Source organism: Phoca vitulina, unplaced genomic scaffold, assembly GCF_004348235.1.
Source record: "Phoca vitulina isolate PV1807 unplaced genomic scaffold, GSC_HSeal_1.0 scaffold11, whole genome shotgun sequence".
NCBI classification, from domain to species: domain Eukaryota; kingdom Metazoa; phylum Chordata; class Mammalia; order Carnivora; family Phocidae; genus Phoca; species Phoca vitulina.
The window spans coordinates 48,021,611-48,083,761 of NW_022589714.1; the positions used below are offsets into that span (position 1 = coordinate 48,021,611).

The 62,151-nt window shown below is 50.4% G+C and overlaps 3 protein-coding genes and 1 non-coding gene across 7 annotated transcripts in view; 3 read left to right on the forward strand and 1 right to left on the reverse strand.

Annotated features, from left to right (window-relative positions):
• NUDT3 (nudix hydrolase 3) overlaps positions 1 to 14,876 on the forward strand; it is a 119,349-nt gene extending 104,473 nt beyond the window's left edge. For both annotated transcript variants that reach the window (XM_032409991.1, XM_032409992.1), the window contains exons 4-5: positions 3,275 to 3,359; positions 6,553 to 14,876. In XM_032409991.1, the coding sequence (XP_032265882.1) occupies positions 3,275 to 3,359; positions 6,553 to 6,731 (264 nt within the window). In that variant the 3' untranslated portion in view covers positions 6,732 to 14,876. The remainder of the gene's footprint in view (positions 1 to 3,274; positions 3,360 to 6,552) is intronic.
• A 10,452-nt stretch (positions 14,877 to 25,328) lies between these two features.
• On the forward strand, positions 25,329 to 25,435 carry LOC116635948. The gene has a single exon (XR_004300245.1). It is a non-coding gene; the product is annotated as a U6 spliceosomal RNA (small nuclear RNA).
• Positions 25,436 to 31,375: 5,940 nt separating this feature from the next.
• SMIM29 (small integral membrane protein 29) lies at positions 31,376 to 34,018 on the forward strand. Of its 2 annotated transcripts, none has more exons than XM_032409999.1 (5): positions 31,376 to 31,482; positions 32,563 to 32,746; positions 32,930 to 32,955; positions 33,288 to 33,393; positions 33,587 to 34,018. In XM_032409999.1, the coding sequence occupies exons 2-5, from the start codon at positions 32,636 to 32,638 to the stop codon at positions 33,650 to 33,652; spliced, it is 309 nt and encodes a 102-aa protein (XP_032265890.1). In that variant the 5' UTR covers positions 31,376 to 31,482; positions 32,563 to 32,635; the 3' UTR covers positions 33,653 to 34,018. The 2 variants fall into 2 exon arrangements, with proteins under 2 accessions (XP_032265890.1, XP_032265891.1); XM_032410000.1 differs by having other exon boundaries at positions 31,470 to 31,760.
• A 70-nt stretch (positions 34,019 to 34,088) lies between these two features.
• Positions 34,089 to 43,460, reverse strand: HMGA1 (high mobility group AT-hook 1). Of its 2 annotated transcripts, none has more exons than XM_032409998.1 (6): positions 43,333 to 43,460; positions 42,982 to 43,089; positions 39,474 to 39,619; positions 37,593 to 37,676; positions 36,902 to 36,952; positions 34,089 to 35,579 (listed from the first exon to the last, which is right to left on the reverse strand). In XM_032409998.1, exons 3-6 carry the CDS (start codon positions 39,573 to 39,575, stop codon positions 35,526 to 35,528), a joined length of 291 nt encoding a protein of 96 aa, XP_032265889.1. In that variant the 5' UTR covers positions 39,576 to 39,619; positions 42,982 to 43,089; positions 43,333 to 43,460; the 3' UTR covers positions 34,089 to 35,525. The 2 variants fall into 2 exon arrangements, with proteins under 2 accessions (XP_032265889.1, XP_032265888.1); XM_032409997.1 differs by having other exon boundaries at positions 39,441 to 39,619.
• Positions 43,461 to 62,151: the final 18,691 nt, after the last annotated feature.

A 62,151-nucleotide genomic window follows, 5' to 3' on the forward strand; every position in this document is an offset into this window, starting at 1 on the left:
TAAAGCTAGTCAAATGTTTCTTTGATTTTTGTCAGTGCATATGAAAGTTATATTTATACTGTATTGTAGTCTCTGAATATACACTTACAATGTCTGTATTAATGTCTATGCCTTAATTTAAAAATACTTTATTACTAAAAAACGCTAACCATCATGAGCTTTTTGCTGGTGGAGGGTATTGCCTCCATGTTGATGGCTGCTGACTGATCAGGGTCATGGTTGCTGAGAATTGGGGTGGCTGTGGCAATTTCTTAAAATAAGAAGGTTTGCTGCACCGATTGACTCTCCCTTTCATGAACAGTTTTTCTGTAGCAAACGATGTTGTTTGATAGCATTTTACCCACAGTACAACTTCTTTCAAAATTGGGAGTCCATCCTCTCAAACCCTACCGCTGCTTTATCAACTACAATTATGGAATATTCTAAATCTTCTATTGTCACTTCAACAGTCTTCACAGAATCTTCACCAGGGGTAGACTCCATCTCAAGAAACCACTTTCTGTCCTCATCTGTAAGAAGCAGCTCCTCATTTCTTCAGGTTTTATCATGAGATTGCAGCAATTCAGTCACATCTTCAGGCTCCACTTCTTTTTCTTTTTCTTTTTCTTTTTCTCTCTTTCTTTCTTTCTTTCTTTCTTTCTTTCTTTCTTTCTTTCTTTCTTTTTCTTTTCATTTCTTCTCTTCTCTTCTCTTCTCTTCTCTTTTCTTCTCTTTTCTTTCATAGCACAAGCATAGGGCGGGTGGAGGGAGAGACAGAGAAGGAGAGAATTTTAAGCAGACTCCGGGCTGAGCATGGAGCCCGGTGCAGGGCTCAATCTCACGACCCTGAGATCATGACCCGAGCCGAAACCAAGAGTTGGGTGCTTAACTGACTGCAGGCTCCACTGATTCTAGTTCTCTTGCTATTTCTACCACATCTGCAGTTTCTTCCTCCACTCAAGTCTTGAATCCCTCAAAGTCCTTCACGAGGGTTGGAGTCAACTTCTTCCAAACTCCTGTTCATGTTGATATTCTTTACCTTTTTCCATGAATCACCACTGTTCTTAATGGCATCTAGAATGGCGAATCCTTTCCAGAAGGTTTTCAATGGACTTTGCCCAGATCCGTCAGAGGAATTGCTATCTATGGCAGCTGTAGCCTTATGAAGTGCATTTCTTAAATAGTAAGACTTGCAAGTTGGAATGACTCCTTGATCCATGGTCTGTGGAATGGGTGTTGTGTTAGCAGCATAAAAACATTCACCTCGTTGTCCATCTCCATCAGAGCTCTTGGGTGACAAGGGACACTGTCAATGCACAGTCATATTTTGAAAGGAATCTTTTCTTCTGAGCAGTAGATCTCAACGGTGGGCTTAAAATATTCAGTAAACCGTGTTGGAAACAGATGTGCTGTCATCCCCATTTATAAGAGCACAGGCAGAGTCAATTTAGCTTTATTCTTGAGGACCCTAGGATTTTTGGAATGGTCATTGAGCACTGGCTTCAACTTCTAAGTCACCAGCTGCCTCTAACCAGAGAGTCACTCTGTCCTTTGAAGCTTGGAAGCCAGGCACTGACCTCTCTAACTATGAAAGTCCTAGATGGCATCTTCTTCCGATAGAAGGCTGTTTCATCTCACACTGAAAATCTGTTGTTTCATGTAGCCCCCGCCACGGATGATCTGAGCTAGATCTCCTGGAGAACTCGCTGCAGCTTCTCCACCAACACCTGCTGCTCCCTCTTGCACTTTTGTGTTATGGAGACGGCTTCTTTCCTTAACCCTCATGAACCCACCTCTGCTCGCTTCACACTTTTCTCCTGTGACTTCCGCACCTCTCTCAGCCTTCATAGAATTGAAGAGAGCAAGGGCCTTGCTCTGGGACAGGCTTTGGCTTAAGGGAAGGTTGTGACTGGCTTGATCTTCTATCCAGACCACTCAAACGTTCTCCATATCAGCAGTAAGGCTGTTTCGCTTTCTTGTCATGCATGTGTTCACTGGAGTAGAACTTTCAATTGCCTTCAAGAATTTTTCCTTTGCATTCACAAATTGGCTAACTGGCACAAGCAGCCTAGCTTTCAACCTGTCTTGGCTTTCAGCATGCCTCCCTCACTAAGCTTAATTATTGCTAGCTTTTGATTTAAAGGGAGAGTAGGAGATGTGCAACTCTTTCCCTCACTTGAACATTTAGAGGCCACTGTAGGATTATTAATTGGCCTAATCTTTTTTTATAAGTTTTTTTTTAAGATTTCATTTATTTATTTGAGAGAGAGATAGAGGAGCACGAGCAGGAGGAGCAGCAGAGGGAGAGGGAGAAGCAGACTCCCTGCCAAGCAGGGAGCCCAAAGCGGGACTTGATCCTAGGACCCTGAGACTACAACCTAGCCGAAGGCAGACGCATAACCAACTGAGCTACACAGGCGCCCTGCGTTGGCCTAATCTTTTTTTTTTTTAAGATTTTATTTATTTATTCATGAGAGACAGAGAGAGAGAGAAGCAGAGGGAGAAGCAGGCTCTCAAGGAGCAGGGAGCCCGATGCAGGACTCGTTCCCAGGACCCTGGGATCATGACCTGAGCTGAAGGCAGACGCTTAACCATCTGAGCCACCCAGGCGCCCTGCGTTGGCCTAATCTTAATTTTGTTGTGTCTCAGGGAATAGGGAGAATGACAGGGAGAGACGGGAATGGCTGGTCAGTGGAATTTATTGATTGTTTGCTGTCTTATATGGGCGTCCTTTGTGGCACCCTAAAACAATTACAATAGTAACATCAACAGGGGCGCCTGGGTGGCTCAGTCATTAAGCGTAGAGGCTGGGTAGAGGTTTGGAGGAAGGTGGAAGGAAGTGAGAAATGGGGAAATAAAGATGAGCAAAGTTAGTAGAAGGGGAGATGCACCCGATAATCAGCTTGCTTGCATTGATGGAACCTCCACCCACCCACAGCCTCTTCTCTTTCTTGTGTTCTAGTGAGTTACATTTACTTGGTGCCTTTTTCTTGAGAGGTCACAAACTTCCTTCTCACAGCCTTCCTGTGAAGTTGTATTTAGGGAAAGGGGAACGAAAAAAGAGATTAAAGTTTGGGCTTTAGAAGGCCAGCCAAAGAGCACAACCTTAAATGCAAATGCGGCATGTTTTAAATAGGTCATCTGGCGCTATTCCATGTATGATTGTAGGATGATTAAAAGTAAAAGGAATGCTTGTGTCTGAGCTCTCTGGACATATGGCTAAGAGTGTGTTTCACTCAAGTAATCTCAGCTCTTTAAGGGAAAGCTCTTCCTCTGTCCTCTCTTTGCCCTTCAGAACCAGGAGAGGAAGCACAGAACGTATGTCTATGTGCTCATTGTCACAGAAGTGCTGGAAGACTGGGAAGATTCAGTTAACATTGGTAAGTTGTCCCCAGATAGCCTCCAAAATGCTCCCCACCACGGGCCCTTGCCACGCCACAGGTCATGACCCAGACCCAGAAACGAGCCTGATGAAAGAAACCATAGAAGGGTATGTTTAATGAAACAAGCATGTCCATTTTGAACTTCTGAAAGTAGTGTTTTGAAATGTTCAAAAGGAAGCTGAAGGTGGATACCTGGTCAACAAATAGAAACATGCAGATAAAAATAAGAAAAATGGTTTCTGAAGCTGAATTGGACCATCCACAACAGATACTGACCCTCCTCCACAATGGCCACGAAACCCCAGCTGGGAGCAGGACCTTGGCTGTTCCTTGTGATGCTTATTCATATTGTTGGAGAAAGCTGCTGGTTTGGTGGGGTGAGCTGCTCCCTCCAGAGTAGTGGGAGCAGTTTCCAGTTACATCCATACTCCCCTTCGGGTGCCCCTCCCTTTCTCCTGAGGAGCCATTCTCTTTGATCTCTCAGATCACTGTTGGGTGTGTGTCTTTGGAACTAACTTAGGTGATTTAATGGTCAGTTCCTGGTTTAATCTTTTGCCTCTGAAGGAAAGTATATTCTAGAAAAGTGTAATATTTAAAAACCAGTTATAAATCGGCAAACAGATAAAATCCAATTGCTGAAATGTCTCCCTTTATTATGCGTATGTGCTTTGTCATCATGCCCCTCACACTGCTGGTCTGAGCATTTCATGGCCCTTCGGCTTTTAACGGCCTTGTATGTGGTAAGAATGCAATATGCTTAAGTAAATAAATTCAGTAGGGGTTTATTAAAAATAGCCTCCTTGACAGCCAGTGCTAGGGCTTAAAAAGGAGACAGAGATGAGTGTGGCATGGCCCTGTCCTCAGAGCACTCTGTCAGGCGGGAGTCACACACTTGTGATACGAATTTTCAAGGTACCATTGCTCTATTAATATCCAACAAGCCTTTCACCTTCTACTACTTCCAAGAATTGAAATATTGAAATAATCTAAAATACGGAGAATAAACCTATGAGCCTTCCTCCAGATGAGCCTTTTTCAGGTGGAAATTGGCTTTTAAACGTATGCCTCAGTGAAGGATAAGTGATCTGAGGTACATTCATCTGACAGAATGTTGCACAGCTGTTAAACACGGACTCCTGAAAGCTAATAGAGCATGGCAAAGGGCTTGTGAATCGGTGTTAGTGAATGAAAAAAGCAGGGTACAGACTTACAGGTACAGGTAGAGCGACATTAAAATAGGAATTTGAAATGAAAACAAAAATGAGGTACTCGTTTTCACCTAAAGAATTGGCAATGACAGAGGAAAAGGTAGCAGTGCTGACGGGGAGGGTAGTGAGAACGACATTCCAGCACACACAAGCAGGACTGGGATTGGGATGGCCCTTCTGAAAAGCAGTTGGGCATTATATAACACGAGGCCTTTAGAGTTCAAATGTTTTATTCCTATAATCTCAGTTCTAGGCCTCTTCTGGGAGGTTAAAAGAAAGAATAAAACAGATAAAGGTTTTTGGTTGTTTTTTGTTTTTTTGTGTTTTTTTGAAGAGCAAAAGTGCTGGGGGTGTGGGGGAGAAGGGAGGAAAGAAAATCCTAAGCAGGCTCCATGCCCAGCACAGAGCCCAGACGCAGGGCGCGATCTCACAACCCTGAGATCGTGACCTGAGCTAAAATCAAGATTCAGATGCTCTACCGCCTGAGCCATCCAAGCACCCTGCATATTTTTTTATAACACAGACAAGCGCTTAAGAAACAATGTGAAGTAAAAAAAGAAGCAATGATAATAATACTAATAAGCAAAGTCTTACAGCATATACTATGTGCCAGGTATCATTCAAATATCTTACATATTAATCCTCACAGCAGACTTGTGAGATAGGTACTATTTATTATCTCCACAGATGAGGAAGGTGGGGCACAGCTCAGTACCTAGTTAGTAACCTGCCCCAAACTGACCGTTCATTAGAGCCAGTGATGAGATTGGAGCCTAGCATGTTAGCTCCAGCATCCGAAAGCATGATCCCAGTGATAGTTGTTCAGTGCAGTGTCTTTTTCAGATATGATGAAAGAAAAGCAAAGACATGAAGGTATTGAGAGTAGTCAGTGGTTTCTTATGTTGTGGGTAATTATATCCTTTATACTTTCTTCCATTTTCCTAATGTTAAGCAATGATCTTTTATTATAAGAGAAAAAATAAAGGATTTTAAAAAAATTGAAAAAAAAAGTAAGAAAACAGACTGAGAAGTTAATAGGGATGGTGTTATTTTTATTTATTTATTTATTTATTTATTTTTAAGATTTTATTTATTTATTTGACAGAGAGAGACACAGCGAGAGAGGGAACACAAGCAGGGGGAGTGGGAGAGGGAGAAGCAGGCTTCCCGCCGAGCAGGGAGCCCGATGTGGGGCTCGATCCCAGGACCCTGAGATCATGACCTGAGCCAAAGGCAGACACTTAACGACTGAGCCACCCAGGCGCCCCAGGATGGTGTTATTTTTAAAAATATTTTGTATCTGTGGGGCACCTGGGTGGCTCAGTTGGTTGGGCGGCTGCCTTCGGCTCAGGTCATGATCCTGGAGTCCCTGGATCGAGTCCCGCATCGGGCTCCCTGCTCGGCAGGGAGTCTGCTTCTCCCTCTGACCCTCCCCCCCTCATGTGCTCTCTCTCTCTCTCTCTCTCTCTCTCGCTCTCTCTCTCGCTCTCTCTCAAATAAATAAATAAATAAATCTTTAAAAAAAAATTTTGTATCTGTGGATATATAACTCTTAAAATTCTGAAATAAATGATTATAAGGCAGCCATCCTCGTAATTCTGGAAGCCGACGCTCGTGTTGATTTGTGCAGAAGAGTGGGTGCTGGCTGGGCTTCAGGTGTATACATGCAAGCCGGGCAAGGCCCAGAGGCCCAGGAACGCAAGAGGAGACCAGGAGCACTGGTTCTCTCTGGAGGGTGGGTTTCACACGATTCACTTCTCAGATGTCTTCCCTATCTTCTGCATCGGACATCTGTATGGCATTTGAAGCATATACTCTTGTAAGGAAAGAAAGTGAGGAAAAATACCTTTATGATGCACGGTTTTAAAGTCTTGATAACGGTTGCTTTTCTGTTTTCATCAACCCTTTCTTCCAAGTTGAAGATCAGAAACCTGTGGCTGCTTCCCTTTTGTCCTCATTTCTTCTTCTCTCTGCCCCCACAGGAAGGAAGAGGGAATGGTTTAAAATAGAAGATGCCATAAAAGTGCTGCAGTATCACAAACCGGTGCAGGCGTCGTATTTTGAAACGTTGAGGCAAGGCTACTCGGCCAACAATGGCACCCCAGTCGTGGCCACCACGTACTCGGTTTCTTCCCAGGGCTCGATGCCAGGCATCAGATGACTGAAGACTTCGCGTAAGAGGAATGGAAATTGGAAACTAGACTGGAGTGCAGATCTTCCCTCCCTTGCTCTTTTCACCTCTCCTCACAGGCCTCCTCTCCAAATAAGGCATGATGGGCAGCAGAGAAAGGGGTTCTTGATGGTGTTGCTGTTTGGTGTTAAGTGATGGGCTTTTTCTTCTCTTTTTATGGAGGGGGTGGGGGGTGGGTATGTAATTTGTAAGTACTTTTGTGCATGATCGGTCCCTCCCTTTTCACACCCCTACAATTGTCTAGAGAGACAGACAGCCTTCCCTCTGCCTTGGATTCTGAAGTGTTCCTGTTTGTCTCACCCCAGCCCTGGCCAGACGTTTTTTCTTTGATTTTTAATTTTTTTTTTTTATTAAAAGATACCAATATGAGATGAAACCTTTCAAGAATTTGTCCTATAATGCGCTATTCAGTCCAGGAGGTTGGTCACTTCCACTGCAGGATACATTTATCTACACATTATATACTGGGCATATAATATGTAAATAAATGACTTTTAGAAGAGGAATTTAACTATTTAATTTTTCAAGGTTTTGTTTTGTTCTTTAAATTCGGGGTGTTTCTGAAATGGAGAGCCTCACAGTTAATTTCCCTTTTTGTTTTTTGATGCTAGTGGCTAGGTAAGTTTCCCTGTCTTCTCCCTTTCCCCAGTCACTGACTGTAGTTATGTAGGGTACGGAAAGAGTTTAGCTGCCTTCATAGCGCTCCCAGGACTCATGTCCTTCTCGAAGCTGTGTTTCCATGCCAAGAAAGACACAGGAAGAAACCTATTTTCTTTTTATTACCGAGCCAGGAGCAAATGGCCTCAGCTCAGACCTGGAGAAACAATGATAGAAATTGAATTCCTCCCTACGTGTTGACAGTAGGGATTTGAACTGGATTCTTGGGATTGCTGTCTAAAAAACTGGAGCATCAAGCACTGTTTCTGTCCTGCAGGTTGGAATTTTTTTCCATAATGCTACTTACCGCCAACAGTGGCCTCTCTCCTTGTGCATCCATGCCTTACACTGCGCTGCACTGGACATTGTCCTTGTGCGGAAGCATCTGGCTGGCCTGGGCCAGTGCAGGTGTATGGTCCCATCCCCATCCTGGGTGACCATGTTAAGTTCCCAAAAAGTACACAGGAGGAAAATTCAGGTGTCTGCTTATCTTTGCAATGTGACAGCATTTGGAATTGCACCATGGAGCATGCTCAGAAATAGTAAATTTGTCTCCTGCTGAGACGCAAAAGGTCCATCTTCTGCTGAGAAGCGGTATGAGAGAATGCTCGGCCCTTGACTAGAACAGTGCATCATGCAGTGGCTCCCTGCAAACTGTCGCGTTGGTTTTTGATACGGGCTTCTTGCGGGCTTCATTTGCCAGTGGTGGTGTTTAGTTGGGAAGTAAGCAGAAAAGGGTCTTGAGATCGAGGGGTGGGTCTAGGAGGGGGACACTGGTCAATCCCTGGCTTAGGACAGTGCTCTTGGTGGCATCTCCTTTGTCAAAACATAGCCAAGATGTGAAATTAAAATCGTAGTTCTCTTTATTTAAAAATTCTAATAAATACTCAAACTTTGAAAAGCTTTCGCTCTTCCCTCCCACTAAAAGTGATGTATATATACGTATATATAAGAGATGCAGGCCTGTGTCAGTGTTCAACATTTTGGGGGGACATCTTTTGGTGAACTTAAAATTTTGCTGTCTGCTCTCAGTTTGTATCTTCTCTCCCAGTCTTGAGACACAGAATCAACAAGGAGTGCTCACAGTTTGCCTAGGATACTGTCCTACCTCTGGGAAAGGAATTCTGTCCCTAAGTAAGGGTCCCAGTGGACAGAAACAGCATCATGGGATTTGCTTCTAAATACCAACTCACTGTTCACATGGCCTACTCAGAAATGAACATACTGCTGCTTGTTGCCTGATTGAGAGCAGTCTGAGTTTCTGTCCATATAAGTAAAGGAGAAAAGGTAATAAATTCAACCAAGCACTAAGTGGAATCCAAAAAACACATTCTTCCACCTAAATTCTACCTTTATGATATGGATTGAAAGTACTTTGCAGGAAAACAGACAGGACTCCTGAAAAGAGAAATGCAGTGTTAATAGTAATTTGTGCATTTTTTCATGATCTAAAGATGTTTTTACTGGGCTGGTGTCACAACACATTACCCTACTGAGTCCAGTTTGGATTGATGTTGGCGTCTTTGGGTCAGGAAAGTGAACTGTGCCAAGAAGTATTTTTCAGTGACATGAATGGATCCTATTAATGCAGTTAACTGGGGAGATTGTGCTGATGCTTTCTTAACTAACAAAAAGAGGCTTTGTCCAACACCAGAATTGCTGAAACTGGTGCTATTTTCTGTTGCAGTGGGATCCTGATGAGCAGGGATTGGTGTTTCTCCCTCCCTGGCACCATTAACACCATGGCTGTCTTCACTGGTGTGTAGTCATAGCCCTTCTGTGATAGATTACTCAGAGCCCTGGTTGCAGTGGCCGTTACCCCTCTCCACAGAAAGCAAGGAGAAAACAGAAGAAAGCACAAAAATGATCCCACTCACAGAGTCTTTCTTGGACACTGCTTTGCCATGTATTCTGCAAGTACTCACCTTATTTGGGCTTGACACAAACAGGTTTTTGTGTACAGCGCAGATATAAAGTCTCACAGTGAATTTGCCCATCCTAGACTCTGGTTTATTACTAGGGCGTCCATCACAGTCCACCCTGCTCAGGATAGAGAAAGACAGTATTGGCTATTTTAAAATTAACTTTGTTTTTAGTTTATCAATTTGCAGCCACTGGGGAAGCATCAGTGAGGTCATGCCATATCTTTTTGGACCAGGACTGTGTGTGTGTGTGTGTGTGTGTGTGTGTGTGTGTGTGTGTGTGAGAGAGAGAGAGAGAGAGAGAGAGAGAGAGAGAAGGGCTACCAGGGGTCAGCTGTATTCGATTTTTTTTGTAGCCTTCCAGAACGATGCAGCCCATGAAACAGGAGTTTTGATTTTTCTTGTAGCAAACCTGGCAGGATGGAAAAGTTAATAAATTGACGGTTTTGTTTTTACAAGTGTCTGCTGCCCCATCTGCCCTGCGGGAAGAGGGCTCCCGCACTGCTGAGTCTGAGCTGAGGCCATCTGGAGGGATCAAAGAGTGTGGGAGGAACACACCCCTTGTGAGGCCGTGGAAGCCCCTCGAAAGTGGCTGCACTGCAGGATTTCCGCCCTCAGCATGGTGCGGCGCAGCAGGCCTTGCCTCTCGCAGCCTCTAGGGAGCAGAGCGGGTCACTGCCCTCTGGGAGGCGTTTGCAGCAGTTTTGTAAATGCGTTGCTACACAGTCAAGTTCCTTCGTGACACATAATTTCTGTTTTGACGTTAGGAGTCAGTCCACGTAAGCTTAGACTTGTTTAGAAGAAAAAAAAATCACCTTTTGTTTTGAAGAAAAAAAACGTCCACGCAGAACCGTTCTTCCTCCTCCTCCTCCTTTCTCTTGCCCACGTACAGTGCTCCTTGGAGGCCCCCCTCCCCTCCAGGACCTGTGTAACCAGAGGAGTAATCCATCTCCCGCCGGACCCGGGTGTGCATCTCACGTTGTACTGTACGTGCTCGTCATTTCCACCCCATGCTGCAGGAGTGCCTCTGTTGGTCTCCCCACCTGATCTTTTTTTAGAACAGCTTAGCCTGAGCCGCATTTCTTTTGATTCACAAAAAGGATTTAATAACCACAGCGCGATCTTTGCCGCAACTGTGTGATTTTCAGTACTTCTGAAGTGTTCTCAAAGTCCAGCCTAGTTGAGAGAAAATTTAGAATTAGAAGAAATACCTGGAGAAGTTGTCACAGGGGGCTGAATTTTTGCTTTCAGGGAAATGAGGATTAGCTATAATTGATCATCAAGCCTCGTCCTGGTCCCTTCTGCATTTCAGAAAATAACGCACATGTTTATAACAAATAGGAGACAAGTTAGCGCAAGAGGCTCTGGGGCGAGGAGATTATCTAATGGTGATTATATAATGCAGCGGCTCTTGTGGTTCTTATTCTTAAAACTCTAAAAGAGGTCAGACCTGAAGCGACACAGGTCATGCTGCCCAGCTGAGGTGACAGCCATTCCTTCTGAGCCCTGCTGGGATGGAACCCATTTCCCCAAGGCTTCCGGGCTGTGCAGCCGATGTTGGTGACCTCAGTCTTGCTCCATCCGGGCAGCCATCTCACTTGGAGCAGGTGGGAAAGCAGCCCAGGGTCAGCCTCTGTTCTCTGGGGTGAGCCTTGCAACAGACGTCACTGTCCCAGAAGAGCTGTTTTCCACGTCACTTTAGATGTCACCCAAAGCAGACATTTGAGATGTTCAGGTAGTAAATTGGGAAGCATTGGCTGCAATCCGTAAAAGCTACTATTGTCTGTTGATTAGGTGACTGGAGATGACCCCAGGCCCTGGGAACCTGGAGATTTTAGGCAGACTCTCATTTGGAGGCCAGCAGCCCTTCTACTTCCACCCCTACAAAGGCAGCTTCACATTTTGACCACATTTTCGCCGTAGCTGATGACCTTTCAGGGATGTGAGAAGCCTAATCAGAACATCCGAGAAAATGATACCCCTCGCCCTCAGTTTCATCCAATAGTTCATCCTCCTAGTCCCCTTAGAAATTAATAAATAAAAAGAGAAAGAAAGAATGCCATTTGGTGAGGATTTGGACACACTGCTAGAGCTGAGGCTAGCAGTCGCATGATTTTGTGAGTCTGCAATATGAAGCTTTCTAAGTCCCTGGAAGCTTTATTTATAGTGAAGATTTGGTGAGCTTTCGTTGTCTGAGAAAATGAGATGGTCCCCTTGAAGGGGAGCTCACAGGCAAGCCACATTAACTCACAATTCACACCAGGGGGATTCTGCTGGAGAAGAAAGCGCCTTTGGCCAAAAAAGCAAGATTAATATCTAAAAGGTAGACATGCATTGCTTCTGTTCCTCCAGCAACCAGTTGTTTAATCATTAGCTCTAGGTTTCCTTCGGTTTACATTCTCAGTTCTTAACCCCGCACAGAGGTCCCTAGACCACCAAAAAAGGCATTTAAAACCCTAGGGATTGGCTTTAAAAGATCCAAAAGCAGCAGCGTTGTCATTTTCCAGGTTTCTCGCCATTTTGATGTGCTGCCCACCCTTCCACACACTCTGCAGCCAGGCCAGATGTGAAGACTGTATTCACTGACTTGTGGAACCTAAATTCTAGTTCTGGAACAGTTACCTGCTAAATTGCTTACTGCCTGTGGAAGTTATCTGTGGGGTGTACCTTTCAGAGAACATTTCAACAGTATAGTAAAATTGCTCTGGGCTTGAGGGCCCAGTCAGCGTTTTAGATCAAAACTGTAAGTCTTTGGGCCTCCTTAGGGAAAAAGCAAGATGCCTAAATCCCAGTGCTGGGCCTTGAGACCGTACTCCCCTCTCCCTAGTATGGGGTGAAGTGGCACCCTCAGGAAATCATTTTTCCAGTGAGATTACCTATAAGTCCCTAGGGGAAGTAATACCCATATGAACCTGTCTTTCTGAGCACTTTTATGCCAACTTCAAAATGGTAAGCTAAAGCAGCAATGACTCCACGTAGCCTCTGTCACCCTCTTTACTATCCCGTTGGCGGGCGGGGTGGGGGGGGGCTTTTCAGGGTTAAACCTTGGTCTTTAACCTCTGTTGTGGAGAAGATGTGTCACTAACAAATGATCTAAAGAAGACCTCTAGTTTTTGTTTCCCGAGTCCAGTGGCATAACAGATATGACTTACTCCTGGGAAGGTAGAGGCTGATGATGATCAAGACACCCACGAACCAGAAAGATCTGTCCCACATAGAGCCTCCACAGGGAACAGATCTGAAGTTAGGTTCTGGAGAACTTCCAAAGCGCTGAAATGCAGGGAGGACTTGGAGGACCTTTGCTCAGCAAGCCGGCGGCTTGTGTTCCTCCCAAGAACACGAAGGAGCTCCGAAGGGAATGGCAGGCATTGAAGCCACAGCGCGCAGACTCAGACCTTCCCTCTGCCACTTCTCACATGGCTCGTGCACTCTTTGCTCAGAATCCAAGGGGACCCTCCTCTCCAAAATCTCATTGGCTTCAGGTGTTTTGTTTAGCCTCTGAGAACCTCCCCCTTTCACTCCCACCTCCGGATGGACAGAGATGTGTTGCTCGGGGCACAGATGCGTGAGTCCAGGGCCCAGCAGCACAGTGTTGTATTTAGTGGTTGGAAAAACAGTCGGTCCACTCTGTTAACAGTATGTGGTGCAGTTTTGTACACATCAGGTCTGTTTTTATTGTTTCATGGTCTGAAAACCTTCAAGCTGGTTTATCATCCAAGAAAAGGCAGATGGTTAGACTAAGTAACATTTAGTTCGTACCTCTATCTTAGGAAAGGTAGCCGTCCGTTTGCTGTGTGCTTAAGGAAGTCGGGAGTATTTGAGGATGTTGGGAGCTGTTGTAAAAATAAAGCAAGTGGCTCTGGCCTACCCAAGTGTATCAGAGAGGGAGCGTGGAAGCCGGTTAGTAGCATCTTTAAATCTGCCCGGCCAGCCCCTCCTTCATCTCAAGGACCTTGTCTCTCCCCCTCTCCAATGACGTTGGTAAGGGACGAGCTCTGAGGAGGCAGCGAGGCCCCAGCTCCTCTTTGCTCGGCTGCAGGATGTAGCCTCCAAACAGTCTGAGGTTTTTTTAAGGGGTTTCCTCACCATGATTCCCTCCACGTCACTCACCTGCCGTCAGCATCCGAAAAGGTTAAAATCCCCGGGACCATTCCAGTTCTAAAACAGATGAACCAGATGTGCTTCCTCCCCTTTTGCAAGTGTATTGTCCCGATGCAGTCTCCCTTTGGCCAAGTTTGACAGGTACTTCCAGGGAACCCCTTAAATTGAGGCAAGGAGTCAAGATGTTTTGAGTTTTTCCCCCAGAAGGCAGAGTCTTTGTCCCTTCCCCCTCATGCTCATATATTTTAGCCAGGTCTCAAAAGGTCAAGTCTGGTAATGTCTCCAGAACTGAGGCGAGAGCTGGGGGCCCATACCCCCAGGGACCAGTCCCCTGGGGGATCCCACATGCTCAAACTAGATTGTTCTGATCCCACTGGAAGTTTGCTGCTGTCCCCGTCCGCTAGGGCCCCTCAGAAAGGAAACAACCTAGGCTTCCAGTCATTAGGTCACCAAGTCCTTCGGTGACCAGTCTACAGAGTGTGTATCACCTGCGTGGGTGGTGTGTCTCCCACTTGTAGAAAGGGTAGAAAGTGGAACATTCAGTGGGCTGAGTACTCACATCCTTGGAGAGGTTGGCAGAAATAACCCCAGTGAGCGCAAAACAAAACCGAGGAAACCAAGGAACCACACTTGTATGGGAGGAGTTGGTTATGGTCCTTTTACCTCTTGGGACCTGATGCTGCAGTATGAAAGTGGGGTTTGGAAAATCACCCTTAGTCCAACCCAAATGCATTCCAGGACTTGGGAGCTTCCAGCCCATGGGTGCATGGTCTTTTCCCATTTTTTGTTTGTTTCCAAAACAGCCTTGCTTAGTATTGCATGGAAAGTGCCGGTTTTCCTTCCTGCCCACTTGGGGCCACCCACCCAGGCCTGGTCCCTTGCCCAGTATCTTCACAGTACTCCTAGGAAGACGTGCGCAGTGCCCTTAGGAGCCGAGGGGAGTGGAATTTGGTCCGGAGAAGGCAGCAGAAACTGAATTTTCCTGTTTCCTCTTCTCAAGGAGGGTGTTTTTAGGCTTCCTTCAAGCCTCTCTTTCCTGCGGGTATAGTCGGGTTGGGAGGAAGGGCTGAAAAGAAAAGGAAACGGGGTCCAGCCAGCCCAGGTTTGGGTCCGGGACAGGTGCACAGCTGATGCTCTTCCACCCCCTTCAATAGCAGGCCAGTCATATGTAACGATTCTCCTTTACTAAAGCGTCTGCTTCTGTGGTGCTAGCAACAGAGGACAGACAGACCCCCTCCCCTGTGCTTTCCCTAAAGTTCCTCCATCCCCGTAGCCCACTCCTTGTTGTAAAAACAAGTGCTTAATCCTGTGAGCGTGCTATTCCTTTCTATGTGTTAATCAGTTTCCTTCCATTGGAGCTGTGTGGGAGGGAAGGGCATTGGAATTGTAGGTTGTAATCTTGTGCCAACCAATAAAAACCAGTATTTCACACACATCCCTGCTTAGTGTCTGGTCTCTTCTTTCTCGAGGTTTTCCTTGAGTCCTTCACATCAGTCTTATTTTGATTTTACCCCCACTCTCTGCTGAGGTCTTGAGAGTTGCCCTAAAGGTAGGTCAGAGGTGGCCCTGTGGACGATCTGCTGTTCGGGGAGTTCAAGTGAGAAGTGAATGGGAGAAGCCCACGGCAGGGAGTGAGACTCAGTGTTTGTTGCCGCTGGCTGGCCCTGCTGCCGGGTGCCCAGGGAGACTCGGGTAGCGCTGAGAGGGCTTGCCCCCCCTAAGCTAGCCAGGCTTTCCTCGGAGCCCACAGGGACACGAAAGGGACAGAGTTGAGCCACATCCAAGATGATACAAGAGTACAGCCAGACGTTGCTTTCCCGCATGGGAGCAGGAGGTGGGCATGGTAAGATCAGGAAGCCTTGTGTCCCATCCTTTCCAGTGACTTTGGTCGGGAGCCGTGTTTTGAAGAAGTGTAGTGGTAGGACTCGCAGCCAGAGAAGACCAGGCAGATCGCCATCGGTGGGAGGGCAGCACTGAGTGACCTGGGAGACAACATGTTGAGCTCTCGTGAAAAATAAAGCATGATGAGGCTAAATTTTGGAAGACTACGAAAGCCAGGCCAGGGAGCTGGGCTTCATACATGTGAAGCATTCTTGAACAAGATAAAGATAGTCCTGTAATATCAACCATGTTTGAGGAGGAGGCAGCGGGAAAGGTTGGGAGAGAAGTGGTTTGGAAGCTCATGATACCCCGTGCATGAGATGATCCGGACTCAGGGTGAATGAACCTGGGGATAAAGAAAGGGATATAGAAGCAGGAATAAACAGTGTATCACAATCAGATAAACATGTCCATCCACTAAGGGAGACTGGCCTTCCTGGGATTCTGGTGGCATCACCAGTGGCCAAGTTTTGGTAAGCCAACAAACCTGATATACAGTGTACCCAGAGGGTCACTACCAGGATGAGACTCACACGAACCTAACTCATAAGAGACTGAGATGGACGTGCCTGGATGACAGTTGGCTCTTTTGTATGATGACAAATGTCAGACCAAGTTAACCTGGCTAGTGCACTGGCTATCGGTGTGAGTAGCCAAAAATAGGCAGGAAGTTGGCTGCTAACCAATAGTAACCTGATGACTTCATTCCACCACAGGACAGATGCCCTACCAGCTGGTCAGGGCGCCCTTTCCCCCTGAACTCTGATTCTGCAGGCCTCCTTTGTCCATCCGACGATGATCCCCCCTCCTTTATCAAAGGATTCTTTCTTTTGCCAGATTTAGTGTGCATAATGAGGCCATGAGCTTATAAATGCTGACACAAGTGATGTGCTATACTTAGGAAACTACCAGATGGCAATCTCTAATTGGGATCTGGGGTTCCCAGAACTCTCCACTCGCCCGTGTCCGATGATGATAGGCCATTGTGCAGGTGTCCCATCCCCATCACATTTACTACATATCAATTGCTCCCCCATCCAACTCAGAGGGTAAATGCAGGCTTTAGGATTGTCTTGCTGCAGCCCAGGCTTCCAATAGCCTGTAGGACTTGTGGCTACAGAGAGAGAGGTCTAAAGAGTCCCCAAAACTTGGAGTATGGGTGAGGAGAGGAAATCAGCTCAGAGGCCACCAGCGCAGCTGTGACGCTGCTGGAACCAGCACCAGGGACAGTTGGCCACAGCGCACATTGCGATGCCCGCACCCTTTGTTAGGCTGAATGGCAGCTCTGAGCATCCAAGCCAGACGAAGTTGGCACAATTCTTGCTCATCCTCCAGTCAGGCTGGCTCCCATCCCCTCTAGAGACCTGATCATTGTGCCCAAGACAGCCTGGCCTTGTAAGCCATGGCCTTGTTTGCTTTCTGGTTTCAGACACATTTGGGGTGTGAAAGGTCTATTTTCTCTCCTAGGTCTTGTGACAGCCAGCTAGCATCTCAGCATCTGAGGATGCAGCCATGTGGCTCCATGTTCTATGTCCTGAATACCAGCAACGTGCTAAACCCAGGACACACAGTCCTCACAGAAGCACCTGCTTGGGTGACAGATGGCGCAAAAGAGGAGAGATTACAGCCTGGGGAGGTAAGCCACTAGAGGTCAGGTGAAAGGGGACAAGGGGGAGAGCTCAAGCAGGAGGACCATAGGAGCGTGGGAGAGTAAGGGAGCTGGAAGAGGGAGGAAGGACCGTCCTACGTCGAAAGGCTGCCTGCTAGAATAGAAGGTGTGAGCATCGCAGTTAGACCCCGGTTTGGGTCTCAGCTCAGCTGTTTGCCAGGCTCTGTGATCTTGGACAGGGTACTGTCCCCGTTCCCTCCTGTTCAGTGGGGCAGAAGTCCACTTGTGCTTGCTGTGAGCATTAAATGAGCGGAGGAATGTGTGTGACATCAAAATTGCTGTGTGATCATTCAGTGGTAGCTATGAGCAGACACCTGCTCGGGGATGGCCAGGGGCAGTGCTGAGTTCACTAAGTGACAACAGAGACAGATAATCACAGTGCAGAGTGACAAGTGCGATCAAAAGAAGGCTGACGGAGGGACTGCCTCCTTCCCAGAGGAGCCATCCTCATAAAGGATGCAGAGGAATGCAGGAGTTCTCAGCAAAGGGAACAGCATTGCCAGGCTAGGGCACAGCACTGTGCTCGTGTAACAGCAAGTGTGCTGGGGCTGGAACATGATACCGAGAGTGGGCAGGGAGGGGAGAGGGGCAGGAGGGGCCACAGAAGGTCAGCCGGGGTCAGGTGGCTTGGCAGGCTGTTTGAACTCTACTCCGGATGACTGGGAAGCCAACAGAGGTTTAAAACAGAGCAGTGACTGCCTCAGGTTGGACATTTGAGGAAGATGATACTACTAAGCGTGGTCCTTGTGTTCCAGGCCTTAGCACCAGGCAGTGTGTTGACGGCTTTACATTTAGTCTCTGCATCCCTGTTGCATAGGACCTGTGATCATTACCTTGTCTGGTAACGGGAATGGAGGCTTAGGGAAGCAGACTACTTTTGAAGGGAATTGGACAGACTAATTCGAAAAAATCATAGGGTCAAGTGCCAAGGATATCTAAAGATAATTTTGAAAAACTCCAAGGGAAAATACAGGACTACAAGGGAAGCCCTGTGTTCTATCAGCATCAAGTCTTAATACTGGGGGTGCCCGGCTGGCTCAGTCTGAAGAATGTGCAACACTTGACCTCGGAGTCATGAGTTCGAGCCCCACGTTGGGTGTAGAGATGACTTAAATAAATAAACAAACCTGAAAGAAAAAGAAATCAGGTGCCATAAAATAAAAGACTTCATAGAAAGATAGAGTCACTAAAACAATGTGATAGAGAAATAAAAGAGAAAATAGAATGGGGGACCAAGGAACAGACCCATGCACATGTGGGAAGATGTTAAAAGCCAGAGGAAATGTGCACCGGGGTGGGGAGAGGCTGGGTTCCTCAGTAAATGGTGTTGGAACAACCGACTAGTCAAATGGAAAAAAAATAAAATTAGCTCCTTACCTCACAACATACTTGAAAATAAGTTCACCAAAGTAAAATGAGTCCTAAAACTTTTAGAATAAAATACAGAAGTTAAGTAATGTATCTGAGGTCACACGGGTAATAAATGGAGAAACTGTATGTGGTTGAACCTGAGAGGTCTGGTGCCAGAACCTTGCCCTCTAACCCACTCAGTAGGACTCTGTCCTGGTCACTTTGGAGCCCCGCCCACATTGGGTATGGAGATGACTTCCAAAATAAAATCTTGGGGCGCCTGGGTGGCACGGTCAGTTAAGAGGCCGACTCTTGGTTTCGACTCGAGTCTTGATCTCAGGGTCACACACTCACAACCCCGAGATCAAGAGTCTCATGCTTTACTGACTGAGCCAGCCAGGCTCCCCTGAAGATATCTTTTTTAAAAAATAGTTATCCTGCTCTGGCCACCAAACACTATCCCCTTTTCATCACTGCATTACTCATTCATGCACCATTATTTACGCCCATCTTTCTGGTCCCCGTGTTCTTCCCCTGCAGCGTCCCTGTAGAATTCCATCCCTGACTTAATCTATTTATTCCTGTACCGCACTTTGCAAGAGCTGCGCCTGCCCAGAGAATACCAGATACCATGGGCTCATGCCTCCCCTCCACTGAGCCTCCAGTGCCACCCATCCTTGCCCAACGACTGCCACAGGCCACTTTTCTTGACGTCTCATCCGACCCCTCCCTTCTCCCATTGATGTCCCCAGCGATACTTCTGATTCTCCTCCCACCCAGAGCTTTCAGAGTAGAGTTCCAACTCCTTAGATTAGCACCCAATATCTTTTGTGATTTGGCCCCTGCCCATCTCTGCAGACTCTTTTCCTGCCACCGACCTTGCCCTTCTTTTCCCCTGATCTCGTCGAGCTTCTTACAGTTCTCCAAATGCATCACACACCATTGTACAACTCCACAGCTCACATGTGCTCTGCCCTCCTTTGGGAAAGATCTGGGAGATTCTCTCTCCTCGGCAGGGTTGTGGAACTCCTGTACGTGCCGTCATTCCAAAGGCACCCTCTAAGGTGGGGAGACTATCTCTCTGTTCTTGGGGTCCAGCTGAGTGGCTCAGAGCAGGTACCTAGGAAATGTGGGTTGGAGGAAGCAAAGGGCCCAATGATGTTTTGGGAATGTACCCAACACAAGGAAATGTATCCCTAATGTCACCCTGTACTCTGGACAGCTTTACCAGCCACACACACGCCCCTTCAACTTTCCCCCAAACTGGGAAGGAAGCCAGTGCAGGCCTGCCCTCAGGGATCTGGGGAGAAGTTCGGAGCAGGGGGAGGAAGAGCACTATAGTAGTCTCTTCCCTTTGGGATAAGGGTGGTGTTCAACCAGCATAGCCCTTTCCCCACCTTTCTCTTCCAGTCTTGAGTTTGTGGGTTGGGGGGGGAAAGGGGAAGGTGGTTCTTCAGGGGGAGGAAACCCCCCATTCCTGCTATTCTCCTTCTCCCTCAGCCCAGGATCCTGTGAACTTTCCCGGACCTAGGGCAGGACCTAATGGAAGGCTAGTGCCTTCTGTGGGACCTGTGTCTGAGACCAGCAAGGGAAGCCAAGCTGGGATTGAGACCCGAGAAGGGCAGGGCAGTGACCGGGATTTGCAGATTGAAGGGTGGAGTCAAGGGTAATTTGTTTGACTTGTGGGGAACTTGATCTGAGAAAGCTGAGTGGACCGATTAGAGCAGCTGATATTATTTGAGCAGCTTACAACATACTCTTCCATCAGTTCAAACAATTCCTTGAACGCCTTACTGCCTCTACAGGGCCCTCACCTTCACATAGACCTTGAGATGCAGTACTTTGGTCCCCACCTAGTTGTTGAGGGAGCTGAAGCCTGGAGGAGACAGAGGACAAGGGAAAAATAGGTTGGGTGGGGGGGTCAGGTTCAGAAGGTGAAGGAAAGCTGGAGGGAAGCAAATACCTTGCAAGTCAGGCATCTGGTGCTGTCAGGAGCTGGCCAGTAAAAAGTTCCCTCCAGCCACCCCTTCCTTCTGATGCATTTTAGGACCCACTTAGTCCCTCCTCCCTTATTCCTTCAGGATATGCAGCTCCAGCAGGGGCCACCCAATGGGCTTCCACCTGCTGGCCTTGGCCCCGCTGGGCTTTGGAAGGAGGGTGAGCCTCCTGTTCGTTACAGAGAAATTACGCATGTGAAGGGGACCTCTGCAGTTTGGGGGCGTGGGGTAGGAACCACCATGGAGGAACCTGGGCAGTCAAGGCAAGCTCAGGGCTGGACGGAGGCAGGGGGCCAGGTTGGGATGGGCCTTGCTCCGAGGCCCCATGCCTCAGCTCCTCAGACCGCCAGGGACAGGACAGTGGCAGGAGCAGGGACTATGGGGACCCGCTCTGCCTCAATCCCTCTGGCCTTTATCCCAGAATGGGGTGGGGGCTGAGGCTGACCCCGCTCTACTGGCCAAGGTCTTCTCCAAAGCTCTTCCTCCACTCCTCCCTCCTTCTGGAGCTGGCCCCCTGCTGCACTGCCGCCGAGAGGGAGCCTTGGGCTTCGGGAAGAGGTGGAAGACCAGCTGGAGTAAGGCTCGGAGGTGGGGAAGCACAGGGGCTGCCGGCAGGACACCAAGTAACTGAACAAAAGGAAGTGAGCCAGTGTGAGCAAAAGCCTGGAAGGAAGCACCCTCTGAAGTTGAGATTATGAGTAATTTTATTTCCTTCTTTGTTACATCCTATATCCTCCAACTCTTGAGAGTAATTTTTTTTTTTCCAATCAGAAAGGAAATAGGGGCGCCTGGGTGGCTCAGTTGGTTGAGGGTCAGACTCTAGGTTTCAGCTCAGGTCACGATCTTGGACCTGCATTGGGCTCTGCACTCAGCAGGGAGTCTGCTGGGGATTCTCTCTCTTCCTCTCTCTCTGTCCCTCCCCACGCTCACACGCTTGCTCTTTCTCTAAAATAAATAAATAGGGGCGCCTGGGTGGCTCAGTCGTTAAGTGTCTGCCTTCAGCTCAGGTCATGATCCCAGGGTCCTGGGATCGAGCCCCGCATCGGGCTCCCTGCTCAGCGGGAAGCGGGCTTCTCCCTCTCCCACTCCCCCTGCTTGTGTTCCCTCTCTCGCTGTGTCTCTGTCAAATAAATAAATAAAATCTTAAAATAAAAATAAAAATAAAATAAAATAATAACTAAATCTTAAAAAAAACACACAAAAGAAATCCACTGTCATTATTAAAAAAAAGAAAGAAGAAAGGAAATAGTCCCTTACACTTACAGAGCATTTTATTATTTACCTAATATCTAGTCCTTTTATGTTCTTTCTTTCAAGCAACAATAATCTTATTTGTGAGGCGGATATTATTAGTTAATTTTGGAGTTAGGGACTCTGAGATTCCATGGTGGTGAATGACTGTCTGGAAGGCACAAAATGAGCAGTGGGATCGGGGAACTTTGAGCCAGCCTGGTGAGGCTGAGCGTGAGCAACATGATGGTGACCAATAAGATTCTGGGGCGCCTGGGTGGCTCAGTTGTTAAGCGTCTGCCTTGGGCTCAGGTCATGATCCTGGGGTCCTGGGATCGAGCCCCGCATCGGGCTCCCTGCTCCGCGGGAAGCCTGCTTCTCCTTCTCACACTCCCCCTGCTTGTGTTCCCTCTGTCGCTGTGTCTCTCTCTGTCAAATAAAAAAATAAAATCTTAAAAAAAAAAAAAGATTCTGCTAGTCTTGGTTCCTCTTTCTTTCTGTGTCTCCCCCTTCCCAATCCCTGGGCGTCAGTCCATTGAGTCACATCATTAACTCCATTAACTCATTTATAAAATAAATATGCACTGATAACCCACAGGGCGTTCCATTATTTTTAAGGCATTCTTTATTCTTATTCATATATTTTTTAAAAAGTTTTGTAATTAACATACAATGAATTACATATATACAAGGTGTACACTTGGATAAGTCTTGACATACATGCTCATATGAAACAATCACAACCAAATCAAATCAATGGACCGATCTATCACCCCCAAAAGTTTCTTTGTGCCTCCTTATGATCCCTCTCTCCTGACGATCATGCCTCTATCCCCAAGCAAACACGGATCTGCTTTCTGTCATTACAGATTAGTCTGCATTTTCTAGTTTTATAGAAATATAATCACACATCATAAATTTTGTATGTGTTGCAAAGTATAGATTCAAGTTGATAATTTTTGCATACAGATATCCAATTGTTCCAGCACCATTTGCTGAAAAGGCTGTCCTATTCTTAGTTTGCTTAGTATTTTTATCATGAAAGGATGTTGAGTTTTTGTCAGATGCTTTTCTGCATCTATTGAGATGATCATGTGGTTTTCCTTTGCCCTATAAATGTGCTGACATTGATTTTCCTAGGAATTCACCCTTGCATTCCCAAGATAAATCCCACTTGGTTACAGTGTATAATCATTTTTAATGGGCCATTGGATGTGATTTACTGGTATTTTGTTGAGATTTGTATCTATATTCATAAGGAATATTGGTCTAGAGTTTTCTTATGGAACTTTCTTTGGCTTTGGTATCAAGATAATGCTGGCCTCATAGAATGTGTTAGAAAGGGTTCCCCTCCTCTTCTGTTTTTTGGAAAAGTCTGAGAAATATTGCTGTTAATTCTACCTTCGATATTTGGTAGACATTTACCAGTAAAGCCATCTGATCCTGGACTTTTCTTTGTTAGGAGGTGTTTTAATTTATTAAGATTTGTTTTGTGGCCTAACACATGGTCTGTCCTGGAGAATGTTTGGTGTATACTTGAGAACAGTGTATATTGTTTCATTGGGAGGAGTGTTCTGTATGTCTTTTAGGGCTAGTTGGTTTCTAGTGTTTTTTAAGTACTCTATTTCTGTATTGATCTTCTGTATAGGATATTCTGTCCATTATTGAAGATAGGGTACTAATGTCTCCAGCTCTTCTCGTAGATGTGTCTATTTCTCCCTTCATTTCTGTCATTGCGTCACACAGCTGCTTCATGAACTGACCCTTTTATCCATATATAATGTCCTCCCCTTTGTCTCTTGTAACAGTTTTTGATTCAACATCTGTTTTGTCTAGGAGCACCCGGCTGGCTCAGTCAGTAGAGCATGTGACTCTTGATCTCAGGGTCATGAGTTCAAGCCCCATGTTGGGTGTAGAGATTACTTAAATGAATCCTTAAAAATAAATAAATAAAATAAAATAGAATAAAATAACATCTATTTTGTCTAGTATTAGCAGAGCCACCCTGGCTGTCTTTTGGTTACTCTTCTCAGAGAATACATTTTTCCATCCTTTCACTTTCAGCTTGTGTCTTTGGGTCTAAACTGAGTCTCTTGGGATGCCTGGGTGGCTCAGTCGGTTGGGCGTCTGCCTTTAGCTCAGGTCATGATCCCGGGGTCCTGTGATCCAGTCCCACATTGGGGTCCCTGCTCAGCGGGGAACCTGCTTCTCCCTCTGCCTGCCACTCCCCCTGCTTGTGCGCTCCCTCTCTCTCTCTGTTTCTCTGACAAATAAATAAAATCTTAAATTAAATAAATAAAGTGAGTCTCATAAGCAATAGATACTTAGATTTTTTAAAAATATTTTTGACCATTTTAAAGTGTACAGTTCAGTGGCAATAAGTACATTATTGTGCAACCGTCACCACCATCCATCTCCAGAACTTTTTCGTCTCCCCAAACTGAAACTCCATACCCATTAAATAATAATTCTCCATTTCCCCTTACCCCACCAGCGCCCGGCAACCACCATTCTACTTTCTGTCTCTATGAATTTATTACAAGGATATGTAAAGTACTAGGTGCCTCATATAAGTGAAATCATAAGCATCTATCTGTCCTTTTTTTTCACATAGCATAATGTCCTCAAGGTTCAGGCATGTTGTAGATATGTCAAAGTTTCACTCTTTTTTAAGGACAAGTAATATTCCATTGTATTGTATGTACCATATTTTGTTTTTCCATTTATCTGTCAGTGAGTGCTTGGGTGCTTCCATCTTTTGCCTAATGTGAATAATGTTGCTATGAACACATATGTACAAATATCTGGCCGAATCCTTGCTTTCAATTCCTTTGCATATATACTTGCGTAGAATTGCTGGATCATATGGTAATTCTATTTTTAATTTTTTGAGGAACCGCCATACTGTTTTCTATAGTGACTATACCTTTTATATTCTCACCAACAGTACACAAGAGTTCCAATTTTTTCTACCTCCTCACCAACATTTGCTTATTTTATGTTTTGTTGTGTTCTAAGTAACAGCCATCCTAATGTGTGGGAAGTGGTATCTTGTGGTTTGATTTGCATCTCCCCAATTAGTGATGTTGAGCACCTTTTCATGTATATACTGGCCATTTGTTATGTTCTTTGGAGAAATGTCTATTCAATTCCAGTTAGATCATTTGTATTTATTTATTTTCAGTTAGATCATTTTTAAATCCATTCTGCCAATCTGTCTTTTGTGTGTAGTAAAATATAGATGAAATTTACCATTAAGTATACAATTCAGTGGTATTAAGTACATTCATAATATTGTACAATCATCACCAAGCTGTTTTTTTTGTTGGTGAGCTTAATCCATTTACATTTAAAGTCATTACTGGGGCACCTGGCTGGCTCAGTCGGTAGAGTATGTGACTCTTGATCTCCAGGTCTTGAGTTCAAGCCCCATGTTGGGCATAGAGATTACTTTAAAAAATAATAATAATAAAAAATAAAGTGATTACTGATTTAAAGGATTTACTTTTGCAAGTGTTCTTTTCTAGATGTCATATTTTTTGTTCCTCAATCCTTCCAATACTGCCTTTCATGTTTGATTTTTTTTTCTAGTGTACCATTTTGATTTCCTCTTCATTTCGTTTTCTGTATATTTTCTACTTGTTTTCTTAATGGTTACCATAAGGATTACAATTAACATCCTAAGATTAATAGCTAATTTTTCATGAGACCCCATGAAGGCCAGAAACAAATAGGATGATATGTTTAAAGTACAGCTAGGGTGCTCACTTCAGCAGCACATATATGAAAATTGGAACAATACAGAGAAGATTAGCCTGGCCCCTGCATGAGGATGACATGCAAATTCATGAAGCATTCCATATTTTTCAAGCTACGCTTACAAAAAAATCAACTAAAATGGGGGCACCTGGGTGGCACAGTCGTTAAACATCTGCCTTTGGCTCAGGTCATGATCCTGGGGTCCTGGGATCAAGCCCTGTGTCAGGTCCCCGCTCTGCAGGAAGCCTGCTTCTCCCTCTCCCACTCCCCCTGCTTGTGTTCCCTTTCTCGCTGTCTCTCTCTCTGTCAAATAAATAAATAAAATCTTTTTAAAAAAAATTAAAATAAAGTACTGACAGAAAAGGGGGGGGAAAAAAAACTGTCAACCAAGAATTCTATATCCAGAAAAACTATCCTTCAAAATTAAAAAGTTCCTAGATATACAAAAACTAATGGGATTTGTTGCTAGTAGACCTGCCCTACAAGAAATGTTAGAGGGAGTCCATCAGAGTGAAACAAAAGGGCACTAGATGATAACTCAAAGCCACATAAAGAAATAAAGATCACTGGTAAAGTAACTACACAGAAAAACATTTAAAAAGTAGTATTATTTTATTTTTGGTATATAACTCCTCTTTTTTGTTTCTTATATGATTTAAAAGATGCATAAAACAATAATCATAAATCTATGTTCACATGTACACAATGTATAAAGATGAATTTGTAACAATAACAACATAAAGGGGGTATGGAATTGGATAGGAGGCATTAATGTATGCTATTAAAACTAACATGGTATCAATTCAACCTAGATTCTTATAAATATAAATATAAAAGTGCACTTAGGTAATTTGTGTTTTTCCATGTGTTCTCCATTTCAACTAAGTTGTTGAATTTATTGGCATAAAGTTGTCTCTAATATCCCCTTATTATAAAAATCTGTTGTGATGTCACCTCTCTCATTCCTGATATTGGTGATTTGTATTTTTTTTTTTCCTGATCATTCAGGTTTATCTCTTTTGTTGATCTTAAGCAGCTTTTGGTTTTGTTGATTTTTCTTTATTTTTCTGTTTTCTATTTCAAAGATTTCTGCATTGATCTTTGTTATTTTCTTCTGCATACTTTGGTTTCAGGTGGAAGCTGAGGTCATTGACATGAACTTTTTTTTTTTTTAAAGGCAGTTAGTGCCATAAATTTCTCTAATAGAGGTGCCCCACAAATTCTATGTTGTGTTTTCATTTTCATCAGTTCAAAATACATCCTAATTATTATTTTTTAAATATTTTTTTTAATTTTATTTTTAAGTAATCTATACAAACAACATGGGGCTCGAACTTACAACCCTGAGATCAAGAGTCACATGCTCTACCTACTGAGCCAGCCAGGCATCCCCCTAATTATTTTTTGATCTAGAGGTGTGTTACTCATTTTCCAAACATTTGAGGATTTTCCAAGGATCTTTCTGTTACTGGTTTCTTTTTTCTTCCTCTTTTTTTGAGAGAGAGAGAGAGAGAGAGAGAGAGACTGATGGTGGGGAGGGGCAGAGGGAGAGAGAGAATCTTAAGCAGACTCCACACTCAGCGCAAGCCCAATGCAGGGTTTGATCTCATGACCTGAGCTGAAATCAAAAGTCGGACGCTTAACCGACTGAGCCACCCAGGCACTCCAGAATCTTACAATAATATATTTCCATTTCTTGTCTAGCCTTTACGCTATTGACATAATACATTTTACTTTTACATATGTTAACTTGAATCCTTTTAAACTTGAGACCTGTTTTATGGCCCAGAATATGGTCTATTTTGGTAAATGTTCTCAGTGCACAAACCCGCAATACATTATCATTTTTTTAACCACAATTATTTTGTTAAAAGATGTAACTAATAAGAAAAAAAAGTATAGACTTAGGTAGTTACCATTGCCAGAGCTCTTCATTCCTTTGGGATTGAAGGATAGGTCCATATTTTTACTTGGTACCATTTTCTTTTTGCCTGAAGAAATTCCTTTAACATTTTTTGTAGTGCAAGTGATGAATTCTTTGTTTTTATATATCTGAAGATGTCTTTATTTCACCTTTGTTTTTGAAAGATATTTTTTATGAAGTTTTCATTTGAATTCCAGTATAGTTAACATACAGTGTTATGTTAGTTTCAGGTGTACAATATAGTGATTCAACACTTCCATACATCACCCAGTGCGCATCATGACAAGTGCACTCCTTAATCCCCAGCACCTGTTTCACCCATCCCCCCCCCTATCTCCCCTCTGGTAACAACCTGTTTGTTCTCTATAGTTAAGAGTCTGTTTCTTGCTTTCTCTCTCTCGCTGAGTCTCTTTTTTCCTTTGCCCATTTTTTTTGTTTGTTTCTCAAATTCCACATGAGTGAACCATTGTATTTGTCTTTCTCTGACTTACTTTGCTTAGCATTATAGTCTCTAGCTCCATCCATGTTGTTGCAAATGGCAAGATTTCATCCTTTTTTATGGCTGAAAAATACTCCATTGTATATTTATACCACATCTTCTTTATCCATTCATCTATCAGTGGACCCTTGGGCTGCTTCCATAATTTGGCTATTGTATGTTTTTGAAAGATATTTTTGCCTAATGTTCTACATTGGGAGGTTTTCTTTCAATACTTTAAAGATATTATTTCACTGTCTTCTTACACGGGTTGTTTGGGGTGAAAATCTGATGTCATTCTTTTTTTTTTTTAAGATTTTATTTATTTATTTGACAGAGAAAGAGAGAGCACAAGTAGGCAGAGTGGCAGGCAGAGGGAGAGGGAGAAGCAGGCTCTCTGCTGAGCAGGGAGCCGAACGTGAGGCTCGATCCCAGGACCCCAGGATCATGACCTGAGCCGAAGGCAGCTGCTTAACCAACTGAGCCACCCAGGCGCCCCAATCTGATGTGATTCTTAACTTTATTCCTCTGTACCTTACATCTTTTAAGATTTCCTCTTTATTACTCATTTTAAGCAATTTGATTATAATGTGCCTTCATATAGTTTTTTTTTCCATGTTTCTTGTGCTTGGGGTTTATTGTGTTTCCTGGATCTGTGGGTTTATAGTCTTCATTACGTTTGGAAAACTTTCAGTCATTATTTCTTCAAATATTTTTGTCCCCTCTTCTTTTTCTTCTGGGTCTCTAATTACCCATATATTAGGCCATTTGAAATTGTCCCACAATTCACTGGTGCTCTTGTAATTTTTTTTTTTTAGATTCTTTTTTGTCTCTTTCATTTTGGATAACTTCTATTCAAATGCCTTCATGTTCACACATCTTTTTTTCTGCAGTATCTAATCTGCCATTAATCTCATCCAATGTATTTTTCATCTTGGACATTGTGGATTTCATGTCAGAAATTCAATTTGAGGCTTTTTTATACCTTCCTTGTCTCTCAACTTTTTGAGCATAAGGAATACAATTATAACTGTTTTAATGTCCTCCTTAGGCCCTACATCTTTCAGTTCTGGGTCAGTTTCAGTTGATTAGAGACTGTGTTTTCCTGCCTCTTTGCATGTCTAAGTATTTATGGATCCATTTTTTTAACGGGTGCCACACATTATGAATGTTATCTTATTGAGGGCTGGATAGCTGCATTCCTATAAATCTTGAGCTTTGTTCTGTAATGAATTTACATTACTTGTCAACAATGTGATCTTCCTCAGTGTTGCTTTTATGATTTGTTAGTTAGGTCCAGAGCAGGGGGACACAAAGATGAGCAAGGCATTAGTGAAAGTGCATACATAAGCCCAGGCACTAACCAAAACCACAGGGCAAGGGGACAGTCAAAACTTGATCAGGGTGGCAGAGTGCAGCCTCAGCTCTGCCCTGTGTCTCCCCTTCCTGAGGTTGCAGCAGCATGAAGAGAGCAGGGAGGGCTGGAGTATTCCCTGGCTAGGCCTGGGGTACCCTCATGGGATCTGAAACCTTATCCCAGGAGCAAACCAGCTTCAAACACAGACATGGGACAGATGCTGGCACAGGGCTGTCCAAGAAGAGGGCCCACCTGTCATTCCCTTCTCCTTCACCCTTGCTGATCACACCAAGGCCCTGGGAAGTCATCACGCTGCTCAGGGCCTCAGCTTACTCATTTGTAAATTGGGGTCACCCCACCTGGCCTGCCTAGCTCAGAATGGTGTTCTGTCCTGGGATTAAGGGAGGTAAAAACATGCTGAGTTTCTGACACTGAGACCCCAGTCCTGTCTACACACTGGCTTAGCCAGTTGACCACTAAGCCCACTCCTACAGGGCCCTCAAGATATGTGATCAGAAGCTGTGAGGATGAGGACAGAGGTTGGATGTGTGGGCAGCCAAGGCGATCTGGATTCTAAAACCTATCATTTGATCCTAACCTGCTTGCAAGGCAGGCTCCACCAGGGAAGGTGGCCTCCTCCCTCTGCCCTCAGCTCTGATAGAAGCCTGGGATGAGGGGTGCCTGGGTGGCTCAGTTGTTGGGCGTCTGCCTTCGGCTTGGGTCATGATCCCGGGGTCCTGGGATCGAGCCCCGCATCGGGCTCCCTGCTGGGCGGGAGGCCTGCTTCTTCCTCTCCCACTCTCCTTGCTTGTGTTCCTGCTCTTGCTGTCAAATGAGTAAAATCTTTTAAAAAAAGAAAAAAGCAGCAGCAGCAGCCTGGGATGAGTGGTCTCCTTACTCTTCAGACTCAAAAAGCCTGAGAATACCAGGAATCCACCCGGAGCCTCCAGACGCGGGCATTTCTGTCATTCCTTTCCCCTTATCTCTGATTTCCTACCAGTCAGGTGATGGTGTCCGAACGCAAGAGGCCAGAGTTCCCAACTGCCCTCTGGTTCTAGGTTGGGTCATCTCTGCATCAGACCTGCCCTAATCCAACCTCTGGAAGGGCCTGAGGAAACCGGCCAGACCAGACCATGTGGCTCAACCGTGTCCGGGCCACTGGCTGTCTTTGGCAAGAATAAGGTGATACAGGTTAGCCCTCTATCTCCAGTAGCACCCAAGGACCCTGGAGAGCCTCAGCCTGGTTCAGCTCCCACAACTTTTATGTTCTTGGGTGGCTTCCATCACTTGCCAGTCTGGAGTTTTCCTAACCGTGTGTGATTTGGAGGGAGAGGTGGCAAGATCTGGGTACAAAGCTACACACACGTATTCGAGGTAACTGTAGATTCACATGCAGTTGTAAGAAATAACAGACATCCCTTGCACGCTTTGCCTAGCTTCTCGCAATGCTAACTTTTGCACAACTATAGCAGAATATCACAACCAGGATGCTGACATTGGTAAAATCCATCTATCCATCCTCAGTGTGTGCCGCTGTAATGACGAGACCACGAAAGCTTTCGAATTTACCTACTTCTCAAGTTGCTTGTGGCCCAGGGGGACTGCACCCCGCCGCACCATCTGTGCCCCTGGGAACCGGACGGAGGTTAGCGGGGGCTTTAACAGGGCGTGGTGTGTGCCAGACTCCTTATCCACGTCATCGCTTAATCCTCACAAGAGCCTGTTTCAGACCGAGGCGCAGAGAAGGGTGGAGGGTAAGTGGGTCCCAGGCCCCATGGCTGAGCAGAGGCGAACCCAGGCCTGCCTACTCTAGCTACCCTCAGAGCATAGCCCAGAGGGCCGCTTGGGCCCTAGGAGGCTTGGAAGGCTCCGCAAACACTAATGAAGTCCTTGGGGGCCCCAGGCAGGGTCCCGGTGGCGGGGAGAGCAGCCAGGGGCCGCACGCCCGGACTAAACTTCGGGGCGTGGCTTGGCCCTACACCTGGGCTCCACCCCGGAGCACGAGGAAGCCCGACGCCCCGCCGCAGCCTGCAACGGGAGCTCCCCGGCGCGAGCCCTCGGCTGGGGTCCGCCCCGGGGGACGCCGGGAAGCCGCCCCGGCCCCGCCCCTCCCCGCGCGCTCTCCTCCCCCCGCTGCGCAGCGCTCGCCTGCCCCCTGCTGCCGCGGGGTGGACCCTGCAACCTGGGCCCTCCCCGCCTCCGCACGGCGCACCCCCCACCTCCGGATTGGCGGCTCCAGAAGTCTCCGGGCCGTCCGCCTTCCGCCACCGGATTGGCTGCGTCCCGGGACTGAGGCCCCGCCCATTTCCCCGGGTCCTTTGATCACGCGCCTGCCGGCGCTTCCGGGGCCTGGGAGCCAAGCGAGGGCGTTCCTGTCCGGGCTGCAGCGGCGGGAGGTAAGGCATGATCGGGTTGGATGGGCTACACAGCGCCGGTACGGGTCCACGTCTTGGGGTGCCGGGATTCCAGGATGCCCGGGCCCTCTGCGCAGCCCCCAGACCTCCCTCCCCCGGCCTGAGCTGCCCAGCGCCGTGGGAACTACCTCCCACTCGCCGATGCTGCTCCGCATCCTAGGAGGGGCCCGACACCCGCCCCACCTCGGCAGGTCCCCTCGACCATGGGACGGTGTGCATGCGACTGGGCAAGCTCGGTGCTTCCGCGGACACCGGGACAGGTAGTTCATACCTTGCCCTCCAGTGGAGACCCAAGCGAAGCGGGGTCGGGGACCTTGGGGTCTGCGTACAGGAGCCCATCGACAATCTTGCATCCGTCGATGGGAGCTGACCCTCTCACCTCCGCCTGTCAGCCCAGGCTAAGAGGGGAGGGACATGGGCGGAGCCCCGGGTGCGGACCAGAGGGAGGTGACATCACCTCGCAGATACAATCCAGCCCTGCCCACTTGTGTCCACCCTGGCACGAGACCAATGTGGGAGAGGCTGTCCCGGCTCTGTCTGCAGTAACACCAGGGACAAGGAGGGCCCAGGGAAGGCCTATAGCCTCAAGTGTGGGGATTGGACCAGGACTGAGGCACGCTCCTTCAGATGCTCCTACATCACCCCTGGGCCCCACAGTGCAGGACCCTCATATTTTTGTCAGATCTCCCCCTTTTGCTCCGCTGGATAGGTGCTGGTGGCCCAGTGTCCTAAGAGGTGGGAATAGGAGCTGGGAACGTGTAGCTAAGCTTTTCCCAGTTGAGATGTGCAAATGTTTGGCCAGCACCTGAGCTGGGCCCCACCCTGATTTGGGGATAGGAGCCGGGCAGGACTCGGGGCCTCCCCTTGGTGCCCTCTACACCCAGATTTCCCTGGAGTCACTGGAGGGTTAAATCTGGCACATTGACCTGGAGGATCCCTCGTCCCAGGGCCTGACCTAAGTTTTGATACACCACCACTTTTTTTATTCAAGCTCTTGGGGAGGGATCCAGAGCTTGGACGTCACCCTGGGTGAAATAGATAACCTCCCTTTCTCCTCCCCAGGGAGCCCAGTGGAGGCGCCCTCCCGAAGCACTACTGCCCATGCTGACCCCCCGGCCCGGCGGCCGCCGATGTCATGAGTAACACCACAGTGCCCAACGCCCCTCAGGCCAACAGCGACTCCATGGTGGGCTATGTGCTCGGGCCTTTCTTCCTCATCACCCTGGTCGGGGTGGTGGTGGCTGTGGTAAGGAGCCCCCACGTACACACATACGCACCCGCACCTCTGCTGGGGCAGGGCGGGGGTGGGGGGGGGTCCAGCCTGCACAGGCTCAGCTGTCCTGCTGTGAGGGGTGAAGGGGGTAGAGGTGGGTCTCCTGTGGGCCATCCTGGGCTCAGCAGCCTCCACAGCGCCGTGTCTCTGTTACAGGTAATGTATGTCCAGAAGAAAAAGCGGTGAGTGTCCCTGTCCCCAGCGTTACCTCCCCTGCATTCGGCTTACCTTTCTTCCCATAGGATCAGGTTCTCCACATCCACGGTTGAGATGCCCCTCGGCTTTCCTTATACAAGCCTGAAATTCTCTACACCCCACTGTTAGGTTTTCCTGCCCAAACTGGGCTTACCCACCAAAGAGGGGCCCCATCTAGAACTGGGCACGGATTCTCAGAATCCTAGTGTGCCCCCAGAGGCGCCTGCTGGAAGTGCCCCTGCCTTGGAGAGTAGAGACAGGGCAGTCAGGTGTTGGGAGTGGGCAGCCCCTGGGCTGAGCGCCCTCCCCTGCTCCCCAGGGCCGACCGGCTTCGTCATCACCTGCTGCCCATGTACAGCTACGACCCCGCTGAGGAGCTGCAGGAGGCTGAGCAGGAGCTGCTCTCTGATGTGGGAGACCCCAAGGTGAGCGCTCTGGGGGCAGGGAGACTCAGAGGGCAGTCTGCTGCTGTCTTCTCATCCGTCCTCCCCCTGAAACCGAGCCCGGTTCTGCCCTCAGCCCTCCCCATTTGGGCCAGGGCTAGTGGGGTGCCCCCCCGGGGGTGCTGCGGCCTCTGCCCTGGACCCCAGCCCTGTGGCACCGTTTCCTCCCCCACAGGTGGTACACGGCTGGCAGAGTGGCTACCAGCACAAGCGGATGCCCCTGCTGGATGTCAAGACCTGACCTGATCCCCTGCCCTGCTCTCCAGAACCATGGGGTCTTGGGAGTGCCCGGGGCCTGCGGCTTCCTTCCCCACTTGCACTCACCCAGCTCCCCCTGCTGGGAACTGGGTCTCCTCTCCTCCCATCCAGCCCCGGCAGCTCGCTCCCCCCGCCAGGCCTTCAGTCTTTGGTGGGCTGAGCCTCCCACCGGCTCCCCCGGGCTAATGAAAAGTTTTTCCTGCCCAGTTGGGTGGTTGGAGACATTTTCCTGGGCACCACCTTTCTCTTGAGCCCTCCCCAACCTGGCTTTGGATTTGTTTCCATGGTGACAGGGCCTAATGTATAGTATTCAGTATATATATTTTGTAAATAAACTGTTTTGTGGCTAGGGTGTGGTTGCTTTTTTCAAGAGAGGCTTAAGTTACCTTCCCTGGAGCTAATGCTTTTCCTCCCCCCTCCCCCAGCCTGAAGAGCTGGACAGAGCCCACAGGAGAGCCACCCCCACCAACTAGGTCCTTGGCTTCCACCCTTACCTACCCCAGGGACCCACCATAGAAGGACTCCGGTCCAGAAAAGGTATTTTTTTTATTCAAGTAACTGCAAATAGGAAACCAGATGGGGGGGGGCCCCAGGCTGGGACAAATAATGGCTCCCTCCTCCCGGCAGAACAGGGGGGAGAAGGTGGCCCTACACCCTCGACGGTCAATACAGGCCCCCCCCCCCACTCTGCTGCAGCATCCTAGGGGCAGGGCCCCACCTTCCCTGGGACTGGGGTGGTCGGTAACCCAGCCTGCTCTGCCCCGGGCCCCTTCCCCGAAGAGCCTCTCGGAGGGGAACGTGGGCAGAACAGGAGGCGGCAATGAGGATGAACATTTGGCGCTGGTCGCAGCAGCAATGACGGATGTCTAAGAATGGAAACATTGAACGAAAACAACGCAACTGTCCAGAGGTAGTTTGTGAACAGAGGAAAAGATGGAACCAGAACCTTGGGGGGTGGGGAGGAGCAGAAGGGTGGGAGTGGGCAAGGCTAGCTCCTTGTTATTAGTGCCCCATGTGAGGAAAGGGGAAACTGAGGCCTAGGGTGGAAGCGGATGGGGTTGGGCAGGGGCTCCAGCCCACCTGAGGAGGCCGCCGCAGGGAACCTGGGCCTCCTGGACCTCACCTGGAGAAAGGGGGACTGCATTTCCCTCACGGCAATAGATTCGGGGGGGGGGGGGGGGGGGGGGGGGGGGGGGGGAGGTGGGCTGGAGCCCATTCAGAGTAGGGGGCTCAGACCCCTCCTGCCTTCCTTCCTGTGCCCAAAGGGGGCTGTCCGACCTAGAGCAAGGACCAGGCAAGGGAGGAGGGAAGGAAAGTGGGTGTGAGCCGCACCTCGTGAGACACAGGCCGCTTGGGGGGCCTCCTGGGGCCGAGCGCCGCCCCCCCGTGGCCATGCCTGCTGTTGCCAGTGCTGTGGAGTGGGGCAGATCAGAATGAGACGGGGCGCGGGCCCCTTTTAAGGCCAGGGGAGCCCTCCCAGGCCCCTTAGTGGGAAGCCAGAGAGAAGAATGGGGAAGCAGAAGGGACCCCCCCAAACCAAGAGCCCAGTCAGCAGCGTCCCCACCACAGAGCATGGGGACGCAGAAGGGGCAGGGTGCGGCGAGGTGGGCAGTCGGCTTTGTCTGGAAGGGCTAGTGTGCGTGTGGGTGAGGGCTCGCTGGAAACCAAGGGAAACTGCTCCCCACTCGGGCCTTGGGGCCCCGCAGCGGCTGGTGTGCTGTGTAGTGTGGTGGTGAGGGCGCAGGTGGGTGGCGGCGGTGCGTGGGCCTGGGGGGGGCGGGGGGAGCGGAGCGGCGCTGTCCAGTCCCAGAGGGAAACTGCTCCTCGGCGGCGAAGGAGCGGGCGGCGCGGCGCGGTCACTGCTCCTCCTCGGAGGACTCCTGCGAGATGCCCTCTTCTTCCTCCTTCTCCTGTGAGGTGGGCAGGCCAGTCAGCACGGGGGGGCGGGGGGGGGCCGGCCAGGATGGCCCCCAGCACTCCCCGGGCTCCCTGGCTCTCCAGAAGGGGGATGAGTCAGGGCTGAGTGTGTGAGTGACTCAGCAACCTCCACGGCCCAGTTTCATTCATAAAAAAGGAAGAATTTAAAGGGAGGGAAAAAAACCCCACACACATGCTGCTCTCGCCCAGAGGCAGGCCCCCTCGGCCCCAGGACCTGTGGGAGGGCGGGGGGGACCCGCAGAGCTCGGAGCCTCACCGGATTGGGGCAAGTGAGGAAGTCACTGGCTTTCTGTAGAGGGGGAAGGGAGAGGTGGCCGGGAAGGGGCAGCTGCAGGGTGCAGTGCAGGGGGACCAGGTGGCCTTGGCCCGCAGGGGCAGCGCAGGCGCTGTGGAACGAGGCCAGGGCGGGGAGGAAGGGGACGTGTGTGCCGCCGGGGCTCACTCACTGGGCGGGAATGTCAGCACACCACACGGGCCTGCGGCCCCCGTGCCAGGCACAAACTCCAAAACAACTCGCTTCCTGTTACTCACTCCTGGGGCCCTGCCAGCATCCCCTAACCCCCCTCCTCACCCTGGTGGTGGCTCAGCTCGAGGAATGAAGGCCTCAGGGAGTTCAGGGAACAGGTTGGGGGATAGAAAAGGGCCAGGAGAAACAAGGCTAGGGTGGCCTTTAACTTCAGCGTAGGCCCTAGAGGCAGCCTCCTGACTCAGCCCACCTTCCTCCGTTACCAGCTATTTGGGGGCTCAGAAACGGATGATGGGTCCCAGGTGAGGACGTGCCTCCGTGTGGGATCACCTCTCAACTCCTACATGGCACTACCCACACTGCTCAGGGCTGAGCTCCTTTGCTGCCTCTTCCTCCCTACCCAAGATCATGGTGAGGACAGACCTCACCCTCTGCTCATGGAGCCTTCTTTCCTCATTTCTATTATGGGGGTGGGGGACAGAGACCAGATGGCCTCCAAGTCCCCCTAGAAGTTGAGTGTTCTAGGAGCAGAGGAAAGAGAAGGAGCCCCACCCTCCGCTAGGGCAGGGCAGGGATCGAGTCTGGTTTGTACCTGGGACCCCTTACTTCTCATGGACACAGCCCTTTAAAAGCCCTGGGCTGGGTGCCAGGACACTGGGCCACACGCAGATCCCTTTCCCTCTCTAGACCTGGGGAGGGTGATGATGTCGCACTATTCCTGGCTCAGGTCAGACAGCCATCCTTCCCCGCTGAGCACACAGGACTCGGCATCACCCATTCTGAAACGCCCTCCCCAGCAAACCACGCCGCCGCCGCCCCTTCACCTACCAGTTTTTTGGGTCTGCCCCTTGGTTTCCTCCCTGGAGTTGTGGTAGTTTTCTAGATGGCCAGAGAAAAGATCCACTAAGTCAAAAATGTCCCTGGGACAGTCTTCACCCAATGACCAGTGCCCCAGTGGGGAGGGGCAGACCTACCTACCTCTGCTCAGGGCAGCCTGGGACTCTCACCCCAGCAGGCCCACCCGACTCCAGCTGGTGATGACTGGCCAGCCACACTGCACCCCCCCCCACATACACACACGCCCCCCACTCCCTCCTCCACCCATGACTCAGAGGATATGAGTCGTGTCTCAGAAAAAAATAAAATAAAAAACAAAACAAGCTCTCTGAGAGGCTGCTGTCACTGGGAATCCGGCCTTCCCTGCTCATCCCCATTCCCTCGGGATCAAGGGGGACCCCGGAATGGAACATTCTCAGCGCAGGGACTGGTGGAACAGCCCCCCTTCCCTCTTCCCGATTCGCCCTTCTCTAGGCAAGGAGAGCCGCAGGACTGCTAACTTGATTTCCCCATAAGTGAGGTTTCAGTCCTCACCCTGCCTTCCCCAATTAGCCAAGACCCACTGCCACCCATGCCAGGGAAGAGGGGGCGGGGGACAGAATCAGGACAGGCCAGTGCCCTCCCAGACGTGCCCCCAGCTGTGGCCATGGGCCGAGGGGCCATCCCCATCCTGTGTCCTCACCCGGGTCTTGGCAGCACCCTTGTTTTTGCTTCCCTTTGGTCGGCCCCGAGGTCTCTTAGGTGTTGGCACTTCGCTGGGTTCCTTCTGCAAAGATAGATGGGGTAATCAGGGACCCACAAATGCCACCTGTCCCACCCCTTTCAAAAGACACAGCTCTCTCCCCGACCCCAGCAAGACTGAGTCAGCAAGCCAGCACTCCGACCCAGAAATCCACAGGAGCCATGGCAGGCAGGCTCTCGTGATTCAAGTTCTCACTCTGACCATCTTTTGCAAAGCCCCTCCCACACTTCCCTGTGACAACAAGAGGACAAGAAACCAGAAAAGGGAAAGGTGGCACGGGGGCAGAAAGACCCTGTTGGGCAGCTCGGCAACCGCTGGGCTCTAAGGTCTTGGATAAGACATGGGATGCTTGGGCCTCGGTTTCCTCAACTGTAAACGGTGACAAGACTTAGCTCACAGGCTATCAGGAGGCTAAATGAAGGGTGTGGAAGTGTCCAGCACTGGGCCAAGACACTTGCCTACTCTCTGTGGGGGATGCCAAAGGGGGGAAAGGATACCCCCCCACACTAGAGGGAGGCCTCCAGCCTCTACCTGCAAAACTAGACTCCCTCCAGGCCACCATGCCTCCCAGAGAAGGAATTACGCCTGGATGTCGGAAACCGAGATCTCTGCCGTGGTTGCCGCTGAAATTTTAATAAGCCTGACAGAATAAAAAGCTGCTGCATAATGAATAGAAGCTGGGCAGTAAAGGCATGTCAGCTACGGTTTCGGGGTGGCTGCCCAAGGGCTGTTTAGAACCATGGTCTGGTAACCCAACACCCCCTTCTCGGACACCCCTCTGTGGACCCCAGCTAACAGGCACGAGGGAGAGGCCGAGGGAACCAGACTAAGAGAATGACTTCCCTCCACACAGTGTGGGCTCTGGAAGAGGCAGCTGAAGCCCACCACTCAGACTCCTCATGGCTCATGTCTCCCCGAAGTCAGTACAGACCACACGCTCCATCCTACAGATGGGGAAGCCCGAGGCCCACCATGCCAAGAGCAAGGACTGACCTCAATTCCTGTCCTCTTCCCCGGGAAAGGGAAGTAAGCTGGGCCTCACCACCCGCCGCCCCTCTGAGAGAATCCAAGATCTCCACCGCATGATAGGTGGCCCCCACAGCCTGACTGGCCATGTTCCCTAGCGTGCCCCATGCCCCAGAGTGCCAGCTAACCTAACCCCATGGGACCACAGCGGGGGATGGCACCAGGGTTCGAGGATCACTCTCTCGCCAACTTCCCCACATTTTTAAGCTCTCGGGCTTCCATTTCCTTTTACAGAGCCGGAGCGGAGCCTGGCCCAGGGCCACACGAAGTGAGGCCCCCGGACAGGTGCTGGCCCAGGAGCTTTCTGTTATGGGCCTGGGATGAGGAAATCCAGAAACTGACAGTTAAGTATTTAGAAATGTTTATGGTTAATGGACAGAGTAGTATGTGCAACGAGTCTAAGGATTAGAAACCGGAACTTATATGTATACGCGACTCATCTTTACCACGTTTTTATAAAGGCACGGGTCCATAACAGCCTAGAAGTAAAGGGTGGGTAGTTACCAGGGTGTGAGCCCCGGCCATGTGACCACGAGGTCACTTCTGGCTTGGATGGTCTGGCATGGGCTCAGGGCTTCCAGCCCCCCGCTTCTCTCCTGGGGTCTCAGGAGCTGACCAGGGTCGGCATGTGCTGCGTGTTTGGGGGACACACACACATACACAGCAACGATTCTGCAGCCCTCTGCTCATTTTCACTTGCTGAGACACCTGGCACCTCCCTAACCCAAAGGGGTAAACCGAGGCAAAGGTTCGGACACCCACCTGACTCCCTACCAGCGCCGTCCCGGGACTCACCGGAGGCTGCTTGCGCGGCCTGCCCCGCCCCCGCTTCTCAGTGCCGTCCTTTTCCTGCTTGGAGGCCAAGGGCTGGCTGGACTTCGAGCTCGACTCGCTCATCTTCCCTTCTCTCTGGAGCAGGTGGAGGAGCGATGGCTGGGATGCTGGGAAGCAGGAGAAGTTGTTTTAAATGCAAGAACTTGCTTCGTCCACCTCCTACCCTCTTCACCATTCCCACCGTCAAGGGGCACTGTGGGACCCTGCCTGCTCCTGGGGATACTTGGGATTCCTGCCCTGCTGAGGATCGGGGGATGGAGCAGGGTCTGCCCAGGCCCAGCATGCTGCTAAAGGGTGGGGCTGGGCCGTTGGCCCTAATCAGCTCCTTATCTCCTGCTCAGAAGGGTGCTTTGTTGTTCTGCAACCCCCACAGGGCCCAGGCCCAAGAGGCAGAGCCAGCTCAGATGTGCTTCTGTGGGTGAGGCCACCTGGACAAAGGTATAGATGGGGGGGCCTCTCACTGCCCCAGGGCCCCTCTCACTGCCTCGGGGTCCCTCTCTCTAGTCAGCTGCCCTTTCCCTTAAGAGAAAACCCAGCCTGAGCAGCTCACAGGCAACAAGGGAGGAAAGGTTAGCAGAGGGAATAAGCCCTGGACATCCGGCCGCCATGGGCACCAGCCCGCGGCCCACCTGGCCAACAGTGATGCCTATCCGCCATGGCCCAAGCCTCATGCCCAAACGCTACAGGGCCAACCTTGACACTCCACACCAATGACCTGGCCCGGGCTGGTGCCCACCCCACCAGTTAGCTCTCCTCTCCGCTCTCTCCCTGGGGTAGAGCTTTGGGGATTCAAGGCTGGGAATAGTTTTGGGAAGGGCGAAGATGGCTGAAATTGTAGTGGAGGGAGGAAAACAAACCCAAAGGTGAAAGGTGGGTCTCCCCTTTCCCCTACCCCACCCACCACCTGGGGTCAAATGAGATCTTCCCCTTTAGTGCCTGCTTTCAGGAGGGACAGAATTTCTCCACTGAAATCCTTCTAACAGATGCTAGCTGCCCTCCCCCACCTGGCAGGGCTGGTCCTCAAAGCTTCTTGGTTCTTTTCTAGCATCTTCCCTCTTCTTAGAGGCTGTTTTGGGTTTATTCAGCCCCGCTAATTTTGAGTTTACCTAAAACCTCCCACTGCAAGGAGCACCTGGCACCTCATATTTGGGAGCCTCTTCCAGAAGCTTAAAAGACAGTGAGAGTCTTCTCCCCACCCAGTCCAATCCCCCTTTGTCTTCCCAGTTGCAGAGCCACAAGACCTGAGAGACCCAGGGCTCCACACCTCCCTGGTAACCAATCCCTGGTTGCTCTTGGGAAAGGCTGGGCCCAAGCGGCTTCACTTCTACAAGACCTTCAATCTGTAAAATGGGGGTAAGGCTAAGACATCTACCTCAACCACCTTTCCACACTGATGCCAAGGATCAAACCAGTTCATAGTGAAAATATGTCCACAACAGGAAGTCCTCACTCCAATCAAAATGAGACCTAGAACGTTCGAAAATGACTTTTCTTTCCCCTTTTCAGATTTTCAGACAATTTCCAATTTTAACTCAGCGAGAGGAAAAAAAAGTTTGTTTTTTGTTTTTTTTGCAAACTTGTGACTTTTGGAGGGCTCGAGGCCCCCAGCCTCAAGCATCAAGATTCTCCAGACGGCGAGACTTTGTCTGGTAACGATTCTATTTTACAGTATTTCAGACTTGAAGACCCTTTTGAACAAGGTGGTTGGTGATTTACCCTGCCCCGTCATTAGTGGCTCGGCCTGCTCTGTAATTACAGGCAGTGATTAGAATCTTCTATTACACCACAGGTTCCCGTTCAAACTAAACATCAAAATTAATCAGCCGAAATGAGTGCTGACCTCACATGAGGTCTGCTGAAGGCCCCCTCACAGAGGGGGTTCCAGTTGGGCCAAGCTAGCCCCTAATCCGAGAGAGCCTGGGCCCAGCATGCCTGGGAATCCTGGTGGGTCTCCGGGAAAGTTCTTGCATCATCTGGAGCTTCCCCCCACCTCTTACTACTGGGAATCCTTTAATTCACTCTCCGACCCCCCTTTCATCCAGGCCTCCAGGAACGGAGTGAAGGCCTGAGGCCCTCTCTGGTGAGACCAACAAATGCTTGTCTCTTCCACCTGTTTCTGAGTATCAGAGGCCTGGCTAGGCGAAGCCATGTTTAGGGCCCGACCTGAATCCTTCAGTTTGTAATAAGCCCTTCTGGGCCTCAAGCTTGTCCCCTCCGTACACCGTGCATGCAATGTGTATTCCTCAAATGCTCGTCCACGAGAACGACCCTAGGAAATCATCATGGTGCTTCCTTGTTTTCCGGAAAAAAAGTAGCCCAGAGAGGCCTGATAATTTGCCCAAGGTCACACAGCAAGTTGGTGAGCAGGATAGCGTAAATTACTGGCGACTCCTCTAGCCCGCCACTTTCCTTAACCGCCGGGAGCCTGGTTAAGTGCCTGTCGCCCCCTGCTTCAGACCGGCCCCAGGGTGACTCTGCAAGTGTTTGCGCCGGGCCGTTGCAGGGCGGCCGGCGGGACTAGGGGCCAGAGCGCGCGGGGGGAGGGGCACGGGCTGCTCTTGCAGGCGCGGGAAACTGGTGCACCCCGACCGCATGCACCGCCACGCGGGTGCACCCGGCCCCACTTCCTGCCAGAGGGGGCACCCAAGCCCGCCTTGGGGCAGGAAACCTGGCGCGCGCGGGCGCGGGGTAGAGGAAGAAAGCCACCTCCCTCCGCGCCCTCCCCGCAAAATAAAGCCCCAGAAAAAAAAAATTGAAACGGGGAGTCAAAGGGACTAGTTCCAACAGAGCCCTGCAAAGCAGAGAAACCTGTTTGTGGGGGCGGAGGGCAGGCCCGGCCCTGGGGGCTGAAGAGGCGCGGGCCGGGCCAGAGGTGGGGTCGGGGTGAAGCCCCAAACCCAGGCCCGCGATTCGGCCTCATCTGCGTAGGGGGGACACCAGGAAAAAGGCCGAGCGGGAACAGGGCCGAATTGTGGGGTTCCTGCCCATCCCCCTCACTTCTAGAACTTCCCCAGGCTGCGGGGGGCGCCGGCCCCCCACTCGCCAGCTGCGCCGCAGCCTGTTCCTCTCCCCGCCCCCCCCCACAGCCCGGGCCCCTGCTCGGGCTCGGGCTCCGGCGGGAGCGGCGGCCGCGCGAGGTGCACCGGGCTCTGCCGGGTGCACAACTCGCGCTCGCCGCAGCCGCGCGCCCCCTCCCCCACCGCGCGCCTTTCCCGGGTCCCCGCCCCCCCGCAGGGCGCCCGCGGCGCGGGGGAAGGGGTGCGGGCGCCCTTCCCGCGCCGCCGGGCCCCGCCACCCGCCCCCGCGCCGCGCGGCCCTCCCCCGCCGGCGGCTCGCGCAGCCCCGGCCTGGGAATAAAGCCGGAGGCGCGCGCTGCAGCCCTGGGCGGCTTGCAGGAGGGGCGGCGTGCAGGCGGGGGCGCGGGCGCCCCCCTCCGCCGCCGCCGCCGCGGGCCCCGGGGACGACTCACCGCGAGCTCGGCCGCCGGCCTGCGGTGCGCGCTCCGGGCTGCCGGGAGCGACGGTGCTGGGCGCTGAGGACCGGCCTGGCTCCGCCGCCGCTGGTAGCAAATGCGGATCTGAAACCAGGAGAGAGAGCAGAGGCGCTCAGAGACCGCCGCCGCCGCGTGCTCGCCGCCCAGGCCCCCGCGGGGTATTTATCTGTCACATCCAGGCGGGGGGACAAAAATATTCACCCTCCCCCGAAGGATGGCGAGGGGCAGGAAGCTAGGCACGGCCCGTGCGCGGCCTCAAGAAATAAATAATTTAATTAAATGATAGATATAAAAAAAAAGAAGCCACCGGAGGGGCCGCGAACTCACGCCTTCTTGGAGCCGCGCCAGCGCCAGAAATAGCCCGGGCTCGGAGTCCCAATTAGAGGAGCGCAGCCCCGGCTCAGGGGAGCTTAAAAAGAGCGACCCAGGGGCAGAGGGGACGGGCCCGCCCGCGCCAGCCGTGTCACTGTGGGGGGCGGGGCCATGCAAATGAGCCCGGGGATTTAAAAGGGCGGCCGCCCGCCAGCCGCCGCCGCCGCCGCGCGGGTGGGTGCTGACTACGGGGAGGGGCGTGCGGTGCCGGGTGCCTGGGGGCGGGCGCGCGGGAGGCCTGGGCTGGGAACCCGAGGCGACGGCCCACTCCCCACTGTCCCGGGCTGGGAGACATGGGAAGGTGCACAGAGGGGGAGCACCGGGGAGCTTTTCGCGGAGGGTGGGGAGGGGAGGATATCCTTACAGCCTGCAACGGGGGGGGGGGTCCCCGGGAGAGTCACCTCTAGGGGCCTTCCGGGCGTATGGGCTTGACGCCCGCGGAGCGCGTTGGATGTGGGCGGGCGTTCATGCCTGCGGGGTCCGCGCGGGCGGGAGGGGGTGGAGAGAAAGGCGCCTGTGAGAATTCCGCGGCCTACCCGCCGCCCCCTGCGCCCAGCTAGGCGGCTCGGAGATTTCCCCTGGGCGGACAGGTGTCAGCATGTGCATTTCGGTGCCAACCTGCGTGTGGCTGACTGGTGAAATACAAGTCTTGTGAAATTCAAACGTGAAACTTGTGAAATCCAGAGTTTTCGCTTACTAATGGCCGCGAGTGAGCCGTAATCAAGGTGCAGCCTCCAAGCGAAACAAACGATTGGCTCGCTTGCAGGTAAACCTGAGGGTGGATTCATTCCTATAGGTGACCTGGATGGTGTCTTGGAGATGCCTTCCCACTTTGTGCCCTGGCCCTCTCCGCTGTGACTTTTAAGAAAAATAAGAAAGCGTGAGCCATTGGTCGCCTGGAAGCACTTTGAGGGCAGGGACTGGTCTACGCAAGCCATACCCGCCACGCCTGGCCCGCCCGGCGCCTGGCGCAACAAAGACTTGTTGCACGAATGAGAAGGAAGCCAAAGTGGAAAGATGGCGGGGAGGGCGGTGGGAGAAGAAAGGGGGCTGTCTAGAGCGGCGCGCCCTGCAGGCCGGGCCCGGGGCCTTTTCGGGCGCACCTCCCCGCCCCTGGTCCCTGAGGCGGCCTTCCACACCTCCCGTGATGCAGGGAAATGCAATGCGGCCCAGTGACACACGGCTGTGACTCATGTTTTTCTTTGCTCCCCTTCTTCCTCCCCGGTCGGCCGAAGCCCCGGCCCAGCCCCCTCCTCAAGGGGCGAGCCGCCGATGGAGGGGGACGCCAGGAAAACCCTGAGCCCGGAGTGGAGGCGGGGTGGGGGAACCGGAGGGGCCGGGCCTCCTACTTTCAGGAATGTTTCAGGAATGTTTCCGGTGGGGGTGGGGAGCAGAGCCGGGAGTGGGCCCAGCCCCCACCCGGGGCGGCGGGCTGGCGCTCCGGGCCGGGGGCAGCACGTGCTCGGCCGGGTGGGGGCGGGGGCGCCTGGGCGGGAAGGCGCTGGGGGCCCTCGGAGCGGGTTCAAAGAGGAGGGCGCGGGCCTGGGGCCGGCCGGGGCCGGGGCTCGGGGTGGGCCGGGAGGCCGCCCTCCGCGCGCTGGCTCCCCGCCCCGCGCCCAGGTGAAACGCAGTTCCTGCGAAGTGCCCAGGCTGCCCCTGGAGGGGAAAGGAAGTCACCGAAGGGCGGCCGGAGGGGAGAGGAGGGTGGAGGGGAACGCCAGGGAGAGGCTGGGGGAGGGGCGGCCTGCCCCTTTGTCTGGAGCCGGTGGGTGGGGGTGGGGCGGGGTGGAAGGCGCGCTGCTCCCTCCATCTTTGTGCCCTGCGTGCCGGGCGCGCGCTTAGTAGGCCGCGAGTTGAGTTGGCTGGAGGCATTGAGTTAGCTCGAGAACCTTTGCAGCGTTGAGTGGAAGAACGAGCCTTCAGTTCTTGCCCTACTCCCCTCAGGTCACGGTTCCCCGCCAGCAAGCCGGGCCCCCATGTCCGGCCCGGGGATAGCCCTCACAGAACCGCGCGCCCCTCGGACACAGCCCTCCCCGAGGCCGCCTGGGCTGCCGGGCCCGAGCTCCGGGGCTGACGGCCTGGGAGGCGTGGGAAGGGTCCTGGTAGGCCCCTTCCCAGGACGCAGCTTACCTGGGGCCGCTCTGCCTTGCACGCGTGGCTTGTGTCCTGTGGCCTTCCCAGAGGGAGGTGGGGAAGGGAGAGGGACTTCAGCCTCCAGGGGCTGTGGGAAAACTTGGCCAACTTTTTGGCCCACTTCTAACAAGCCGACTTGATCTTATTTTTCCTACTCTTATTTTTCCCCTCGTCCTGATTTTCTCACCGACTTGTTTTTTTACCTTGTACTAACGTGTATTTTTGTAAGCCACCTCAAACCCTCTCTGGAAGGAGGCAGGTATAAATACATTTGTGGGCAAATATGGTAGCTTGCTTCTCTTCAGGATTACCCACACCCTTGTAATCCACCTAACTACCCACTGACCTCCATGCTTTCTGGATTAGAGATGCCCTGAATTCCCTTCCTTTCCTTTCCTTCCTCCTTCATTAAGTATTAAGCAGCAGGGTGAGTGGTAGAGAGAAAAAAAGATAAATAAGATACAGTCTCTGCTCCAGCAAATTTCGTATTTAGAGGAATCAGAACCAGGAACACACCAGAGAAAGTGGAGGAGCAATCCAGGCGATGCCATGAGGCAGAATGCATTCATTCATTCATTCATTCATTCAGTACTTATTGAGGGCCTACTGTGTACCAAGAACTGGTCCAAACTCTTAGGGTACAAGCAGTGAACAAAGTAAAGTTCCCTGGGCTCTTGAAACTTAAGACTAGGGGGTCAGGCCCTTAAACAGAGGCTCAGTCGGTGCTACAGAGGGAGAGAGGATGGGAGCTCAGGGTAGTCAGGGAAGTTAGTCTGCCGGAGGAGATGGGCCGGAGCAGGCCTTGAGCTGGCCTTGATGGCATTTGGGTAAGTGGGAGCTATGGGGAGCATGCAGGAAAAATGAGCTATTCTAGGCCTGGGGCATCAACCTGGTTGGTCAAGGCCTGAGGAGTCCCAGGGGAATTGGTCACGTCAGAACTGGTCTTCCCCATATGAAATATTTTCTTATTGTCATAGTTGGGTTATGCAGTTTCCACAAGGACAACCCAGTGAACTTGAGGAACCCAACAGGAATGGGGAGTTCCGATCAACTTTGTATTTCAGGACAGCTGAAGGTTAAGCTCATTTTCCCCTCAGCTGTTGCACTTCTTCCTGATGTTTGCTGGTTCTTCCCCAGCCTCGCTAAGTGGTGGGAGCCTGACAATCTCCCAGTCCAAGCTTGGAAATGCAGAGGTTGTAGTAGGTTGGGGTGTCCCTTAAGCCTTCCCTAGGGATTCATGTCTCAGTACATCTCTCCAGTCAGCATATTTACTTCTCAATTTACATTTTCTGAGTCAGCTACAGCTTTTAGAAGAGTCGAGAGAGAGACCACTGTGAATGGTTTCATGTAGTGTTTGGGTTAGTCGAGGTTTTCTGCGAGTCCCAGGGATGAGGTTTGATAATGTTCTATGTCCAGCCCAACATGAAAGGTAGATGGGAGGAGGTGGGAAGAAGAAGAACAAGAATAGTTTAGCCTATTGCCCAAACCAGGATATTTTTAAAGTAAACATTTACTGATGAAAAGTGTACATGCAGAAAATGTACAATCTTGTGTCAGCGCAATGCATTCTTTTTTTAAGATTTTATTTATTCATTTGAGACAGAGATACAGAGAGAGAGAGCATGAGCAGGGGAGAGGCAGAGGGCGAGGGAGAAGCAGGCTCCCCGCCGAGCCAGGAGCCAGGGGCCAGACGTGGGGCTGGATCCCAGGACCCTGGGATCATGACCTGAGCCGAAGGCAGATGCTTTACAATCTGAGCCACCCAGGCGCCCCAATGCATTTTTTTTTTTAAGACTTTATTTGAGAGAGAGTGAGAGCAAGAGACATCACAGAGGGAGAGGGAAAAGCAGAGTCCTCGATGCAGGGCTCGATCCCAGGACCCGGAGATCATGACCCAAGCCAAAGGCAGACGCTTAACCGACTGAGCCACCTAGGTGCCCCCTCAATGCACCTTCATAGAGGGAACACCCTTGTGTCACCAGCACCCAGATCAAGAAACCATCTCCAGCCCCCCTTAGGTACTACCATCCCCACTTCTAAGAGCTTCCTGTACTTTCCCCTTTTACATACATTGTATGGACGGAATCATAAGTGACATACTCCTGGGTTCGTTTCCTTTGCTCAACATTATGTCTGAGTTTCATCCATGTGGTGGCATGTGGCTGCAGAATGTTCCTTCTCCTTGCTGCACAGTTATGTTGTGTGAATGGGCCACAGTTTATGTATCTATTCTGCTGAAGGGCATTTGGATGGGCTCTGGTTTGGGGTTATTACAAATAGTACTGCTGTGAATGTTCCAGAATATGTCTTGGTGATTAGATGTGCAAATTTCTGCTGAGTACATGCCTAGGGAAGGAATTCTTGGATCATAGGATAGGTACGCCCGGCTATTACAGGCGAGCAGGACACTTACGAGTAAAAGGGGGTACTTAGCAGTAGTCGTGACCAGACAGTGGGCGTACACCTGGCCTGGCCCATCCTAACCGGGAACAACCCAGGGCCATATCAACCAGGATAGACCCACGCAACTCAAATATAGGGTCACCCTGGTGCACAGTGTTTGACCACTCTCTCGGAGAGTCACCCAGCTACTAGAGCATCTGGTCATCTGGCAGGGTCAGGTCTCCAGGCCTAGAATGGGAGGAGAGCCTCTTCTGCTTCCAACTTTCAAGGGAAAACCTCTCCAATGAATTGGAAGGCCCAGGAGGCAGGCACCCCAGTGCGCTGAGCCAGCTACCCACGCTGCATGGACTTTGTCAGCTTTCTTCTTCAGGGCTGAAACCCAGGAAAGCCCCGCTCCTCTCCAGCCTCAGAAAACCCCGAGGAAAAGGAGTTTATGAGCACATACTAAATGCATATGTGTTCTCAGATCCCTCAATACTCCTCCCAGGTCAGTAATGCTGTTGCCCCCATCATACAGGTGTCAAAACTGAGGCTCAGGGAGATGAAACAGCTTGGTATTCTGCTTTCTATTCCCAGGCTCGGTGGGCTTGCTGCTTTCTCCAAGCCTGGCCAGATGGATCCCTCCAGGCACCAAGAGAGGCACCAGGGATGTGGCCTTGAACTAGGTAGCTACATTCCCAGTCTTCAAGTGGTATACTTTGGGCTGGGTTGGGGGCAGACAAGTACATGGCAATATATTTCCAACAGTGCAGTACCTGCTGAAATGCGCCCCCCCTCCAATTCCCATTCCCTACACAGTTTTGGATGTGAATTAGGTCCCACCAAAGAAAGAGTGAAATTTGGAGGAAGCAAGGAGAGGGAAATATTGCTGTGTGGGCTGTGGGGACTCGGGTTTTTCTGTAGCACATACAATGTCCAGTTACCAGCTTTACTGGGGTCAAGAAGCAGGTATGGAGGCAGAGGGGCCTCCTGCCCCTGGGTCACAGCTCAGCTACTTGGGTGGGGCCTCTTCATTCCGTCCCCCCACCCCGATCCAAGCAGAGGGAGGCAGTTCATTTGTGTTGTTTCAGGAGGCCTAGCCTAGAGTCAGCTCCTCTGGCCCTTCCAACGGTTTTATAAGCACCTAATTCCTGGTATTAAATCTCTTTCCACCTAAAACATAAGGCATGTCCCACCTCTCTCTGCTCAAAATCCTTCAGGGGTTCCCATCTCACAGAGTAAAAAGGAAGTCCTCACAAAGGCCCACGAGGCCCTGCATTCTGCCCCACCCCCAACCTCATCACCTCCCTGCTGCTCTCCTTCAGCCACACCAGCCTCCTTGATATTCCCCACACCTGCACCTGCCAGGCAAGAGCTCACCTCAGGGCCTTTGCACTTGCCATTCCCTCTGCTTGACCTGCTCTTCCTGTAGATATTCTCAGGGCTCACCCTGTCACTGCCTTCAGGTCTCTGTTCAGTATTACTGTCCACACTATGTAAAATCGCACATTTGCCCTTGCAACCATTCATCTACTTTATCATGCTTCCCCCCATAACACTTAACAATTTCTTTTTTTTTTTTTTTAAAGATTTTATTTATTTATTTGACAGAGAGAGATACAGCGAGAGAGGGAACACAAGCAGGGGGAGTGGGAGAGGGAGAAGCAGGCTCCCTGCTGAGCCAGGAGCCCAGCGTGGGGCTCGATCCCAGGACCCCGGGATCATGACCTGAGCCGAAGGCAGACACTTAACCACCTGAGCCGCCCAGGCGCCCCAACATTTAACAATTTCTCACATACTATATGATTTTTCTACTTAACAATCATCAATAAAAATAGTATGTTTGTTTCCTGTCCAGTGCTCCCCATTGGTAGGCCAGAGGATTTGATGTGTTGTATTCACAGGGGTATCCCCAGGGTCTCACACAGTGTTCAAATCTAAAAAAAAGTGTTGAATGAAGAATGATTAACCAAAGTGATTTCTGTTCTCACAAAGGCCAAGCCACAGGGCATTGGGTTGGGGATAGGACATCGGTCCCCAAACCTCAAGGCAGAGAAAAGGGCAAGGAACCCAGCAGATCATCCTGGGATTGACAAGGTGGCCCAGCCCGAGATGGGGCTTCTGCACCTTCCAGAGACATCCGCTTTTTGTCTCACTGTGTTAAAATCACTGTACCATTGTTGTCATGTGATCTGCACAGACTCATTTCTAGGGGGCACTACCTCTAGATCTTTCGGTTTGCCAGCAATCAGGGGAAATGTGTTTTTTTCCCCCCTTGGTCTCAGGTTTAGTCAGCAGGAACTGGCAGCACTGGCAACCATGTTGGCCCTTTGGCTGGGGTGGACCGGCTGGGTGGCTTGCTGGTGGCTGGGCAGTGGTGGCAGCTCTCCAGAGCGTGCTGTGGTGAGTGTAAGATTTAAAGGAGCTACCTGACAACGTCCACGTGCAGCAGGCTCTGCATGTACAGGGCCCCAAACAGGAACGGCTGAAAGTGCACACACTTTAAAGCCCCGTAGTCTGTGAAAGCCCCAACCGTGCGAGCCAGTGGAAGGAAGCGTTAGGGCAGCGACTGCGGGCCGGCCTGGGACCCTGTTCTCTGGGGCCTGAAGGGACCCTGTTCTCTGGGGGCTGGAGTGCGTTCTGGAGTCCCGCTTGAGGCCCCGGGCTGGGTTTCTCTCCAGGCCACATGCCCTCTGGGGTTGGATGTCCATGTCAGTTCATTAACCAGCTCTTGTACTTGGGGACCCAAGGCCTGTAGCTTTAGCCACCTGCTCTCACCTTCGTCACACTCTTTTGGGAACATGCCCCAAGGGTTCAGGAGACTCTCCTGTGGTCTTTAACTTGTTGTTTCTCTTGTCTCTATTCCTTGACTAAATGCTGGGGCTGCGGAAGGGGAATATGACCCCTGAAGCCTTCAAGAGTGACTACCCTCCACCGCTTGTTGTGGAGGCTCCCTCCTACCCGAGCTCTGGGCTTGCAGGGGTCCCAGCTGGGTCCTTCCGCCTCTGGCGGTGGAGTGCGGCTCCACTTGGCATATGTCCTGGGTCCCCCAGTGCTCTGTCCCCCCCCAGACCACCCTGAACCTTTCTTAGGGCTGAGAGCATGGCTCTGGGGTCTCCATAGTGGGGATAGGCAGGAGGACGTGCTGCCCGCCTGATCCCAGCAGCACGTGGGATGCCTGGGCTGGGCTCAGGGCCCCACAGGCGGGCCAGAGTCTGAGGAGAGAAAGGCGAGCAGGGTGGAGGTCGAAGGGCGGGGGGCCTGGGTTGAGGAGGAGGTGGGCTGGGGGTGAGGGGAGGAGCCAACACCAGGCCCGGGATTTGTCGGAATCCTCCAGGGCTTTGTTTTGTTCTTCTACCCACCCGCGAGCCTCGCACCAGGGCCTAAGGGGGCCTTGGCGCTCAGCACAAGTTTGGTGAATGGATGGATGAATGAGAGCCAAAGGGGCTGGGGGAGGGGCGGAGGAAGTGGGTGGCTGGGGGAGGGGAGAGAAGCGGGCTGGGGGAGGGGAGGTAGCCACTGGCGGGAGGGCGGAGGAGGAGGGAGGCGGGCGGAGCAGGGCGAGCCTGCTGGTCTGGAATCTGGCTAGGAGATGGCGGCGGGGACGGACGGGCCTGGTCGGCTCCCCTCCCCGCCGGCTTAAACCTCGTTACTCCCTGCTCACCCAGCCTTCAGGCCTCTCTCCCACCCCATGAGGCCTGGGGGTCGTAGGTCCTCCTAGGCCCAGTCTTGACCGCGAATTGAGTGGCGCCCTTCTGAATTGTGTTCTGACGTTCTTTCTTACTTTCTAGGAACCCAGCCACTAGGGGGTCGGTGGTCCTCCGGGACTAGAATACCTGAATGGCCCTGGTGGGCAGTGTCAGTCTGAGGGTAAACCTAGGCTTGGACACCCCTTCCCCTTTCCCCACTCTGAGGTCTGGATGACAGGAAATACAGAGACTAGGATCTGGGCCACCTTAGAGAGTCTGGGGTGAGTCTCTAGGGGTAGAGGAGGGAGCCGGTGGGCAGAGAAAATCCAAGGACTTGCCCCACTGGCAGCTGCCAGGGACTCCTGCGGGAAGCAATGGAGCTCGATGTGGGCAGTGCCAGGCAGGAGCTGCTGACAGCCAGGTTTCTGGGTCACCATCCAGGGTGCCCTGCCAATTCCCAGGCTTTGGGGGTAGGGTGGGGTGAGGGGCGAGGGCGGTCTGCATCCCAAGCCCAGACCCTGCTGCCTCCTTTGTCTGTGCCACTTCTGGGCCTGCTCCCATCCCCCACTTCCAGCCTTGCTGGGGCCTCTTCCCAGCCATGGAGTCCCCCAGGAAGGGGTTAATTGTTGATCCTGGCCTTCACTTGGGCTTGTGGGCCTGCTGGCCTGTTGGCCTACCTGCCCTGAAGGTGGGGTGTATGAAGGTGATCCAGAACCCCTCCCACAGCAACCCCAGGGGCTTGGGGCCCTCTCTCCTCAACCCCTGCTCCTGGGCTCTGCGCACGGCTCCTATGCATCTCTTTTTGTGGCACTTTTGCCCTTGGTGGGAGGTTTGGGGAGCAGGATGTCTTTCTCCGGCAGAAATTCTTCTACTAGTTCTCAAAGATGGAATTCACCTTCCCAGTATGATGAAGTTGGCACCTGGTGCCCCCCACCTGCCTTGGCATTGGCCTGGGTTCAGCTTAAGCCGAGGCTTGGTCCCCTGCAGTCTACAATACTTTCCGGAGCTCTCAGTATCCCTCCCACCGTGACAGCAGGGTCCAGAGAGGTTAAGTCATCTTGCTATAGCAAGGGGTAGAGATAGATACAAGGTGGAGGGACTGGGGGTGGGGTGGGAAGGAAGCCACCTTTGGTGGCCATTAAGTGTTGGGGGTGGAGGGGTGTGACTCTGAGATTGGGAGCCTATGCGAACTCGCTGGCCGCTAGTACAGACAGCTGGAGGGGTGGGGACCAAAATAACATTTAATGAGTGCTCATTACTCCTATCCACACGGGAGGATTCCTGTCTCTATTTTGTAGATGAGGAAATTGGGGTTCAGCAAGGTCAGGTGACTTGGATTGAGAATGCGCCAGGTCTCAGTGCTCTGAATTCCGCCCCTCCCCCACCCTCGCTCCCCACCCCCTTACCCTGCTCTACTTTTTTTATTCCATACCCCTTATCGGACATCTAGACGGTGCTGCCCATTCCTGTTGCCATCAGACACAGGCAGCAACTGAGCACCTGAAACGGGCTGAGTCTGAATTGAGATGTGCCGGAAGTCTGAAGTACTCTGGATTTCCAAGACTTGGGATAAAAAAAAACAAAAAAACCCTCACACATAGAAATACTGATTTTTGTGTATATTGATTATATGTTGAAATGATAATATTTGGGCATATTGCCTTAAATGCAATATATTATTCAAGTTCATTTCATGTATTTCTTTTTTACCATTTTAATATGGCTACCAGAAAAGCTCACATATGTGCCTTCCCTTCTATTTCCGTGGACAATGCTGGTCTAGATTCTTGATTCTTCGCTTATTATTTATTGCCCCCCCCTTCCCAATATCTGCTCTCCGAGGGCAGGAGTCAACATATTTTGTTCATGGTCTTCTTGGTCCTATCCCAGGTTTTTAGAGGCTGGCACTGGATTTTATTATAGGTGTTCAATAAAGATTTGTTTAATTGAATCCAGCCGATCTGATCCCAGGCCAATCTCAGAGGGTGAGGAGGAGAGCCTGAGGGAGGGGATCTTTCACCCCTGAAGGACCCCAAGTTGCCCATCTCCTACCACACAGCCTAGCCCCACAAGGTGACCTGGTCGACCTGCAGGGGCTCCTTCCTGACACCGTGCCTGCCCCGGGTGTGGGGAAGGGGTGTGACGTCTGGCCGAGGTCTGGCCGCTGCCCAGCCGTGCTGGCTGAGCCTTTTGGAAGCTGGGAGAGGGACTGCCGGGTGGAGGCGCAGGGAACAGACACCCTGTGGGACCCTGGCCGCGCACCCGGGGGTGGTGGGCTGGGGCGGGGCGGGGGGGCGTGTTGTTGTCTGCAGGTAGGGTGTCGGGGGTGTGCCCGGCTCGGGCTCACACAAGGTCACTGTGTCAAAGGAACGTCCGAACACTTTCTCTTTCCCTGTGATTCGATTGCGGCTCCGAAAGCCCCTTCCGTAGGGACTTCCCTCCGCGCCTGACTCACGCTGCCTCATGCGTGTGACTCAGGCCGGGCGCCGCGCCAGCCCTGCTGTCCCCGCCCCCGGGCCCTGCCACCGAGCGGCAGGGGCGGAGGGACGGGCCGGCGACAGGGGGCGGGGCGTGCAGGGACTGGGTGCTCGCGGCGGAGATGGGAGACTGAGTGGCACCGGGGACAGTCCAGAGGAGAGTTGCAGAGACGCTGAGCTCTGGGGGAGGCGGGGAGGTGGATGGGAAGCCAGCCGTGTAGGAAAGAACGGCCGAGAGAAACACAGAGACAGGAAAGCCGGAGACGAGAAGGCTAAGAAATCGGGAGGAGAGGGAGAGAAAGTGGAGAAGGACGCAGAGACCCAGGAAGGAGAGAACCAAAAGCCTTCACGCGGGCCAAGGCAGACAAGCGAGAGGAAGGGACAAGTGACCAGTGAGAGGGAGGGAGGAGAGGAGGGAGGCAGGGGTGCCTGGGCGCTGCCACAGTGCATGCTGCTAACACCAGGGGCCGGCAGCCTGTCCCGGGCGGCTGGGCCCAGGGACCATGCCTCCCAGCTTGCTTCCTCTCGCAGCTCCACCTTACCACCTCCCTAACAGTGGGCAAGTGTCTTCCTGTCTCTGGGCCTCAATCTCCTCATCTGCAAAATGGGAGGTGGTGGTGGTGGGTAATCCTGCCCCCCTGTGCTTGTTAGTCCCCCTTCATCCACCCCCTTACCCTCCCCATCCGCCCCTGCTCTGACCGTTCCTGGGCCTGGGCCCCCTTGCCAGCTGGCTTTCTGTTGGGCAGCACCCACTGGAAGGGGATCGGAGGGAAGGAGAAGTCAGGGTACTCTTTCCCTGGCCCCGGCCCTGCTTTGGCCCCTGGTCCGGCTGCGGCTGTGACTTGCCCTGCATCTTCAGCTCCGCGTACATCTGCCCTTTACCCTTTCAGCCCTGGGAGTCACATTGACACAATGACGTCCTGCCCATTGCTGGTGCCGATGCTACCCGCCCTGCCCCACATGGATCCTCTTCACTCCACCAGCGGCCCTCCGTTAAAGCCTCCTGAAGCCCCTGGGGTGGGTTCGGCGTCCTGCCAGGGCCCTGACTGCCGGGCTGCAGGGTGTGCCCTGAATGAGGCAGCATGGTGCTAGGCGCCCAGGGAATTGGAGCTCTCACACCCTGCTCTTCCTCCCAAGAGAAGGGGTGGGCAGAGATGACAACCCTCAGCAGAGTGATACACAACATTCAAAAGCACTTGGATACCTATTAGACCTTTAAGTCATCACAGTGAGTCTGAACGGGTGTGTGGGGTTGTTAGCTTCATCTCAGTGAGAAACGTGAGGCTCATGCATTTAAGAAGCAACACAGTGGAGTGAGAGGAGTGATGTGGCCTGTTTCCCATGGGTGACAGGCCAGGTTGGGGGGGGCAGCTATGAATAACAGTAATAATAGTAGTAGCTAAGATGTATTAATACTTACAAAGGGCCAGACACGGTTCTGATACTTTTATTAACTCATGGAATCCTTACCAACAACACTCTGAAGTGGCTGCTGTTCTTCCTGCCACCTTACAAATGCAGTAATGCAGGCACAGAGAGGCTGAATAACTTTCCCAAGGCCACGCAGCAGAGCTGGGCTGGAAGGCAGTCAGTCTGGCTCCAGATCGGACATGCTCAACCTCTCTTGGATACCTTGCGAAGGGGCCGACAGGGCGAGCACACCTGCGTTCTGGGCAGAGTAGACAGTATGGGCAGAGCCTTGCAGGGAAGGCGCTTTTGCAGTGGGTTTCAGAAAGAGCCAGCCATGCTGTAGTGCCAGGTACAGGGAAAGGAAGCCACAGAATTTGACAATGGAGTAAATGGGAGCTGATATTGGGGCGCTTACCTGTCAGCTGGGGTCTCAGCTTTATTCCAAAGGTAATAGGGAGCCATGGAAGGTTTTTAGCAGGGGTGGGACAGGTTGGCATTTTAGAAAGGATTACTTTAAAGTGCAAGGGAAATACTATCTTTCTCCTATCAAATGGCAAAGAGCTTTAAAATGATAATTCCCAGTGCTGGCAATGTTTCAGCACGCTGAGTGGTCTCACATGTAGCTGATGGGAATGAGTTAGTTTGACCTTTCTGGAAAGTAGCTGAGCCATGTGTAGTACTTGAGGAGGGCCCAGCCCTTTGACCTGTAATCCCATTTCTAGGAATCCTTGCTCTCACACAGTTAGAAAAGAGGTCAGGGATTTATGTCCCAGAATCAAATTCATTCCATCATTAATAATAATAGTAATAATAATAAAAGAAAACAATGTGAATGTCCAACAGGAGGGAATTGCTAACCTAAAGAGTGAAGTATCATGGAATGTTTTGTAGCAATTAATATATATTTTTTCAAAGAGAGTAAATGCCATCAGAACTGCTAAAGATTTCTAGAACTCAGGGCACCTGGCTGGCTCAGTCGCAAGAGCATGCGATTTTTGATCTTGCGGTTGTGAGTTTGAGCCCCATGTTGGGTGTAGAGATTAGTTAAAAATAAAATCTTTTTTTTTTTTTGCAGGTTTTTAAAAAGATTTTTATTTATTTATTTGAGAGAGAGAGAGCATGAGCAAGGGGGAGGGACAAGAGGAGAAGCAGACTCCCCGCTGAGCAGAGCATTTAAGGTGCGCCTGGGTGGTTCAGTTGGTTAAGCAATTTGCCTTCGGTTCAGGTCATGATCCCAGGGTCCTGGGATCGAGTCCTACATCGGGCTCTCTGAGCAGCAGGGAGTCTGCTTCTCCCTCTCCCTCTGCCCCTCCAACTGCTTGTGCTCTCTCTCTCTCAAATAAATAAATAAAATCTTGGGGTGCCTGGGTGGCTCAGTCGTTAAGCATCTGCCTTCGGCTCGGGTCATGGTCCCAGGGTCCTGGGATCGAGCCCCGCATTGGGCTCCCTGCTCGGCCGGGAGCCTTCTTCTCCCTCTCCCACTCCCCCTCTCACTGTGTCTCAACCTGTCAAATAAATAAATAAAATCTTTAAAATAAATAAATAAAAAAAATCTTTTTTAGAAATAAGTAAAATAAAATCTTTTTTTTTTTTTTTTTAAAGATTTTATTTATTTATTTGACAGAGAGAGACACAGCGAGAGAGGGAACACAAGCAGGGGGAGTGGGAGAGGGAGAAGCAGGCTTCCCGCCGAGCAGGGAGCCCGATGTGGGGCTCGATCCCAGGACCCTGGGATCACGACCTGAGCCAAAGGCAGACGCTTAACGACTGAGCCACCCAGGCGCCCCTAAAATAAAATCTTTTAAAAAAAGATTTCTAGAACTCTTACAATAACTGAGTTCATCATGGCTGCAAGTTACAAGATTAACACACAAAAATCAATCCTATTTCTTTATGCTCGAAATGAACACTTGAAAACGAATTAAAAAGACAATACTATTATAATAGATCCAAAAAGGGGCGCCTGGGTGGCTCAGTCGTTAAGCGTCTGCCTTCGGCTCAGGTCATGATCCCAGGGTCCTGGGATCCAGCCCCGCATCGGGCTCCCGGCTCGGCGGGTGGCCTGCTTCTCCCTCTCCCACTCCCCCTGCTTGTGTTCCCTCTCTCGCTGTGTCTCTCTCTCTCAAATAAATAAAATCTTAAAAAAAAAAAAATCCAAAAAGAAAGAAGGAAAACAAGAAACACTTGGGTATAAATCCAACATACACAGGATGTCTATGCTGAAAACTATAAAATGGTGATGAAAGCAACCAAGATCTAAATAAAGAGGGACGTACCGTGTTAATGGATGGGAAAAACCCAACAGAGAAAAGCTGTCATTTCTCCCCATACCGATTGTGCTCAGTTCCTAGGGTCGCCCTGACAAAGCACACAAACTGGGTAGCTTAAAACGGCAGAAACTCATGTCTCAGGGGTGCCTGGGTGGCTTAGTCGGTTAAGCCTCTGCCTTCAGCTCAGGTCATGATCCTGGGCTCCTGGGATTGAGTCCTGCGACAGGCGCCCTGCTCAGCGGGGAGTCTGCTTCTCCCTCTACCCTTCCCCCCGCTCATGATCTCTCTCACTCTCAAATGAACAAATAAAATCTTAAAAAAGAATAGGAAAGAAAAGAAACTCATGTCTCACAGGTGGAGAAGCTAGAGGTCCGAAATCCACAGGATTTGATTACTGTCTCTGAAGCCTCTAGTGGAGGATCCTTCCTTGCCTCTTCCAGCTTCTGGTGGCTTGCCCACATCCTTGGTGTTCTTGGCTTGAAGCTGCAGCGCTTCCATATCTGCCTCTCATCACACTCATTCTCTCTGTATGTCTGTGTCTCTTCTCTTATAGGGACCTTGGTCGTATTGGATTAAGGACCCACCCTGCTCCACTATGATCTCATCTTAACTACATCTACTATGGTCCTAGTTCCAAATAAAATCACATTCTAGGGGGCGCCTGGGTGGATCAGTTGGTTAAGCATCAGACTCTTGATTTCAGCTCCGGTCATGATCTCAGGGTTGTGAGATCGAGCCCCGCGTCAGTCTCATGCACTGGGCATGGAGTCTGCTTGAGATTCTCTCTCTCCCTCTGACCCTCCCCCACTGCGCACTCTATCTCAAATAAATAAATATTTAAAAATAAATAAATAAAATCACATTCTGAGGTGATGTGGCCCAGGTTAGAACTTCAACATATCTTTTGCGGGGACACAATTCAACCCATAAAAGTGATCTGTAGATGTAACATAATTCCAGTCCAACCCCAGCAGGAATTTTTGTAGATATAGACAAGCTGATTGTAAAATTAAGTGGAAAGGCAGAGAAATTAGGATAGTTCAATTTCAAAAAGGAAGAATAAAGTCAGAGGAATTATGTTGTCTGGTTCTAGCATTTACTACACCACAACTTGCAACAGAAATCAAGAGTATAGTGTGCTCTGGGGCGCCCAGGTGGCTCAGTCAGTTAAGCGTCTGCCTTTGGCTCAGGTCATGATCTCGGGGTCCTGGGATGGAGCCAGAGTTAGGCTCTCTGCTCAGTGGGGAGTCTGCTTCTCCTTCTCCCTCTGCCCCTCCCGCCACTCTTGTGCGTGCCCATGCCCTCTCTCTCTCTCATAAATAAAATCTTAAATAAAAAATAACGCTATTATAAAGAAAAAAAGAGTGTAGTGTGTTCTGAGGAACAGACACAGTGAGTGGATCAGTGAAGCAGAATAGAGTCCAGAAGTAGACCCACACAAATATGGCCAGTTGGCTTTGACAAAGGTGCGAACAACTTGCCAACAAATGGGGCTGGAACAACTGGACACCTATATGCAAAAACAAAACAAAACCAAAAACCCACAAAACACCAAAAACACCTTGTCCTAAACCTCACGCATTATACTAAAATTAGCTCAAGATGAATCATAGATCTGAAACCTAAAACTATAAAAGGTCTGGAAGAAAGCATAGGAGAAAATCTTCATGGCCTGGGGTTAGTCAAAGAGTTCTTAAATATGATGCTAAAACTATGATCCAGGGAAGAAAAGAAATTGACAAGCTGGACTGCATCAATTTATTAGCAGTGTCTGTTAAGGGAATGAATAGACAAGTTATAGGCTGAGAGGGAATATTTACAAATCACATATTTGACAAAAGACCTTTATCCAGAATACACAAAAATTCTTAAAACTCAGCAATAAGAAAAGGACCAACCAATTTTAAATGGGCAAAAGAGTTAAACAGACACTTCATCCAAGAGGATATACAGATGGCAAATAAGCCCATGCTGAGATGCTCCACATCATTAGCCACTGGGTAAGTGCAAATTACAACTGCCATGACCCAGCAATCCCACTCCTGGATATTTACCTTAGAGAAATGAAAACTTACATGCACACAAACAGCTGTACAAGAATGTTGGTAGCTGCTTTATTCAAAATCACCAAAAGTTGGAAACAGACCAAATTGGAGTGGGTAAGTGAACTGTGTTCATTTATGGAATACTATTCAGCAGTAAAAATAAACAAAACAATATCCTCCCTCCCTCCTTCCCTCCCTCCCTTCCTCCCTTCCTCCCTTCCTTCTTTCCTTCCTTCAGTCATTGACATAGAATATCCTTTTAGTTTCAGGTGTACATCATAGTGCTTCTATATATATATATATTTTTTTTTAAAGATTTTATTTATTTATTCATTAGAGACAGAGAGAGAGAGAGGCAGAGGGAGAAGCAGGCTCCCAAGGAGCAGGGAGCCCGACGCGGGACTCGATCCCAGGACCCTGAGATCATGACCTGAGCCGAAGGCAGACGCTTAACCATCTGAGCCACCCAGGCGCCCAGTGCTTCTATATTTTTATACATTATGACATTATCCCCCGATAAGTCTAGTTACTGTCTGTCACCATACAAAGTTATTGCAATATTATTGGACTATATTCCCTATGCTGTACATTATACCCCATGACTTATTTATTTTATAACTGGAAGTTTGTACCTCTTAAACCCCTCTGCCTGCGTTGTCCATGCCCCCACTCCTCCCCATTCTGATAACCAATAATTTGTTTCTTATACCTAAGAGTCTGTTTCTGTTTTTTGTTTGTTCATTTGTTGTTTTTTTTTTTAGATTCCACATATAAATGAAATCATATAGTATTTGCTTTTCTCTGTCTGACTTATTTCACTTAGTCCATCCATGTTGTCACAAATGGCAAGTTTTCGTTTTGTATGGCTGAGTAATATTCCATTGTGTGTGTGTATGTGTATATATATGTATATACATATCACATCTTCTTTATCCATTCATTTATTGATGGAGACTTAGGTTGCTTCCATATCTTGATTGTAAATAATGCTTCAGTGAATATAGGGGTGCAGATATCTCTTTGAATTGGTGTTTTCATTTTTTTTGTAATTTTTTGAGGAACCTCCACACTGTTTTCTATATTGCCTGCACCAATTTACATTCCCACCAACAGCACACAAGGGTTACCCTTTCCCCACATCCTCACCAACACTTGTAATGTTTTGTCTTTTTGATAACAGCCAATCTGACAGGTGTGAGGTGATATCTCAATTTGGTTTTGATTTGCATTTCCCTGATGGTGAATGACATTGAGCACTTATTCTGGTGCTTGCTGGCCATCTGTGTGTCTTCTTTAGAAAAATGTCTATTCTGGGGCGCCTGGGTGCCTCAGTCGTTAAGCGTCTGCCTTCAGCTCAAGTCATGACCTAGGGTCCTGGGATCAAGCCCCGCATTGGGCTCCCTGCTCAGCAGGAAGCCTGCTTCTCCCTCTCCCGCTCCCCCTGCTTGTGTTCCCTCTCTCTCTGTGTCTCTGTCAAATAAATAAAATCTTAAAAAAAAAAAATAGGGGCGCCTGGATGGCTCAGTCATTAAGTGTCTGCCTTCAGCTCAGGTCATGATCCCAGGGTCCTGGGATCCTGGGGATCGAGCCCGGCATCATCGGGCTCCCTGCTCCGCGGGAAGCCTTCTTCTCCCTCTCCCACTCCCCCTGCTTGTGTTCCCTCTCTTGCTGTGTCTCTCTCTGTCAAATAAATAAATAAAATCTTAAAAAAGAAAAAGAAAAAGAAAAATGTCTATTCTTTAGAAAAATGTCTTCGGCCCATTTTTAATTTTTATTATTTTTTAAAGATTTTATTTATTTATTTGACAGAGAGAGAGAGAGAGAGAGCACAAGCAGGGGGAGCAGCCAAGGGAGAGGGAGAAGCAGGCTCCCCGCTGAGCAGGGAGCCTGACGCCGAACTCGATCCCAGGACCCTGGGATCATGACCTGAGCTGAAGGCAAACAGTTAACTGACTGAGCCACCCAGGCGCCTCTCTTCTGTCCATTTTTTAATTAAGTTGTTTGTTTTTTTAAATATTAAGTTGTATGAGTTCTTAATATATTTTGGATATTAATCCCTTATTGGATGTACAATTTACAAATATCTTCTCCCATTCAGTAAGGTGCCTTTTTATTTTGTTGATTTCCTTCACTGTGAAAAAGCTTTTCAGTTTGATGTAGTCCCATTTGTTTATTTTAGCTTTAGTTGTCTTTGTCTGAGGAGACTGGTCCAAAAAACATATTGCTAAGACCAATGTCAAATTGCTTACTGCCTATGTTATCATCTAGGATTTTTATGGTTTGGGGTCTTACATTCAAGTCTTTTATCCATTTGAGTTTATTTTTATTTTATTTTATTTTATTTTATTTTATTTTATTTTATTTTATT

Bases quoted from the DNA above. Each gene is read 5' to 3' on its own strand.
- HMGA1 (XM_032409997.1), bottom strand. From the start codon at position 39,575: ATGAGCGAGTCGAGCTCGAAGTCCAGCCAGCCCTTGGCCTCCAAGCAG. The intron at 37,677-39,440 runs GTGGGTGTCCGA...CTATCTTTGCAG, and splicing joins CGGCGCTGGTAGGGAGTCAG to AAGGAACCCAGCGAAGTGCC. The intron at 36,953-37,592 runs GTGAGGACACAG...CTGGCCATCTAG, and splicing joins AGGGTGCTGCCAAGACCCGG to AAAACTACCACAACTCCAGG.
- SMIM29 (XM_032409999.1), top strand. From the start codon at position 32,636: ATGAGTAACACCACAGTGCCCAACGCCCCTCAGGCCAACAGCGACTCC. The intron at 32,956-33,287 runs GTGAGTGTCCCT...CCTGCTCCCCAG, and splicing joins TATGTCCAGAAGAAAAAGCG to GGCCGACCGGCTTCGTCATC. The intron at 33,394-33,586 runs GTGAGCGCTCTG...CCTCCCCCACAG, and splicing joins CTGATGTGGGAGACCCCAAG to GTGGTACACGGCTGGCAGAG.